We start from the raw sequence: 72,089 nt of genomic DNA on the forward strand, positions 1-72,089 counted from the left end.
TTAAGAAACCATGATCCTATGGTGGGTGCAACCTAAGTACACACATAATGATGAAGAGATAAACTAATTAAGCTTGACTCAAGCACAATTAGCTTACAAGATTAAGACTTTTAATCATAGAGATGCTTGAGAGAAGCCTATGTTCATTGCTTGAAAATGATCCCTTTTATATATGAGAAGAGTACACCTCTTACAAATGTGCTCATGTGGGATAATGTCTAAGTTTGACATGGCTACATGGTCCTAAGTTTGACATGGCTACATGCTCCTAATCCTAGTCCTCTACTCATGCCTTACGTGCAATGGCACCACAAATCTCAATAAACAATCGGTCTTGCCACTGTAGGCAATTATGGGAATTGTGATTATTGTTATGGCCGGCGGGTATCGGTACGTATTGATGTTATGGCTTCCCAATCACATACAATGCATACAATACATCAGAGGTCGACATTAGATGTGCACTTTTTTAATTGTCTAGATTTGCCTATAGGTTGAGCACCAAAACAACTCTCTCCTTGGATATACATTCCCCTAGATTGGTTTTGCACGTTAGATACATGAGTTCCCTAAACATTCCCATGGATAGGGGGTGTTGGTAATGTCAAGTGTGGTCTACAGGCAATTGTGGGAACTATGATTGTTGTTATGTCTGCTTGTGGGTACCGGCAAATATTGGTGTCATGGTTTCCCAACCACATACGATGCACACAAGTTCAAGGCCTTAGTGTGAACATTCTGTACTTATATGGTTTTGCCTATAAATTGAGCACCAAACTAGGTCTCTCCTTGGATAGAGGTTCTCGATCTCATCGGGCCTTCCCTTGATTTATTTAGCCTTAAGTTATCTAACAATGTAGTGCTCAGCTCATCAAGAGTCACATTCTTAATCCATTTCCCCACTTTTTCTAAGTTGTTATGTCCGCTTAATGCTTACTCAAAAGCAGCTAAGATTGGGGAGAAGGAATCATCCTATTGGGATAATTCCAACATGTTATCTAAAAAATCAATGGCGAGTTTACAACACTTGTCGAGAAATGTTGACTTAGCAAAATCAACAAAGTAATCGTGCATCTTAGAATCTCGTACCCCTCTTCAGAAGTAGGGTAATAAATGTTTGTCAATTAATCTCTCTCTAGTTTTACACCTAGAGTTGAGATTATTTTATCGAGAGACATAATCCCTCATCCATTCATGTTCTTCCTATTTTATGTTGCATAGTTAAGCTATTGGGCTCCATTTTTCACCACTTCATGTAAAACTTGTTATAAACACATTCTGAAGTCTTTTGAAGTTAATTTTATCCTCAGGCTTAAGAGATATATTCAATTAAAATGCTTTTTCATCTAAAGTTAAGGAAAATGCATGTATTTTTGTTTGGTCACTCAAGGGTCCACAAGTTTCACATGCTAATTCAGAAATTTTGAGGTGGTGTATGACATCATCGGGTCCGCGATGCAATTCAGGTGTGTTTTGGGCACCGCCGTAAGGTTTCTACAAACTTTCTAGAGAGGCGTCATTTTGGACTGGTTCTACTCGATTTTGGGTGTGGGCTGTGCAGTGGTAAAAATTTGGTGTGCAACAGCATCTATAATGTATTCAATAACATCGACCATCATACTTTTGCCAATAACTCTCTATTCTCTACTCTGTGTTATTTTCATGTACTTTATTTACAGGTGATTCAGTCAGTTATTGGCAACCATCTGGGGTTGCATTCAATGAATACTGAGTACTTGCAGTGTGTCAAAAGATTTTGCATCTGGTAGACAGTCATGGTTGGTGCACAGTAGTGATGTATTCAACATGTTGTCTACTAAGGACAAACTTGATGGGACTAACTACCCATTGTGGTCCTATATGATGAGGCATGTACTAGTTGCTAAAGGCCTTTGGAATGTGGTCAGCGGTAGTGAAAATCATCCTAGTTCACAACAACTACCAGTGTAACCAAGTGTTGCAGGTACATTTGAAGTAGAATCTGATATAGATGTGGCTCCTCCACATGCACCACCAGTACCTCCCACTACTGCTCAAACAAGATGGGATGGAGGAGATACATAGGCACATGCATTGCTTGCACTTTCTGTGAAGCAAAGCATTATTCCTCATATTCGGTCATGTAAGACTTCAAAACAGGTATGGGATGCACTCGTTGCATTATACTAGGTGTGTAATGAAGCACGTGTTACATATCTGCGCAAACAATTGAAGTCTGAGCACATGAATGAGGGAGACTCAATGGACAACTTCTTGACCAAGATCAAAGATTCTAAGGAGCAGCTCACTAATGTGGATGAGATATATCTTGATATTTATGTGCCCATAGTTCTCAATGCATTGCCGGATTCTTATCAGAGTTTTGCCTCTACTCGTAGACTCATGATGAAGGGAAATCCAAATGCCCTTACATTTGATGAGCTGGTTTCAGTACTCTTGGAAGAAGAGCAGTCTAGGCAAAACAGATATGTTATGCGAGTTGGTGACCAAGCTTTTGTTGTTGCCAGTTAGAAAGGCAAAGGTAAAGCTTCTTCTCATGGTGGCTATAAGCCAAAATCAGAATCCTCAGGTAAGGATGCAAAGAAAGAAGGTGATAAGCCTAAAAAGAAGGGCAAGTGTCACTATTGGAGGAAACCAGGGCACTACCTAAATGAGTGCAAGAAAAAGCTAGAGAAGGAGAAAAACAAAGAATCGAGCATGGCTGTGGTGGCTAATGCATCTGCACCAAGTGTAGAGAAGAAGGAATCTGCAAGTTTTACTCAAGATGATTAGGCATGGACTATACATTGCAGTTATGAACCTTCTTTTCATGATGTATACATGTCAGTGGCAAAATTGGATGCTTGGTACTTTGACAGTGGTGCTAGTAAGCACATTACTTCACAAAAAAAATTGTCATCTCCAGAATTTGATCCAAGTGCAAGAACTATCAGATGTGCAAATGGTTCCTCATATCCTATCAAAGGAGTTGGTAGAGTTGTGCTCACTTCTTTAAATGGGGGTGCTTTTACTCTTTCTAAAGTTTTATATGTGCCAGGCATTAAGAAGAACTTGCTGTTAGTTTCAGCGTTAGCCTTGTCAGGCTTAATGGTGAAATTTGTGGATGACAAATGTACAGTTGAGGATAGAAATGATGGTTATTCCATCATTGCCTCAGGTACCTTGTTTCATGGCTATACAAGATGGATGTATTTGAGAAGTTAGAGCATGATGCGTACTCAGTCTCTACGACTGGTGCTATGAGTGATGTGAAATTATGGCATGCACGATTTGGCCATCTGAATTATGGCAATTTGTTATGCCTTCAAAGGCATGATATGGTGTCTGAGTTGCCAACTCTTGAGACCCCTGCTAGATATGTATGTGAGGGGTGTATTCTTGGTAAAATGCATCAGGCATCATTTCCAAAGGATGGATCTATGAGAGTTGTTAAAAAATTACAGCTTATACATAGTGATGTATGTGGTCCTATAAGGACACCATCTATTGGGGGATATCTCTACTTCATCACTTTTATTGATGATTACTCCAGATATAGTTGGGTGCATCCATTAAAGCAGAAGTCAGAGGTTTTTATGTGCTTTAGGAACTTTGTATCCATGGCTGAAAATGCATGTGAATGTAAAGTTGGCACCCTTCGTTTAGATCGAGGGGGGGAGGATATGCCTAACGAATTTCATGCATATATGGCTAAAAAAGGCATAAGGCATCAATGTACAGTGCCATACACACCTCAGAAAAATGGTGTGGTTGAGAGGAAGAACAAGTATCTTATACGATGTATGGTGAAAGCCCAAGATTTACCTCATGGTTTTTGGTTAGAGGCAACTATGTGTGCAAACTATGTGTTGAACAAATGCCCTCCCTACCAAGGCCTTGCAGTCTAAAACTCCTTATGAAGCTTGGCATGGTAGGAAGCCTTCTGTGGCTCATTTACATGTTTTTGGTTGTCTTGCTTAAACTCTTGTGCCTGGGCAACAACGCAGTAAGCTTGATGATAAGGTAGTTAAATGCATATTTGTGGGATACACTTCAGAAAGCAAGGGATATAGAGTCCACCATCCGGCCTCAAAGCGGATTTTGGTAAGTGGAGCTATTGTTTTTGTCAAAAACTCAGTTCCGTCCATGCTTTCATGCAAAAAAAAAAAAACAGAATGTATGCTCACAGGACATGTTTGATTTGCTCCTACCTTTGTTTGGTGGAGGGCATCCATATGTAGAGCAATTGAATGCTCAACTAAGTGCTAAAATTCAGCCTTTGCAAGTGCAAAATCAACTTTTGATGAGGTAATTATTGAGGATATAGTGGATAAGGAGAGATAAGCCATAGAAGAATCTACGCGTATGCCAAAATGACTTGTGTAGACATTGAGGGATAGCAAGTTGGCAGCTCCTTTACCTAGCAAAACTCTTACACGTTCTCATCATGCAGATTATTCTCATGTGGATCATGTTCTCGTTTCTACTTTATGTAATGACTGTTTCCTTTGAGGAAGCACAAGATGATAATCATTGGATGCATGACACCTGGTATTTGATAGATCTACCTCATGGCAAGAAAGCCATTGGTACTAAGTGTGTTTACAAGTTAAAACGCAAAAAGCAGATGGTAGCATTGATCACTACAAGGCTAGACTTGTTGCAAAGGGGTATGCCTCTAGCAATAGGACATTAATTATGATGAGACCTTTGCACCCACATCTTGTATGACTACCATTAGGTGTCTCATTGCTTTGGCAGCAATCATGGGTGGAATTTACATCAGTTGGACATTAAGACTACATTCTTGAATGGTGATTTACATGAGGAGGTGTATGTATCATAGCCTCCTGGTTTTGTTGTGAAAAGGAGAAGAGTCTAAAGTATGCAAATTGAAAAAGGCTCTTTATAGTCTTAAGTAGGCTCCTAGAGCATGGTATCAGAAGATTCATGCATGCTTGGTTGTAAATAATTTTTGTAACAGTCCAACAGAGAGTACCCTCTATGTGAAGAGGAGTAACGACACATTTTTGGTCATTGTTCTATACGTTGATGACATGCTACTCACGGGACCCGATATAGATCAAATTTCAGTCTTTAAGGTTGATTTGTAGTCATCGTTTGAGATTTGGGGCCCTTGCATTACTATTTTGGGAGTCAATTTATGCAGCGCAATGATGGCCTTGTTATGCTGCAATATAAATATATACAGAAGCTATTGAAGAGGTTTAATCTTGAAGACTATAAACCTGTGGCTACACCTATGGAGACAGGTACTATGACGAGTGTCCACTAGTGGCTTTTGCTTTCACCTTGGTGATTCATATATATCATGGCTCAGTAAGAAGCAGCCTAGAGTGGCCACTTCTAGCTGCTATGAAGCTGAGCACAGGGCAAATTTTACAGGTACAGTTGAGTGTGTGTGGCTCAGATGTCTTACGGCTGATTTGGGTGTTGGACAGTCGTCTAGCACTACAAAGTGCATTAGCAATTGTGTGCGAGGAACCCAGTGTTTTATGCTTGCACTAAGCACATTGAGATGCATTACCACTATGTCAGGGAAAGACTCTATGGTAGCAGAGATCAGCTTGGTATGATTTGGGTATTGGACAGTCGTCTAGCACTACGATTTTCACTAACAGAAGCCAAAGTGCATTAGCAGTTTGTGAGGAACCCAATGTTTTATGCTCGCACTAAGCACATTGAGGTGCATTACCACTATGTCAGGGAAAGACTCTCTCACTGCTGCTGGCAGCTGATCTCTACTGCTGGCAGTAGAGATCAGCTTGGTTTATGTGCCTACACATGACAACATGGTAGATTTATTCACGAAGGCTCTTCCTCGTGAAAAGTTCGAAGCTTTTTGTAAAGCTTTGGGCTTAATACCTTTTCAGGATTGATTGGCCATACCATGTACATGTTCACATCATCACTCCAGGGGAAATTTGTAGCATTATATGGTAGTGATGTGTGTGAACACACTTACCACCACCGAGGTACTTTTTCCCTCACTGGGAGGTGTTTTCCCCCATGCGTATGTACACCCTCGTATCTACTCATTTTGGGGTGTGTACTTATCTTTTGTATCTGTGGCACACATTTGTTCATTTCTAATCTAGTGAGTTTGTGTTCTCTCAAGCTTCTCTATCTTGTGTGTGTGCATTGTTGCAACCCTAACGCTAATTCCAATAGTAATTTGGCTTATAAAACTCTCGGAAATAGAAGAGCTATACTCCCAACTCCCTCAAAAACTCCCTACCTATTTCTTCAACCAATTAATAAATCATTAGGTGTTACTTGATTGCCAAATGTGGGGGTGGTCTTATAATTCCTCCTAATAAGGCCCATGACACACCACCCTTCTTAAAGCTATTGCACCTCTTCCTCTTCCAAGTCCACCATGGGGTGCTTCATGAGGTAATAATGCAAGGTTTGCAACAATGGAGGTATGGCCACCAACACCCCTATTATTAACAATAGCATGCTATATAGCCATATCATGGTTAGGTATAATTATATTTCTAATGTAGCCCACAAATGAGGGGTCCCTAAGCATGAAATCAACTTCAACCCTAGTGTAGACTTATTCTTGGGGTTTGTCTAAGGCTTCACCCCCTAGGTTTGTTATAGTTGTATAGGTGACCGTATCTACACCCTCTTGAGATTATTCAAGAATGGGTTCTAAATGTGGTATCCCTTCCTCTATGGCTTGAGCTAATGCTTGTGCATTGAGCCAAGCTATTTGATCCCTATACAAACTAGGTCACACCCTTGCTATGTTATCCTAGTGAATCAGTCTAGCTCATCTTTCAACCAATTCTATCGTGAGATGTAGGTGTATCGTCTCTGGCAAGGGCTTCCCATCCTTTGAGCATTTGCAATGTCTCTTCAAATCCTATCGTGAGATGTAGGTGTATCCTCTCTGGCAAGGGCTTCCCATCCTTTGAGCATTTGCAATGTCTCTTCAAATCCTAGCTGTGAATTGGGAGTTCTATGTCAAGCCTCCATCCTCTTGAAATGTTATCGTGGTGGGAGGAGCTTCTAGTTGAACACCAACCCCTTGAAATGTTATTGTGGTAGGAGGTTCTAGTTAAACACCAACCCCTTCAACAGTTGTCTCCTTTTGATGCCCATTATTTGACCCATGTCAACTAAACTGACATCCATGTGTAATTCTATTGGAAACCCAAGCCTACATCTTGCTATTTCAAAGAAGTTGTTGGATCTACTTGGAGAGATGAGGTCCCCCTTTATCCAAATGCCACCTCATTTATTAGGGGGCCTCCATGGAATCCTTGCTACTTGATGTTTCAATTAAGTCATGTCTTCTCAAAAATAGTAAAACACTCAATTGAGTCATGTCTCCTCAAATGGTAAACACTCAAGTGAGTGCTTGTCTTAATTGAGTCATGTCTCCTGAATTGGTAAACAACTCATCTTAATTAACTCATGTCTCCTCAAATGGTAAAAATTCAAACGAGTGTTTATCTTAATTGAGTCATGTCTCCTCAAGTAGTACTACGCTCTAAAACAAGTTCTTGTAGATGATCAGATAGACCTGAAGAGAGGATCCTTGGTAATTGGATGCACTATCATTTGGGTAGATGTTGTCACCAACCACTCACCTTGATCTCAGGTGTATGTAATTATATAGCAAACAAAGGCTCACAACACACATGAAAAGATGCAGGGGGGAAGAGAGCTTGAGCTCTTGCAAGCACACACACACACTCACAAAACCCTAATAGAGAACACACAAGGTGAGAGGCTGAAAATCTTCTTCTTCTCTACTCAACACTCAACACACCATATACAAGATAAGAGTACACACAATATGAAAGGTACTCAACCAATACATACACGGGTTCTCTATAGTGTGAACCCGACTAAATGAGCTGGCGCTATAACTATGCCAGTCTCTAGAGTGGCTGTCACACAGCCTGTCATCCCACTGGCCGCATATCACCCAAGATCTCACCAACCATGCCAGTGTGGTGTAAGTGCGGGGCCTATCCCCCAGGCGGGTCATCAGTGTCCACCGCCTCACTAGAGCTCGATATCTCAACACTCCCCCTCGAGCTCAACTCCATCTCATGTACACCAAGCGAAGCCCTGAATCTGCGGAGCTTCTCTGTACCCAATGCTTTGGTGAAGATGTCAGCTACCTGATCCTCTGTGCTGACATAAACAAGGTCAAGGTCTCCTGCCAAGACCTTCTCTCTGACGAAGTGGTAGTGGACCTCTATGTGCTTCGTACGAGCATGAAAGACTGGGTTCCTGGCCAACTGTATACTGCTAATGTTGTCACAGAAAATGACAACTTGTCTATCCACTGATAGACCCAAATCTGCAAGTAGCTTTCTCAACCAAGCTACCTCACATGCTGCCATAGCAGCTCCTCTGTACTCGGCCTCCGTACTCGATAGAGCAACCGTAGGCTGCTTCTTACTGCTCCAAGTCACAGCAGCACCCCCCAAAGAAAACATGAATCCACTGGTAGATCTTCTATTTGAGATACTACCAGCCCAATCAGCATCTGTGTACCCATGTACACATATCTCTGTCCCAGTCTCATAGAATAGTCCACAATGCAAGGTAGACTTCACATACCTCAGTATGCGTCTCACTGCATCCAAATGCGGTTTCCGTGGAACCTGCATAAACTGACTCACCAACCCAACAGCATAGCTCAAATCTGGTCTGGTGATCGTCATGTAGATCAAGCTTCCTACTATGCTCCTGTACATAGTAGGATCCTCCAAGATCTCTCCTGAATCTGCACTCAACTTGCCATTCTGATCCAATGGCACAGAAATAGGCTTACAGCTTGTCATACCATACTTGGACAACATGTCCAAGCCATACTGTCTCTGCAGTAATCCAATACCATGTGGTGACCTAATCACCTCAATGCCCAAGAAATATCTGAGCTCCCCCAGATCCTTCATCTCGAACTTCTGTCTAAGCAGGATCTTTACATCAAAGATCTCTGCATCATGGTCCCCCGTAATGATCAAGTCATCTACATAGATGACAACAAGCACAACCCCTCTATCACCATGTCTCACATACAATGAGAAATCTGCATTGGCTACATGAAAGCCAATAGTGACAAGATATTCAGAAATCTTGTCAGACCATGCTCTTGGTGCTTGCTTTAAGCCATACAAGGCTTTCTTCAACCTGCAAACATGCTCGGGGTGACCCTCATCCTCATAACCAGGTGGCTGCAACATATACACCTCTTCTTGCAAATCCCCATGCAAGAATGCATTCTTTACATCCATCTGATGTAAAGACCATTGCTTTGACGCAGCCACTGCTATCACAACTCTCACCGTTGCCATCTTGGCAACTGGGCTGAAAGTTTCCTCATAATCAATCCCATATGTTTGCGCATATCCTTTGGCTACCAATCTAGCCTTGTACCTGTTTATGCTTCCATCACTGTTATGTTTAACTTTGTACACCCACTTGCATCCAATGGCTTTCTTGCCTTCAGGCAATTGCACTAAGTCCCAAGTTTCATTTCCATATAGTGCATCCATCTCCTCATCCATAGCTTTCTCCCAATGCACATTTCCAACAGCCTCATCAATGCATGTGGGCTCAACAACCTGCACAACCTTTGCCATATATGCATAGTGATGTGCCACATAACCATCATATGTAAATCTCTGCACAGGATTTCTCACTCTCCCAGATCTTCGCAGCTTCTCATTCATGGCTTCCATAGCCTTCTTTACACCAGGTGTTCTCATAGCTGGGATCCCAAGCTCCTCATCAAGGCTCATATCTGAGCCACTAGACTCTCCATCAACATGAGAATGCCCTGCAGAAATGTCAGGCATACCAAGGGGCTCAACCACTTTCTCTTTTCCTTTACGTGATGTAGTAATCACATTTGCAGGACTGGTATTATGACGCAGCCTGCCACTCCATGGTCTATCAACAGACCCACTAGATGAGGACTCTCCTGGTCCACTCAAAGACTGTGATTGCTGACCTGCATTCTGTGCAACCACACTTCCACTCACATCAGCCCCAACAGTTTCTTTTTCAACAGCATACCAGCTGCTCATCTCATCAAACACAACATCCCTGCTTACCCTCAACTCACGTGTAGCAGGGTTATAACACCTGTATCCCTTTTGCTCAAGGGAATATCCAATAAACAGCATACCAGCTGCTCATCTCATCAAACACAACATCCCTGCTTACCCTCAACTCACGTGTAGCAGGGTTATAACACCTGTATCCCTTTTGCTCAAGGGAATATCCAATAAACACACATTTTTCAGCTTTCGGATCCAGCTTAGTTCTCAGCTCATCTGGCACATGCACATATGCAATGCATCCAAAGACTTTCAGATGAGACAAATCTGGTTTTCTGCCAGTAAACCTCTCCTCTGGAGTTACATCATGTATGGCTGCAGTTGGAGTCCTGTTCATGATGTATGCCGCTGTAGAAACAGCCTCAGCCCAACAGCGATGCGGCATATTCTTCTCTTCCATCAATGCTCGCGCAATCTCAGCAATGTGCCTGTTTTTCCGCTCAGCAACTCCATTTTGCTGCGGAGTGTATCTGCATGTATACTGTCTCCGAATACCATTCTTCTTCAAATATTCAGAGAACTCATTGGAGAAGTACTCTCCCCCTCCATCTGACCTTAGGCACTTGACATATTTCCCTGTTTGCTTTTCAACCAAAACTCTGAAATTCTGAAAGGGAGTGAACACCTCACTCTTCTCCTTCATGAAATATACCCACACTTTCCTTGTGTGGTCATCAATGAAAGTCACATAGTACCTGCAGCCTCCCATAGATATGGTCTTCGTAGGACCCCATACATCTGAATGCACAACATCTAGTGCATTTCTGCTCACATATCTGTTACGTGGAAACACATGCTTTGTTTGCTTCCCAAATTGGCATGCTTCACATATTTTCTGCATACCTTCCACTTTAAATTTTGGCAGCCCTGTCACAATTCCTTTTGTCTGCATAGACTTCAATCTCTGCACATTTACATGTCCAATTCTTTTATGCCATATGTCTGTGTCTGCAACAACTCCTGAACCATTTGCAAACATCGCAGCACTCATTTCAGGCATGTCTACATCCAACGTAAACATTCTGCCCACTCTGTTGCCTTTTGCAACCAACCTGCACTTGTCTTTGAAATCTTCAACATAACACCCATCAGGGTTAAACCGAACCTGCAAACCCTGCTCAATCATCTGGCCAACTGAAACCAGATTCTTTGTTATGTTCGGTACATGAAGTACATCTGCAAGGTACTTCACTTTGCCATCCTGCATAGACAATGGCACATCTCCAACGTGGGCAATTGGATGAGCCGTGTCATCCCCTGTTTCCACAAAACCTGGTCTTTCCAGGTTTTTCATCTCCTTGAACCACTCCCCATGACTCGTCATGTGGTTCGAAGCGCCTGAATCCACATACCATACATTATCTTTTTGTGCTGCATCAACATTTTCAGACATGGCATTCACAACATGCTGCATAACAAACAACCTTTCATTGTCCTCATTATTTCTGCTTGAGGATGCATAGTTGTTTTGCTGCACTTTCCCATTTTGCATGTCAGCCTGCTTCTTATAACATTCTGACTGCACATGTCCAGGCTTACCACAATAATAGCATTCACGTGCATCATTATATTGCCTTTGCCAATTTCCACGGCCTCTTTGACTCCCCCTGCCTCTGAATTTGCCTCTTCCACCTGCGTGTTGTTGTTGTTGTTGTTGATTCTGGGACTGTTGTTGCTGCTGCTGCTGCTGGCTATAATTCTGATTACCTGTTCGGCCACCTCCTTGACCGCGTCCACGGCCTCCTCTACCTCGTCCTCTTCCTGAACTCGTGTAGAAGGCCTGTTGCTCTGAACTGTTTTTGCTTTGTGAAGACTGTTGGTCTTCACCCAAGCTCTTCTCTTCGATAATCAGCATAGACACCAAATCTGTAAAGTTGGGAATGTTTTCCCGAGTCTGAATGGACGTCTTGAACGCCTTGTATTGTGGCCCGAGACCACGTAGACATACTTCCACCTTGTCATCATCATCTACTGACACACCAATAGATGCAAGGGATTCCACAATACCCTTTATCTTCAGCGCATAGTCATTCACAGACATGCTCTTTTTCTCCACAGTATGAAGTTCATTCTTCAACTGTATCTTACGAGCCTTGGTATTTGTTTCATAAAGCTTTACCAAGGTGTCCCACGCCTCCTTGGGAGACTTGGCATCCTGAATGTGCCCAATCATGGTGTCCTGTATACTAATGGAAAGCCAATACATTACTTTCCTGGCTCCTTGGTTCCAGTCTTTAAACTCTTTCACATCTGCAGCAGTCGGATTTATATCCGGTATCTCCCCGGTGCCTCTTCATGCTCACCTTCTATGTAGTCCCAATAACCTTTTCCCATCAAGAAATTCGTCAACCTGAACCTCCAAGCATGGAAGTTATTCTTATCCAGCTTCTCAGCCACAATCTGAGTTATCCCATCATTTGACATCTTGCCAAACACACAACTTTACCAGAAACTGCACTCTAGTTTTTCTGCACAACTGCTGTATTTTCTGCACAGCGGTACTGTAGTACTCTCAAATGTCACCAACAGTGACTTCAATGTGCATACATACACCCAATGGCAACTGTAGACCTCTTTGCAGCACCCACAGTGTCTGCACAGTCAATCTGTCTTCCTGCAGTTCGTAAAACAGAGTTCTGCAGAGAATCGATGACTTACCCGGAGTGCTCGAAATCGCCTGCTTTCTGAAAAACGGAGGTCCAGATGCGCCCGAAACGTGTTTTCGGCCTGGAAATTTCAGTCCGTAGGACTATATAGTTGCCCTATAGCTTCACTCCCGCGAAGAAAGCTCCTCAATCAGAGATCGTTTGCCGGTGCCTCCCGTAGAGCTCCCGACAAGGGTGTAGTCACCAACACAATAGGGAAGAGTAGTTGAAGCTCTTACCCTTGTACCGCTTCCTGTGGTTCTCTTGCTTGCAGCTCAGCCCTTAGCACGAACCAGGCTCTGATACCATGAAAAGATGCAGGGGGAAGAGAGCTTGAGCTCTTGCAAGCACACACACACACTCACAAAACCCTAATAGAGAACACACAAGGTGAGAGGCTGAAAATCTTCTTCTTCTCTACTCAACACTCAACACACCATATACAAGATAAGAGTACACACAATATGAAAGGTACTCAACCAATACATACACGGGTTCTCTATAGTGTGAACCCGACTAAATGAGCTGGCGCTATAACTATGCCAGTCTCTAGAGTGGCTGTCACACAGCCTGTCATCCCACTGGCCGCATATCACCCAAGATCTCACCAACCATGCCAGTGTGGTGTAAGTGCGGGGCCTATCCCCCAGGCGGGTCATCAGTGTCCACCACCTCACTAGAGCTCGATATCTCAACACACATAGATGGAGCTCTGTCAAAGCTATGGGTTCTCCATCCTTGAGGTGTTTTGACTAATAGCAATTTGGAATCAAGCATACCATCCCAATTAAAGGCTCAAACTAATTATGTAGAGCAATAATTACAACCGTGATTGTAGTGATCATGGTATGTGATGATATGTTGGAGTATTCAAAAGTGATAATCCCAACTATTGATCTCTGTTATTACCCACTCAAATGATTTTTAATAAGCATGATTGGCAAACCAGGGCTGTGATCTCATGAAACAAAATCACGATGTCTAATAATAATTACCAATCATGAGCGTATTACAAAACGGGATCACGGTTCCCAATCTCACAATGTGCTTTGGATAAGATAAGATAATGCAGTAATGTGATTGATTATTTATGTCAAAAACTCCATATGTGTAATTCTTAAGTCACTCTAACACATCGTGATTTTTAGGAAAACTCTCGGCCATGATCAAGGGCATGATTGTAATCCTTAAGTCACTCTAACACATCGTTATTTTTTAGGAAAAATTTAGGCCATGATCACAGACCCATGGCACAATTCTGTAGGAAATAAACATAGTCAGGATTGTGCAGAGTTAGCTTATCATTTGGGGGTGCAGATCTAAGTGATTCTTGCTCAAATGTTTGTGAATTGGACCCTTACACATTGAATTGTATGAGGAATGATACAATGTGTTCCAATGGCAAGTTAAGAAATGCAAAATTGAATGCAAATGATATTTTTATGCTCTTTCTTTGCTTGCTAGGTGGCCATGCTAATATGAAAACATCCTTCTCTTCTAAGTGGACTCCTCCTATGAGATAGAGAAGTGGCCAAGGCTAGTATGAAACCTTCCTTCTATGCTAAATGGCCAAGGCTAATATGAAAACTTCCTTCTATGCTAAGTTGCAATGCTAATACGGAAACTTCCTTCTATGCCTTCTATGCTAAGTGGCCATGCCAATATGAAAAATTCCTTCTATGCTAAGTGGCCATGCTAATATGAGCAAGTCCTTCTATTCTAAGTGGACTCCTCCTATGAAAATATCCTTCTATTCTAAGTGGACTCCTCTTGTGTGATTTTCATGAACTGATTTATCAACACTCACTAACTCTTGGAATCTCCACAAGCGTTTCATGAATGCTTCATCTCTTTCGATGATGTAGCAAAGGAGAGAACAAGGTACCAATCCACATCACTTGGTGGTAGCTTCATAATGAATGGCTGAATGAACTCCTCCATGTATTGAGTTGTCACCTGAAAATATGTTTAGTGTAAGGTGGAAATAGCTACATCACGATGTTGAAGGCAATGTGAAAGTCATCTTTCCCTTTGAACCCAATTTTTGCTAAAAAGTTATTTCCCTTTGAACCCAGTTTTTGCTAAAAAGTCCCCAAGGGTGTGTGTTCTATTGTCTAAAAGTTTGAGTGTTGCTACAAACAAAGCATAGGGAGTAGAGGGCACTAGAAGAAATTTTTATGTAAAATAAGGGGGGGGAGGAGAAGGGTTTTTATAGGATGCCCTAGGTCAAAAAAATAAAAAACCCTAGATCTATTAACATAGTTTAGCACTTGGAGCATTCAAACTCTTTGGACACAAGAACAAATCTCTACTAATTGTTCGAAATACTTTATGTTATAGTGAAAAATACATCTTAAAAAGCATCATTACATAGATGGACCCAAAGGAATACAAAACACCAAAGAATATGGTAAAGAACAAACTCTATTCCTTACTTCTACAAACACCAAGGCTATTGGTGTGTAAGGAGGTCTCTAATTTTTCCTCTTTACTCTCTACCTATGAAATATGAAAAGGGACAATCCCATTATCACAATTGAGTCTTGCCTTCTCTCTCTCTCTCTCTCTCTCTCTCTCTCTCTCTCTCTCTCTCTCTCTCTCTCTCTCTCTCTCTCTCTCTCTCTCTCTCTCTCTCTCTCTCTTGTGGCTATGGTGGTAGGCTTGTATTAATGCATGCTTGCTTGATTGTGGTGTGTGCATGTAAGAGATGATTGTTGCCTTGTCTTCTCTCTCCCCTCTTCTTGTCTCTTTCTCCATATCCCTCTTGCATTCACAAAGTCATGGAGTAGAGGTAGAGCTTTCTATAACTCCCTTCCTCTTTACTCTCTACCTAGCTTGTGGAAGCTCCATTTGAGTGACACAAGTAGATGTGGAGTGAGCCCCTAGCAACCTCACATCAAGGAGTTAACCCTCATTAAGGTTGCCTAAGTGCTAGTCTCCCAACCGACCCTTGCATGGCATCTTTTTCTTCTTCTCTCCCTCTCTTGTGCAAGGTAGCATGTTGATTTGGTTAACAAGTGTGTACACCATTGAAAAACAATTATGTTGAAAAGGAGGACTTTGAGAAGTTTGTATACTATTTAAAAAAACGTTGAAAAGGGGAACTTGGAGAAGTGTGTATACCATTAAAAACAAAATATGTTGAAAAGGGGGACTTCAAGAAGTGTCTATACCATTGAAAAAAATTATGTTGAAAACGGGGACTCGGAGATTGAAGAGAACGACAAAAGAGCACAAACTCATGAATGTCTTGTATTACAGATCAAACTAGAGTACATCAATTTGTCTAAAAAACTTCAATACCCTGGCACATTAAATGTCAAATCTTTACCCACCGGTTTCCACACCGCAGGTCATGCCAGCACACCATGTAGCATGCCTTGTGTGGAGGTCCCAATCCTTGTTGCCATTTCTCTTTCTTACTTTGTTTTTGTTGCAAACTTATAGCTTTTGCAATATTTGATGCTCAAGCTTTCTCTAATCCCAAGGACCTACCGAGTGTGTAGTGAAAGAACTACTCAAACATTTCAACAAGATAATTGCTTCGGGGTACACCCCCCTTCCATGTCGAGTGTTTTTGAAATAGTGCTCGATAGTGAAACTCCTCCATTCCTTGGGTTCTCATGTCCAATTATACGTATATTCTTTCAAGAAAATAATATCCATGTGCATAAACAATATGCTATAAAAAAGAAATAAATTATTTATTAGATGGGTCATTTATTATTTGTCCAAAAGAAAAACAAACAATTACAATTTTAAAATATCCAAAGACTTGCCATGTAGTGGGTAATGCTTCTTCCACCCCATGCATCTATCATCAATTATGTAAATGTTAATATTGTTGTCCTCTCATATTGAGTGGTACGTTTCTTTAACATGGGTGTGACCACCTTATCAAAGTAAAGCCATACTTTTACACAGTTATTGTGAAGTGTTGAATTACTTTCTAAGTCAGTTGTGCACTTGCATAATTCTTTCCACAAATCCCATCTTAATTTGGAGCTTTTATGAGACATATGTTGTGCAGGAACCGTCTTGCCTTTATTCCACTCATTGAGACCTATTTCGAGCTACATCATGTGTTTTTCATGACATTACCATGTCTTTTATTATTGTTACATTGATGAAGTGCTTTCACCTTTGAAATGGCTTCTTTTTACCTTCAAGCTGGCTTCATTGTACATGCATAATTGATGTGAAGTTTGAGAGGCTTGTCAAAAATTCTCATCATAGCATGCAAAGTACAAAAATGTACCTTGTCTACACGAAATGGTATGATGGCTTTCCAATTGTGGTCCCCTCAACATCCCAATCAAGAAGTGTATGCAAGTCATACAAGAGATTACTAGCAATCCATCTCACATTATTTTCATATGTGGATTTATGCATCGACATTTTCATACAGAAGGAACAAGGATTTTTTACAATTAGACATGTGTCACAACAACCAAGCATGCACTTTATTATTTTCAAATCTCCTTCTAAGTTCCATTCAAGTTGAAAGCTTCCAATACCTGGTATATCAAGTAGTTCCCCCTCCATTTTTCATGCTTTATAATAAGTGAGAAAACACAAGGGCATCTATCAAAAAACACCCACTTCAAAACCTCATGAGTTTCTTTGGGCACCTCAAAAGCTTCTAACCTCATGAGTTTCTTTGGGCACCTCAAAAGCTTCTAACCACCATACTCCCTTTTTAGATTGAACACTGAATAAGGGTGTGGCATTGAAGCATCCTTTTCATAGTCCATAGCTTTGTTCATGAGAGTGATGCTCATCCTTTCTATCTTTGTGACCCTTCACAATCTAGCATTTGTCTAGTTTCAAGGCAAAGTGAGAAACTCCCGTGCACCCTATCACATAAAAACTAAATTAGAATCACTAATTAATCATCACAAATGATTGATAGTGAACTTACTAACCTCAGATAAAGCATTTATAAAATTGAACCATAGCTTGTTAAAATCTCTTCAAGTCAACAAAAAATGTTATTAAGCTCATGATACTCTCTTTTGTGACCATTTTTGCTTCAAAATGAAAATATTCACTAAAGATTCTCCAATTGGATGATTATTTGACTACGGAAGTCTGGCATGGCTTTCAGTGAGTTCAGGTCTCTGGAAGGAAATTATGTGCCATGTTGCTTTACCATGCTGCACTTACTACTCTAGGACTTATAGTGAGGCTCCTCTAATGCGTCACAAGGGTATCCAATTACAATGCATCTTGCTTTTCATTTTTTATTTTAAAAAAAGTCAAAATTTGAGATTCTTTAAAAAAGTCAAATTTTAGGGTTTAAGGTTACCTACGTGAGCGAGTTGGTAGAGATGGTGGGGGTTGTTGATGTGGAAAGGAGTTATGGAAGTTAGTATAGTGTAGGAGTGATGGAGTAGGGAAGTGTAGGGTCTAAAAGGTGGTGGAGCAAGAAAGTGTAGGGTCTAATAGGTGGTGGAGTAGGAATGTGTAGGGTCTCATAAGTGGTGGAGAGGGAATATGTAGGGGCTAAAAAGTGGAAGAATATAATAGTTTATGGGGACAAGAAGTGAGCAATCATTAGGTTTGTCTACTATATGGGTCTAAGTTTAGCTTTTTAGTCACTTTTGCTTTATTCACTAACCCATTTCTTATACAAGGACTTTTTTTATTCGAAATTTCCCTAATGAGAGCTTGAGGGTGGGCAATGTGGGGACTCAAAAATAAGTAGAAAAAGAAAAGGTTGTGCTAGTCATAACATCTATGGGGATGCCCATTATTTATTTACGAATGTTTACTGGGGATATTTTATTGTTGGATGTGCTTGTCAAACTTACGAAAAGGAACAAACTTTTAAAATTTGTTAGTTTAAGAATCCTGAGGTGGTTTGTTATCCCTTGGAACTTCATTATTTTTCTCATAATTTGAAGCCAAATTTATTACTATGGATAGAGAATGAGGTTTAAATACATTAATGCTAACTATATCATACCAACACACATAGCCAATTAAATACATTAGTCTTGGAAAATGATATAAATATAAGGTGCATCCAAAAATTAAAAAATCCGTGATAAACATTCGTAAATAATGGGCGTCCCTATAGAGCTTATAAATGAAGATATAAATATAAGGCGCATCCAAAAATAAATGAAGATATAAATATAAGACGCATCCAAAAATAAAATATCCTTGATAAACATTCATAAATAATGGGTGTGTTCCCATAAACATTGAATAATGGGTGCATCCCCATAAACATTGTCATAACCTCTATGGGGACGCCCATCTTTTATGAATGTTTATTGGTGATATTTTAGTATTAATGTCTTTAATCGTCCATGTGTGCTAGTATGATAAAGTCAGGATTAATATGTTTAACCAGCTATGTGTGTGGACTAATATTCTATTGGATGTAGGCGATGATTGAGTGGCAGACTATTTTGTTAGTCACCAGGTGGAACGTTTGTTAAACCACAATTAATGTATTTAATCGACTATGTGCGTTGGTATGATATAGTTAGGATTGATGTGTGTAATGGGCTTTATGCACTAACTAATATTACTTTAGATGTGGGCGATGATTGAGTAACGGACTATTTTGTTAGTCACCAGTGGAAATTTTGTTGGACCACAATGAGATAATTTGGAAGACATGTGAACAGCTATTATGGTTACATATTTTGGCATTAATATTTTTGGAAGGCTAAGGCCTCAAACCTTTGTACCTACCAGATAGTATTTATACTTTTGGTAGGCCTAAGACTTGATAATTGTAGCTTGCTATATTTTTGAAAGAACTTTTACTCTGAGAAACTCAAAAGGTCTTTAGCTTTATTTGAGTTGGCAAAGTGCCTATGACAAAATGTCTACCGATTGGGATATTTTTAGAGATAAAGTTTATGGAAGGACCCATCTCTTAGATTGGGACATGTGGCAAGAAAGTGGACCAAAGTGAGACAAGTGGCATGACACTTGTTAGAAAGTGGATCAAAGTGAGACAAGTGGCCTCACTATTGTGTGGCTCTCCACTTGTCATTGTAGCCTTCTCTTGCCATTTTAGCTCATGGGAGGCCCAAATCTATAAATTGGAGCCCTTTCTCTTCATTAATGGAGGCTCTCTTGCTGCACACTAGCCTTTACCACTGTTACAGAGGCTGCCCTAATGATGGCTACTGTCTTTCTCTCTCTCTTGAAGGCTACCCATGAAGAATACCGACTGTTGGGGACTGTTTTGGAGGCTTCCATCGTGAAGAAATACTGAAGGCAAGGGTATTTAATCATTTATTATAATTTCTAGCCATTTTACTTGTTGTACCAGCCCTTGTACCGATTGTACCAGCTTTTGTACTTGCTGTACTGACTGTATCAGCTTTTGTACTTGTTGTACCAGCTTTTGTACTTACTATACCACCCATTGTACCAGTTGTATCAGCTTTTGTACTTGCTGTACCACCCATTGTACCGACTGTACCAGCTTTTGTACTTGCTATACCACCCATTGTACCGATTGTACCAGCTTTTGTATTTGCTGTAACAGCCACTATATTTGCTATACTAGTCACTGTACATGCTGTACCAACATTTGTACTTGTTGTACCAACCACTGTACTGGTTATACCAGCCACTGTACCAGTTGTACCAGCCATTATACCTACTGTACCGGCTGAATGGAGAGTTGTACTTGTTGTACCAGCTCTATTGCATGAAGACCCATGGTTTTTGGGGAAGAATCAGTACAACCCACATGGAGGTATATGGATTATGTTGTTGGCTCGGCATTTCTATAGCCTATCTTCCTGCTCAGTTGCCTTTTGTGTTGTGTATATGGATAATCCGGCATCTCCCGTGGGGAGAGTAAGGCCCTAAAAGCTTGTACATGATATTATTCTCCTTGGGTAATAAAATACTCCAAGGGGGGGTCGGCCCATTCCGGCCTCTATGCGGTGTCACACATGCAAGCTCCATTTTTAGCATTTGTGGATGTTTTGTCTAGTTTTTATATTTTATGCAAAGTGATGATGGATATGTGTTAAGGCTATGGCCATGTTTAAGTGTTTTAATATGCATTGATGGTATCAACAAGTGTGTCAAAGACCCGAGTCCCCCGGGCACCCGCTGCAAGTTACAGCCTCTCAGTATGATGTCTCAGTTATGCATTCCTACAACGTATTAGCTCTAGTAAGTATATGCCCATGCATCTCTGATCATCAAACTGCATCACCTGTCCAAATGGACCAAACCCCTAATGGAAGACGCTGTGGAATCTCCCGCGTATCTCATAGTAGGCAGGGCACCTAAGCATGTAGTGTACCTCATCTTTCACCTATCCTGTGGTGCATTCTTTGCATATTGATCCTCTTGTGGGGTATCATCATCCCTGCCACTCTCAACTCTGAGGCAGTGAGGAGACACCCTGATCTGGTCAATCACGATACGCATGGCATGTTTCATATGGATGTTGGGATCACAATTAAATTTTTGGATACTGTCCTTGTAAAACGGGGTTTTCGTGCCAAGCATGGAGGAAGCAGACACCCATGTCTGATGTATGTAAAGCTGCAGTAGTTTCAACTGATGATTTGGAGGTTCAAGAATGGAGATTCCAGACTATGTCGAAAAGGGGGGAGATGGTCCATCTGGAGGTTGTCATGTGCATCAAACCTGTCGACTACCCCCGAGTACCATGCTTGCGAGGATAATGATGGTGATGGTGGTGATGAGGTGGAGGGCAGTCCAACCAACCTAACTTACTGCTTCTCCCTCTGTCTCTCCCTCTCCCTCTACTGATCTAACTACATAGATGACACTAGTGCCAGGCTCGGAAGACAATCCCTATCAAAAGTGTATACATGTTAAATGTAGGTGATGGTTTGAAAGAGTTCATCTATGGTGAGTGGGACCACCCTGAACACTGCTAGCACAACCTTATGTGGTGCTAAAATCTTACTTCTGATCATGTGTGACAACATCATAATCTGTGGCCTTGTTTTGCTCTTCTAGGTAGCCTCCTCTAGTGGTGGTCCCCAAAAAGCTGCACCATACATGGTGCTGGGAGAACCAAAGTGTCAAAAAGCCAACACTTGGTGTGAGGCTCTTGGAAGTGGGCTTGGCAACACTGCCTCTCTAGATGAGCGAGGGAGGCGTGGCCTGTGGCTATCGATTAGTGGTAGCCATGGTCCTGCAAAAGTGAGGACCCGTAAAGGTCATTCTAAGGGATACATACCTCTTGAGAATCTCCAGAGGGGCATGCCTGTACAAGAAGGATAGCTGTGATGCAACATCATAGGATGTGTTAAGGACCATGATTTTGGTCTTGCCAAGGGAGTGACATTGGTGGTATTGTGTTATTGCTTGTATCTCTTGAAGACTCCAAGCTCCACTAGTTGGTGCTAGCTTCTTCTCCTCCGAATCCCTCTCCTTCGTGTAACCTCAAAGAGAGCCATGTACACCCATAAAGGGCTCTCACTCTTATTTAGTCTCACACAATGAAAAAGAGGCACATGTACCAATAATCATACATACTACTCTCAACTCTCTCTCTCTCTCTCTCTCTCTCTCTCTCTCTCATACAAGACTAGTGCATAAGAAATTAAGTAGTGGCACAAAGGGGGATTGTGTCCTTGATTATGAGAAAAAGTTACTTATATACAACTGGCCCCTTTATTCACACTTAGGCACTCAAAAGCCTATTGTAAGCTTGATCATTGGCCATCTTTTCTCATAATATGACATTTTATAATGCCATCTCTCATGTGTAGAGAGAAGTTTGATTCTAAGTTAACCCAAAGTGGGGTTAGTGCAACCGGAATCTTATTCTAGGAATTGATTGTGGAAAGATAGAGAATTAATTCAATCATAAAAACCATTGCTTGTTAGCTTCAACTAAATCAAAGCAATTGAAAAATTAAACACTTAAACAAAAATACTTAGCTCCAAAAAGACCATATTGGGTGCAATCTTCCCCCCTCTTGTGCGTGCCCTCTCCCCACACGAGTATTTCTTTATTAGCTTTCCTTTTTCACCAAAATTAGGCCATAGCCCCCAAAATACAAGATGTGCTTTTTAGAGAGCACGGCACTCTTCTTTAACAAAAATAGAGTGTCAAATTGGGACTAGGGTAAAGCCATAGGCTTTAATAAATTCCACAAAAATAAATGTATCTTTCCTAATGTTCAAAATGGAAAAATCATTTAATAAGGTTACAAGCTACTATGCTTGCCAAAAATGAAATGTGATGATCCAAGACATTTCTTCCAAAGTAAACTCTTCAATTCCCATAGTCTTCATCACCTGAAAATATAAGCCCAATTAATTATTAAATTAATCCCACAAATATTAAACAGGCACAAATCATCACCAACTCATGACTACCAGGCGTAAGTACCCCAGGAATCACCCTGCCATACAAACCTAACTGAAATAATCATAGGTGGCCTCAAACATACGTCATATACCGCACGTATTAATATTTATAGTGGTGTCACCCACGATATTAACCTAGCCGGCATGACGCAAGAGTAATCTAGGCGTCCCCAAATTACTCAAGAGGGGATAAATAATATTTTTATAGAGGACTTAAAATATATTCTCATGACATCCCTCTTGCTTGAGTTTGCAATTGTCCTCAATTGCGGATTTGCTGGGTTTGAAAAGAATGAAGAATTTCAGGGTAAACTCGGAAAAATTTCTCAGGCATCCATTTAGCATCTTCTTGTGGATGATTCTTAAAAGTCAAAAGATACTTGAAGTATTGATTACCTGTTCTTGTTGTTGTTATCTCTTGGTCAATGATTGCATCAGGAACTAATACTTCTTCCTCTCCTTCAATAAGAGGTGGTTCCTCATATGTTGGGTGAGTAGGAAGTGTTCCTCGAAAAGGTTTCAAGAGATGGATATGAAAAGAATTGTGGATATTCCAATTAGATGGAAGCTCTAGTCTATAGGCCACATCATTAATCTTTTGAAGGATTTTAAATGGCCCATAATATCTAGGCGCTAGCTTCACTGCAGGGAATTTTTCCACACTCTTTAATCGACGCTTTTCAATTCTCAAAAGTACATAATCACCTTCTTGAAATGAAAAATCTTTGCGCTTCCTATTTGCTTGAGATGTATACTTCTCTTGAGCTCTTTGAATACAATCACGCACTTCAGATAGAATGCGATCAAAGTCTCTAACATATTGGTCGGCTGCTTCAATCTTATGAGAGAGTCTAGTAGCCGGAATAGGCAATGCTCTTCCATAGATGATCTCAAATGGTGCTCGACCAGTAGCAGTACTTTCACGCAATTTGATCCATATTTGAGAAAAATCTGGATCAACTTCATAAGTTTCTTTCATGAGAACAAATGGTTCACTTTCAATTATAGAAATGTTGTTGATATTTGGTCTTCGACTCAAAGCATCGGCAACAACATTTTCTTTTCCAGGTTGATATTGAATCATAGGTTGGAAACTTTGAATGAAAGCTGCCCATTTGATATGTCTATCTGAAATAAGAGGTTGCGTAAGCAAATGCCTAATGCTTTGTTGGTCTGTCTTGATAAGAAATTCAGAGCCCATTAGGTAATGCTTCCAAATTTTCAAAGCATGCACTACTGCTGCTAATTCCTTATCATAAGTGCTATAATTTTTCTCTGCGGGCTTAAGCTTTCTACTTTGATATGCAATAGGATGGTTGTCTTGCATAAGAACAGCTCCAAATCCTTTGCCACTAGCATCAGTCACTACTATAAAGAATGGTCTTTGAAAATCAGGTAGTGTTAGAACTGGTGCTTGTGTTAAAGCATTCTTGAGTGTTGCAAAAGATTTATCTTGCTTATCAGTCCAATTGAAATTTGTAGCTTTCTTAAGGAGTTCAGTCAAAGGATTGGCAATACAAGCAAAATTCTTGACGAACTTCCTATAATAACTACATAAGCCAAGAAAAGATCTAAGATCATGTATGTTTCTAGGCGTAGGCCAAGAAGCAATACACTCAATTTTCTTAGGATCTACACGAATTCCTTCGGCCGATACTATATGTCCTAAGTATTCAATCTCTTCTTGAAAGAAAGAACTCTTTTCAGGATTGACATACAATTCATTTTCTCTCAAAAGATTGAACACTTGTTCCAAGTGTTGTTCATGCTCTTGTCGATCCTTGCTAAAAACAAGAATGTCATCAAAGAACACTATAACAAAACTTTGAAACTTAAGGAATATACGATTCATCATACGGCTGAAAGTAGCTGGAGCATTGGTCAAACCAAATGGCATAACCAAAAACTCATAATGACCAGTTTGGGTTCTAAAAGCTGTCTTGAATATGTCAGATTGAGTCATACGGACTTGATGATACCCAGACTTTAGGTCAATCTTGCTAAAGACCTTTGATCCTCTAAGCTTATCAAGAAGATCATCTACCCTAGGAATAGGATATCTGTTCTTGACAGTAATCTTATTCAATGCACGATAGTCTACACACATTCGGTAAGTTCCGTTCTTCTTCTTAACAAGAAGTACTGGAGCTCCAAAAGGTGAACTACTAGGTCGAATAAGGCCTCTCTCTAGCAAGTCTTCTATTTGGCTTTGGATTTCTCTTTGCTCTAAATTGTTGACTCTATAGGGAGCTTTACAAGGCGGGGAATTTCCAGGCAATAAATCAATGCTATGATCCTCAGGCCTAGACTTAGGTAATCCTGGAGGCAAATCTTCCATGAAACAGTCACTAAATTTGGAGATAAAAGAATCAAACTTTGGTCTTTTGGATGTGTCCAACTTAGCATCAAGCTGGTTAACCCATACCATATAAGTCTTGTCTCTTTTTCTTAGAGCTCTCTTTGCTTGAGTGTGACTCAACAAAGGACTCATTTCTCCTTTGACTTGACACTGGAGGATAATATTTTCATTGTCTTTCCTTAGAGAAATACTATGAGTGTCATAGTCTATAATAGGATTGTATTTGTGTCTCCAAGGCATACCCAAAATTATATCTACCCCTTGTAAAGGTGCAACTAAGAAATCCCTCTTTTCTGTTAAAGGTTTGATGCATAAATCCAAATCTTTCACTACTTGCATGCAATTGTACTTTGTTCCAGTAAATGCTGCTTTGACTTTATAGTGCGTAGGTGAAGAATGAAGATTTAATGCTCTAAGTACCTTTTCAGAAATGAAATCATGTGTACTACCATCATCATGCAAAATAAGAACTTCATGTCCATTTATCGTTCCTTTTATTTTAAGCAAAGAATGAACATGAGGTTTACCTTCTTGTTCTGAATAATCTGGATCGGAATTACCCTCTTGCTTGAATGATTCTTCTTCATTGTCGTCTTCTTCAATCATGTTGACTCGAGCTGCTGCTGCTGGGGTTGAATTCTTGGTACGCTCCGGACAATTCGGTGCTATGTGACCTTCTTTGTGGCACTTGAAACATTTGATAGGCGATGTCTTCGGTTTGCCACCATTGACTTTCTTATTGGTACTCAGGTTGCCTTTAGCCTCGTCCTTGCCTTTGTCATAACCTGGTTTATACATCTTCTTTGAAGCATAAAAAGATTTAGTAAATGGTTTAGATGAAGTACCCTCATGTGCTTTATTCTCTTTAGGAAAACCATTTTTACGTTCTGAATTAGTTGCCAAGGATATTGCAGAAGATAGTGAATGAGGTCGAAACATATTCACATCGGCCCTAATAGTAGATCTAAGGCCCGATATGAACTTCCTTTTTTGATCCTTCTCACTAACTTTATCCACAACCTGCACCTGTAATAAAGTATTCCAAAACTTTTCTACATACTGTGACATAGTTTCTTTTTCCAATTGATGCAAAGTATCCCATTGGTGCCTAACTTTGGACTTGAATTGTGAGGGTAAAAAGTGCTTTTTGACCAACCGTTGAAATCTTTTCCAAGAGTCTGGCTTATCACGACCTTGCTTAACTACACTCCACCATAAAGCTGCACTGTCTACCATATGATTGACTGCACATTTAATCTTATCTTTCTCTGAAAATTTTTCTCCAGAAAAATAGTCATCTAGTTGACTAAGCCAAGCTAAAATGACTCTAGCATCCTTCTTTCCATCATAATTTTGAAATGTGAAAGCTTTCCGACTAATCTTGGATTCTTTTTGTGACCTTTGTGCTTGCAATGTAGCGTTTACAGCCCTTTGAATAGTGTCATCTTCGTCATCAAAAGATAGCGAAGAGTCACGCTTGCGTCTACGATTTGAGAGCTGTCTCTCCAATTCAATACGCTTCTCTCTTTCTTCTACAATTTGATGTTGTAAAGAAAGGAGTTGCTCTTGAATTGATGGCGAGATAGGCAAATCGGCCATAGTGCTTGTGCAAATGATGTAGATAAATAAAATTTTACTTTATTTGATGTAAATAAATAAAGCAAAAATAAATGAGTACTTATCTTATTTTTCTCCCGCAATTCGATCTTGGTTGAAGCTGAACAAGACGTTGTTCAATGGCTGAATTGAATTCTCGTCGCCTCAAACAAATCCCGAACGATTCCGCGTGATTCAAGAGTCTTGGGCTAGTCGAATTGTTGATGAAATAATTTTTTTGCACTTTGAAACCTGCTGAAACAGTCCTGTAAACCTTGCCCAAACTCTGTAATATTTTTCTGAAATTTTCAGAATTTTTCAGAAGCGATTTCGGAATTTTCTAGCCTTTTCTAGGCAATTTCCAAGCTTTTTAAAACCTGTAAATGACTTTTCTGCAGCCAGAAATTTTCAGAATTGTAAAACCTTTGAATTTCTCCTCAAATTTGGAAATTGGGAAAAGTAGAGGTTGTGATGTGACTTGCATAGGGATTGGGAAAAGTGAAATTGATTAGAGAGAGATTAGCTTATGGATTTAAGCTTGATTAGGCTTGAAGCTTTTTTTTTTTTTTTAATCTCCTCTCCACGCCGTTTTGCGCCGGCAGGCTGCCACCGGGCGCTCCTTGCTCCAAAAAATTATTGTGGTTTATAATATGGTTTTTGCATGGATTTATCTCCCCCATCCATTATAGATTTGCTCAACCTTGAAGCTTTCTGATTTCTGAGAGTTACCCGTGAGGTTTTTGGCTATGAGGATTCCATCCATACGGTCAGATTCTGATTTCACAGAGAATTTGGGAAAATCGCTTTTTGATAAAGAGGGATGGTTTTGCAGGGTGGTGAGTGGGTTTGAGAGTAGATCTAGTTTTGAATCTTTGACCTTTGGGTAAAGACCTGCAAAACACCCTTCTGTCCACTGGATAAATTCCTGCACTTTCTTGATTTTTGAGAAGTTGAAGCCCTTTCCTACCTTCTCCACAAATCTCCTAGCCCAAGCTCTGATACCACTGCAACCGGAATCTTATTCTAGGAATTGATTGTGGAAAGATAGAGAATTAATTCAATCATAAAAACCATTGCTTGTTAGCTTCAACTAAATCAAAGCAATTGAAAAATTAAACACTTAAACAAAAATACTTAGCTCCAAAAAGACCATATTGGGTGCAATCTTCCCCCCTCTTGTGTGTGCCCTCTCCCCACACAAGAGTATTTCTTTATTAGCTTTCCTTTTTCACCAAAATTAGGCCATAGCCCCCAAAATACAAGATGTGCTTTTTAGAGAGCACGGCACTCTTCTTTAACAAAAATAGAGTGTCAAATTGGGACTAGGGTAAAGCCATAGGCTTTAATAAATTCCACAAAAATAAATGTATCTTTCCTAATGTTCAAAATGGAAAAATCATTTAATAAGGTTACAAGCTACTATGCTTGCCAAAAATGAAATGTGATGATCCAAGACATTTCTTCCAAAGTAAACTCTTCAATTCCCATAGTCTTCATCACCTGAAAATATAAGCCCAATTAATTATTAAATTAATCCCACAAATATTAAACAGGCACAAATCATCACCAACTCATGACTACCAGGCGTAAGTACCCCAGGAATCACCCTGCCATACAAACCTAACTGAAATAATCATAGGTGGCATCAAACATACGTCATATACCGCACGTATTAATATTTATAGTGGTGTCACCCACGATATTAACCTAGCCGGCATGACGCAAGAGTAATCTAGGCGTCCCCAAATTACTCAAGAGGGGATAAATAATATTTTTATAGAGGACTTAAAATATATTCTCATGACAGTTAGCAATTTGGATGAGAAGCAATGGAGAAGAGCAAGAGGAGAGAAGGATAGGAGGAGAAGAGGAACAATGGAGAGGAGGAGGAGAGAAGGATAGGAGGAGAAGAGGAGAGGAAGAGAAGAAGAAGGGAGAAAAAGAGAGTAAACGTTTTAAATTTTGAATTTTAGGGGGATCAAAAAGTAAATGAAAGTGACTCCAAAATGTGCATACATAGTTGTTGAAATATGCAAGTGAATGGGTGTGTGCGAGGATAAGCCCTTAGCAAGAGACTGTAAAAAGGGAGTCTGTAATTAAGCGGGTAGTAGTGAAAAGGTAAGAGGAATCTACTGATGAGGGAATCAAGGGTAGTATGAGTGAATATAGGGGTGTGAAAAGATTCTAGGAAAAGGTGCCCCCAGATGTAGGGGAGGTGACACAAATCAAGAAGACATCAGTGGGATTAGATGCTTGGCATCTTTTGGATTTAAACCCTATAAATTGAGGCATTAGCCTAATGAGTATTTGCTAATTTTTTAGTATCCATGCCTACATTATTGTATTAGATTAATTGCTCACTAATCTCATCTTAATCACTTACTAATTACATTGATTCTAGCATTTGATCCACCATAGCCCACTCTTGCTTGCATTTCAACTTGGCATTAGAGCCCCAGATCCATGCCCAACATGCCTTAGCTCACCATCAAGTATCTTATTCATCTCATTAGCCATACTCATAATTATAAGCACTAATCTCCTTTTTTCTCCATAGTCAAGTTCCACCCCCAGCTGAAGAAAGCATCCATGCTCCTAAACCCCTTCACCATTCATCAAACCCTTTGAGGGGGCTCATCATCAGGTTAGGGTGACCTCCATCGCCAGCTCACGAAGCTTACATCGCACGCAGGTCAGTGCATTCTGAGTTTCCCCCAACTCTAGTCAGAATCTCTTCAAACATCAATTACATGCTACCGTCAGACCAAATTAGACCTCAAGAGAGCATTCCCAATGGTTTTCTAATGCTGTGAACACGCCTGTATGGTCAGAATCACGAAAAAAGTTGCCAGCAAACTGATTTTAGCTCTATGGTACTCACAGAAAGCAATTTTGGTAATATTAAGATTAAGCATTAAATGTCTGATCAAATCCTTTGTTTCTTGGCTTGATCCTCTACTAGACTAACTGCGATTGATACCCTTGAAAGGATTTGAGCTCATTTGAACTTTGAGGCACCAGATCTGGCCTCCGCGTACACTCTATTTTTTTGCACACAAAACAAGGGATTATTTTACTAATCAGTGATTAATTAGCACTAATCATTATATTTTGGTGCAATTGATGGTTCAAATTTACTATTGGGTATCTGATACAGGTCTCTATCACTTTAGATTGCAATTCGGAGATGGTTTGATATTCCAACCATTCAGTACAAATCAGTTACCCTTGGCTTTATGCAATTTTTGGCTTTATTCATGCTTGTAAATTTGTTGTAATCATCATTTAACACCAAATTTGAGTTGTAAAAGGATAGACACTGCCCTCGAATCTTGGATTGGATCAAGAGGTAAGACCCCCTTCACATTATCATAAGCACGGCACAAGAGATAGCTAAATTTAACGAGGAGCAGTTCCATACATGGCAAACAAAGACCATGTATTTGCTCATGAGGAAAAATCTGTGGGGGCTAGTTGAGGGAAGAGATGAATGTCCAGAGGAGCATGGGGAGAATGAGTGGAAGAACATGAATGAGAAAGCATTAGGGCTAATTGCACTTAGCTTAAATGATGAAATCATTCACCACATTGCAAGGATACAACGAGCTAAAGATGCATGGGATAAACTTAACAAATTATTTGGCACTCAAGCAAAAAATTCAAAGATAAATCTGCTAATTTGATTCTACAAACTTAACATGAAGGAAAGTGAACCTCTAACCACACACTTGAACAAATACAAAAGCATTAAGCAGTTATTGGGAAGAAGGTAGAGGATGATAAGGCACTAGCAATGCCTCTGAAGAGTGTGGACAAAGGAGAGTATGAGAACATTGTGGCAACCTTAAAGAATGTACCAGAATTGAAGCTGTATGAGATAGAAGGAGCTTTACTAGAGCAAAAGAACAAGGTCAAAGAGAAGAAAGGGTTGGACCCAACAACTGGAGAGGAAAGAGCATTCTACACCCGAGGAGGATTCTCATGAGGACGAGGACGAGGAAGAGGCAGGGGAGGAGAAAGGACCTTCACTTGCCACCACAACTGTGGGAAGCTAGGACATATGGCTAGAGATTGCTACAGCAAACCAAATGAAGAAGGATTGACATCGGCAAATTTCATGGAGACTCCTATAAGAAAGAGGAGTCAGGACATCTTTTCTAAGAGAGAAAGAGAGAGAAACCCCACAACCCAATGTAACCTGCCCCAACATAGTAAAACCACCTCTAAGCCACCGATGATGTAGGCCATGTGGTAGATGTATGTGTGAATACTTTAGTCAAGGTCCTCACGGGCACTTGTAGGAGCCTTGGACACATAGAGAGAGAGTGTCAAGGTCCTCACGGGCACTTGTAGGAGCCTTGGACACATAGAGAGAGAGTGTCAAGGACTATGAGTTAGGGACTTAAGGCACTGGTCGCGGGCTACTAAGTAAGAGGAAAACTTGGTATAGGGTCCAGGTGTGCTGGAGTTATTCACTTGAGGGGAGGTGTTGAAATGTGCAAGTGAATGGGTGTGTGCGGGAACAAACCCTTAGTAAGAGACTATAAAAGGGAGTCTGTAATTAAGAGTGAAAAGGTGAGAGGAATCTACTGATGAGAGAATCAAGGATAGCATGAGTGAATATAGGGGTGTGGAAAGATTCTAGGCAAAGGTGCCCCCAGCAGATGTAGGGGAGATGGCACAAATCAAGGAGAAATCAGTGGGATTAGATGCTTGGCATCTTGTGGATGTAAACACTATAATTTGAGGCATTGGCCTAATGAGTATTTGCTGGTTTTTGAGTATCCATGCCTACATTATTGTATTAGATTAATTTCTCACTAATCTCATCTTAATCACTTGTTGCTGATTATGTTGATTCTAGTATTTGATCCACCATAGCCCACTCTTACTTGCATTTCAACTTAGTAATGATTAGTATAAGTAAAATCATAAGCTACTATACCAATTAAAGTATACCCATGATAGTGACTAGCACCTTAAGTAAAAAAAGCTTAATACTCCTAATGAAACCTTTTCAAAGGGCCCTAGAACCTTTCAACAACCTCCCCAATATATGTATGTACTAGCTCTATATATATTACACACACACACACACACACACACACACACATAGATACATATATATCTATGTGTATATATGCACATGTGTACATGTGTATATATACACACACAGTATATATACATGTGTATGTGTGTATATATACGCACACAGATATATATGTATATGTATAAATATATATATCTATATGTGTGTATATATACACACACATATGTGTTTGTATGTGTGTGTATGTGTGTCTGTACATATCTCTCTCTCTCTCTCTCTCTCTCTCTCTCTCTCTCTCTCTCTCTCTCTCTGTGCGTATGTATATATATATATATATATATATCTCTGTGCGTATGTGTATATATATATATATATATATATACACATACGCACAGAGATATATATATATATATATATATACATACGCACACACACACAGAGAGAGAGAGAGAGAGAGAGAGAGAGAGAGAGAGAGAGGGGTGCTACTGTATCTCCAGAGACATGCCCTTGGGGGGAGAGAGAGAGAGAGAGAGAGATGACTTACAATCGTGACATTTTGAGAGAGCATGTGAAGATCTGTGCGTATATGTATATATATATATATATATATATATATATATATATATATATATATATATATATATATACACGCACAGAGAGAGAGAGAGAGAGAGAGAGAGAGAGAGAGAGGGGTGCTACTGTATCTCCAGAGACATGCCGTTGGGGGGAGAGAGAGAGAGAGAGAGAGATGACTTACAATCGTGACATTTTGAGAGAGCATGTGAAGACACTAAAAACAACGAAGGGCCATGCATTCTAAAAAAAACAAAAAAAAATGGAGGCCAAGTAATCCCCCTATTGCTTTAAGTGACTATTTATTTTTATGTGTGTGTTTTTTGGGGTAAGGTCTCTTACTTCCGTAAGTGACTATTTATTTACAATCCAAGGTTTGTACGCTCAAAGTAATTAATTAATCACCAAAAATATTTCGAATGCTTATTTTGGCCAATTAATTAGTGCTCACACGAGACCGATTAACCCTGTTTGTCGTGGGCGCTGTGCATCGACACCCTGACTAAAGAGAGAAAAGCATCATCAAGTGCTGATAAACTTGCTCCTTTTGTTTTTCTTTGGAAGCTTACTGTGAATTGCTCAGTAACGCAGCCTTTTCATAATTCAGCAGAGCTTGCTATATTGCGAATTTTGGCCCTGTTAGAGTTTTCTGGCAGACTCAGAAATTTCCCTCTTTTTTTTTGGGACTCGTGAATAATGCAGCAGGCAAGTAGAGCTTATGGGTGCAGCAAGGGTTTCCATTATCGAGGTATACCTTTTGCTATGCCTAAGTCACATATTTATGCACATCCAACCATAGCATACAATAGCAGGAATGCTGCTTCTATCCATCAAAGAGCCATCATCTTAGCCATATTTATGTATATGCAACTATGTAGGTAGTTTATGAACTTGAACTCTATATACCAAAGCAAGATCTTAGCATGAGCAGGGTATTTCAGGGTATTTCCACACTTCTCAATCATAGGCCATACCACCATAATGTAGGTAGGAATGATTGATACACCATGATCACATCATACCTCACATCTGATACACTATTGAATACACGAGACCAACAGATGAATAAATGCGCCCATGGGACATGTACTACGAATATAGAAAGCAAGGCATGCGTTTGCAAATTTAGGTTTGGTGGTGTTTAATACTGAAAGAGAAGTTTGGTGAATGGATTTTGTGGCATGTTTTGGAGCTTTTTGATGGCATCAAACCACTTTTTGTGGACCTTAAGAGTTTGTGGTAGTTCACACGTGGAAGAACAGGGTCAGTGATGCATCATGGGACCATCGCAAGAGAAGTTTGATTGTTGGAGACCCCCTGATCCGTATGTATGCTTGATGTGGGAGCTCTCAGATGGTGTGTGGTTTCTAACAGTGCAGCAATGATAATTGGACATGGCAAGGTCCCATTGACCAAAGAACGGGTGGCCAAATGGTCATTAAAATCAGACATAAAGTCTGTAAATACTTGCCCATCTGTTGAAGAGTTGGACAAGGTTTGCCTTTGAGATGCTGGACTTGGAAAGAGTTCCTGTTTCTATGGATCTTCTACTTCCCCTTATGCAGAGATATGCAAAACAGAAGGACTTGGCAGCTGCCAGGCGCTTGCAGTTGGTAATGGCTGATAGGAGATTCGATTCAACTACCTTGTTGGGAGACCACCTTATCCGCTTGTTTGCTTCATGTGGCAGCTTGGTCGAAGCAAATCAAGTGTTCTGCAAGATTCCAAAACCAAGTATTTATACATGGAATGCTATCATTTTTGCACATGCCAAGCTCGGAGAAGGTGAGAGGGCCATTGAGTTCTATCACAAAATGCAGGAGGAAGGCCAAAAGCCAGACAAGTACCTACTTTCTTGCATCTTGAAAGTGTGCGGCAACATAGGAGCTCTAGGCCAGGGCAGACTAGTGCATCACGAGATAAGAAGAAGAGGACTTCTATCAGATCTTGTTGTTGGAAATGCCCTTGTTTTTATGTATGCCAAGTGTGGAAGTGCAGAGGAGGCACGAAGTGTGTTTGATAGCTTGCAAAAGCGAAATGTGGCGACCTGGTCTGCAATGATTACAGGATACTCTCAATGTGGATGTGGTGCCCTTGCTCTTGAGCTTTTTCAGAAAATGCAAGACGAGGGTATACAGGCAGACAAGGTATTGTTCTTGTGTGCCTTGAAAGCCTGTAGCAGCACAGGAGCGTTAAGGCAGGGGATGCTTATACATAATCAGGTGGTTGTTTATAAATTAGAGTCTGATGTGGCTGTTGCAAGCACTCTTGTCGACATGTATGCCAAATGTTGGAATTTGCAGGAGGCATGCAGGGTGTTTGGCAACTTGCAAAATCGTGATTCTGTGTCATGGAGTGCTATGATTGCAGGATGTGCTGAATGCAGGCATGATCATTCTGCACTTGAACTTTTTCAGAAAATGCAACAAGAGGGAATCAATCCAAACAACTTCACATTTTCATGTACTTTGAAAGCATGTGGCAATGCAGGAGCCTTAGAACAGGGGAGGATTGTACACAATCTGATTGTAAGAACTGATCTCAATTTAGATGTCATTGTTGGAAACACTCTTATTGACATGTATGCAAAGTGTGGAAGGCTTGATGAGGCACACAGAGTATTTGACCAACTGACAAGTCGAAGTATCATTTCGTGGGGCACCATAATTGGTGCCTATGCCGAGCGGGGGCATGGTAATACCACACTTCAGATCTTTGAAAAATTGCAGCAAGCCAATGTAATGCCAGACAAGGTCATCTTTTTGTCTGTGATGAAAGCTTGTGGCGGCCTAGGAGACATTTTACAGGGTAGATCAATACATGCAAAGACAATCAAAAGCGGGTTTTCATCGGATGTCGTTGTAGGGAATACCCTAGTGGATATGTATGCAAAGTGTAGATGCATGGAGGAGGCACGTAAGGTGTTTAATGCTTTGCCAGATCGGAATTTTGTGTCGTGGAGTGCAATGATTGCCGGTTATGCTCAGCAAAATCAATGGGTTATGGCTCTCGAGCTCTTTGAGAAGGTACAGCAGTTGGATATAATGTCCGATAAAGTCACTTTTCTGTGCGTATTAAAAGCATGTGGTAGCTTGGGAGCTGTGGGACAGGGCAAGTTGATACATGATCAGATCATCAGACTTAGTTTTGAATCAGACTCGGTGATCGGGAGTGCCTTACTTGACATTTATTGCAAGTGTGGATACCTACAAGAGGGGCACCATATTTTTGACAGGTTGCCATGTAAGGATATGGTAACATGGGGTGCAATGATTGCTGGACTTGTCCATTGTGGTAACTGGACTCTGGCCAGGAAATGTCTCTTGGAAATGGGACGACAAGGCATCACACCAAATGAGGAAATATTTGCTTGTATTCTTATTACTTGCAGTTGTGCTGGTTTACTGGAGGAAGGCCGATGGTACTTCAATTGCATGAGAGAGGACCATGGCATTGCTCCAAACACTGACCACTACGGCTGTATGGTTGATCTGCTTGGTCGGGCAGGGCTGTTGAAAGAAGCTGATGATTTGGTACAAACCATGCCAATTCCACCCAATGTAATTGCATGGACCTCCTTGCTTACTAGCTGTAAAACATACAGCAACATGGAGATAGGAAGCCATTGTTTCAACGAAGTTATTCAGGCCAACCCTGCTGATGCATCTGGATATGTTCTCATGTCTGATATTTATGCTGGTGCTCATGCTTTTCAGGACATTGAGAACGTGTCAGAGCCTAGAAAGTGTGAAGGAGCATTTCAGTAAGTTCGTTTTCTTTCTGGAAAGGGGCTGGTGGGAGGGGATTTTGGAGTTGGATGGAAATCAAGGTCTAAGTCATTTTGATGTGAGCCCCTTCACATGGAGTCCTAGTGCTAGCCCTTCTCTGCTGTTGACCAACGGAGCTAACTCCCTCACCTAATCATGGGCACACTGATGGATTGCTTCTCTAACATGCCTGGGATAAATCTTGTAGAGCTCTTGTGCATATGTGCTAGGGTTTTGAGAATAGAGAGAGAAGAGAGCAACGGAATCGAAACACACACAGCTCACAAAAACCCTAAACTACTGATTTTTATTATGTACAAGAAATTGTGTTATAACTGGATTTGAAGTACAAAAGATGATGGAAAGCATTGACCACGAGTATCTCTTTGGCCAGCCCACGCACTGCAGAGAATCGCTCTGTAGAAGTCTAGTGCTGAGAAATGCAGATGAGAATGCACCTGATGTGCTGATCGCCCTGCCCTGTTTATGCTGCTGTCGGCCTGCTCAGAGGACTGCCCATGACCTGTATGACCTTGCTGACTGCTGTCCAATGTCCGAGCGCCACTCTCACATGGCACCTCCACCTGCCAGAAGCCTGCCCAACTACCTGTGCACACGTTGAACTTTTCATCACTGCCCAACACCACATATTTGATGCCAAGCTATGCCCTGAACACTCATAGGTGTGTCACATTCTCCCCCACTTGCATCATACTTGTCCGCAACTGCACGGCCTCCTCATTAGCTCTCAACAACGGGTGAAACTCAACCGTGAAGAACTGATCTTCATCAAACCAGACTGCTTGCTGGATTGGATAGCCCTTGAACTTGAGGAGATACTGCATTTCCTTCCAACGAGAACCACACTTCTACTAGTGCAAAACAACATGCTCCAGTACCAAGACCTCATGTAATCCTCTATCATCCACCAACTCGGGTTCATCCTCATCCAGCGAAGCAGTTAACTTTGGCCTATGATACTCCACAAGGTTGCTCGACTGCATCTTCCAATGGCTTGGTAACTCGAGTTTGAAGGCGTCGTTGAGCTTCTTGAGTAACTTGAATGGGCCTCTCTCTGGAGCTAGTTTGGAAGCAAATTCCGTGAACTACTTGAGCCTCTGCTTCATGATCTTTAAATAAACCCAATCTCCCTCTTTGAAGGTACTATCCCCATGATGCTTGTGAGCCTCTTGAGACTTGGTTTGTTTGTGCTTTTCGTGTTTCTTCTCGAACCTATTGCAACATTGGCCCAAGTCCTAAACCACCTGATTTACACCATAGTTTTTTATGGAAGTCTCGAGAGCTCGGGTCATCAGGTTAATAGCCATACGACCAATATACCACCTCGAAGGGAGTTTTCTTTGTTGATGCCTACTTCGTATCATTGATGGCATGCTCCACCAATGGCAAGAACTACTCCCAAAGAGTTTGATGTTCTTGATAGTAACAACGCAACATTGTGATCATAGTCTTGTTCATGCCCTCGGTTTGGCTGTTTGTATGGGGATGGAATGCGATATTGAACTTTAGCTTTGTTCCCAAACCATAGAACATGACCCTCCAAAAGCTCTGGTGAATTGTGGATCCTTGTTCGAGACAATCCCCTTCGGAAGTCCATGTAAGTGGGACACCTCTCGGATGAAAAGCCTGGTCAAACCCCTAAGCATCTGCATTTGTCTTGTAAGGAATAAGCTTGTTCTACTTACTTAATTGATTGACAACTCTAAGGATACATCATTCTAGAATTTTCATCTCTTTGGCAATGCAACCAAGAAGTCCATAGAAATGTTCTCTCATGTGAGCTTTGGAATTGGCAATGGGTGGAGTATATCAATAGCTTTCTTGGTCTTTGGCTTTGACTTTTGACAAACTTATCAAAACTATACATATCGACGCTCATCTTGTCATTACGAAAAAATTGGACTCAGAAAGGATTCCTAAGAAAGCCATGTTATCACTTTTCAAGAAAAAAGGGGACCGTGGTGGGTGGTGGACCTTTTGTATCTTACGTTAAAACTCCCACAAGTGATATATGGATGTCACAATCATTGGAATCTACTTTTTACTGGGAAAGGCATAAGTTGAGCATATCAACTCTAAATTTGTCAAAGATGGTAGATTTAGAATCTACATTTCAATGGCTTTTGAATGGTATATCACATGTGGAGGTTTTGAGGGTTTTGACGAAAGATACATAAGGTTTACCCATGATCCTCTTTTTTCTAGAAAAGTGATGACATGGATCTTCTTAGAGGACCTTTTTTGAGTCCAAGTTTTTCTTAATGTTTATGAGAGGCCATTAAAAAAAACCAAATAACTTCTGGCCCACAGTGTTTTGAAACAAGAACATCACAGGCTTCATCCAAAAGCACTTGGCAGAAATCAGTGCCCTTGAAGACACAAAGTCTATCCTTATAGTGTAACCACTCATCCTGACTGGTGTACTCAAGAGCAATGACATGCACGCACTTGCTCCTAGGCCTCTTGAAGTCCGGTTTCTTAGCATACATTGTCTTCATCGCCATGAAATAGTCATTATGGTAACTAGCTCTCCATGGTATGCAACGGTGGATGTGGATTTCGAGTGTACTACATTCTCTTTGCTTGGCATATAAAATTAATATGGAAGGTAAACTGAGAAAAAAAAGTGTCTCCAAGCAGCTGGCGGGACTGCTGTGACCATGTCATCAAATTTCTAAATGATTTGAAACTCCGAACCAATTAAAAAGGTGACCACTTCTGAGACGAGCATATGTCAGTAGCTTCTCGTCATACGTGGAATATCGTAACCTTAGTACCACGGAGCTTCGGGCTCTCTTGGCAACAAGGTTCCCATGTTCGAAGCTCCTAGGCAACAAGGTTCCCATGTTGCTTCAACACTACTCCAGGGCCGGCCTCCTCCAACGGCGCTGTAGAAAATTGTGAAAGAGATGACATAATGACCTTAGACTTCTCAAAATAACTCTTCTCAACTCGAGTCCAACAAAACATTGGACCTAAACTTGCCAAAAGCTTTAACCTTATCCCCAAGAAAATAAACCCACATCTTCACACTATAATCGTCAACTTGCCATCTTTCTTCTTCACCAACAAAATGGGCGAAGCACAACAAAATATATATATATAAGTTAAAATATATTCTTTTTAAAATAAAAAAGAGCAAAAAGTAACCAAAATCACCACAAATCTACATACAACTACTCTTTTTTGTGGGAATCCACTACTAGAGAGTATGGGCAATAGATTTAGAGTAAACAACAGAAAAATCCAAAGGATTGCTCCTTAACAGTGGCACCAAAAATGTTATTGCTCACTTTGGCCCCTCCTAGAAACACATTTATAAGAGATTACCTTAACAAGCTACAACCGCTATGGGGATCTTTCCAATGGCTGAGCTCATAACCTTCAATATCTCTAAGCTCTACACCTCCTTAGGGAGTAGTTTTTTTCATCGTCTCTCACAAGCGTTGTCACACTGTCACATTGGATAGGCAATACAAACGCTTATTCATCGTCAATTTTGCATTGGTTCAAGCTCCACACCATGGTCCACATCCCTTCTTGGTGGTAATAGGCATTTAGACTTGTCAAATATATCCTTAGTCTTGAAGAAGCTTCTTCATGCCCTCATGATTAACTTGTTCGTCCTCATTTTCTCCATCAACACAAAGTTGTAATGCATACACATAGCCTTCTTTCTTGAGCTCCCACTTGAGCTGAGTGGCATTTATCAAAAAAATAATAATTTGTGCATGATTACTCCACAATGTAATCGTGTTTTCCAATTGTATAAAGCTCATGTACCCTTGATTGAAGTTAACTGTAATGGGTCCAAGTGAGGTTTGCCAATCATAACTTGATATTACATCAATGGGTCCCAACTCAAGCACTCTCAAATCAACCATGCATGTATGCTCTTGTGAAAGGATAATCTTTGTATTCAAGTAAGCCATAGTGCATTTCAATTATATCCCATTAGCAACTTGAACTTGTGATGGAAAAGGAAGACTAATGAGCTGAATTCTCAACTTTTGTAGTGATCTTTTGTTGATGAAGTTATGTGTGCTTTCTCAATCCACAAGTATATGTACCATTTTCCCTTATGTGCTTCCTTTGAGAAGCATAGTCTTAACACCTTTGCATCTTGAAATCGCATCATGAGACATGGCACATAACTCGGTATCACGTTGAGAAGAGCCTTTAGCACACATAAGAGGATATTTATCACCATAGAGCTAGCATTACCATTGCATATACCTCCTAGATCAAAGGAAAACTCTCCCTTAGTAGGCTCATAACAATGATTATCAACCATCATGCATTGTAATCATCAAATGCTTTAGCTTCTTCCGCTATATCTTCATGGGTAGATTCGATGAGGATGACAATAAACTCTCCCTTAGTAGGCTCAACCATTATGCATTGTAATCATCAAATGCTTTAGCTGCTTCCGCTATATCTTCATGGGTAGATTCGATGAGGATGACAATAAATGGCACTTCCCTTGCTTTGCAAAACTTGAAGTGGTCTTTGTTCCACTTCTCTCCACATTTGTAGCACAAGCCCTTTCATGTCATTGATTTTATCTTCCTTGAGAAACGTGCTTTTGTTAGAACTACTAGAAGCCTTATAATCCACAAAGGATGGTTTTAATGACTTACCCCCAACAATTCTAAATTTTGTCTTTTCACGTTTGCCATACACCTGGAATGGAAGGCATTGCATGGGAAGTGATTGTAGGCTTCCCCACATGGCTACATTGAATCCCCTTTATAGTAAGGCTTTAGCAACATAGTAGATGCACATTTTTTCTCATAAATTTATCCCAACATCATTGCCTCACTTAGACTAGTGGGTCTTTGGGATTTGACATCCGCTCTTATGTTCCTCCTCAAGCCTTTGACAAACTTCATTATTTTTAAAGTCTCATTTATGCCATCCACACCCAAAGATAGCTTCAAAAAGTGTAAAGAATACTCCCTCATGTTGAAATTACAGCAATGTGATGAGCTATGGTGGATCAAATACTAGAATCAACATCATTAACAAAGTTATTAGCAAATAATTAAGACGTAATTAGTGAGCAATTAATAAATAGCTTAATGTAGACATGGATAATCAAAAACCAGCAGATTCTCATTAGGCCAATGTCTCAATTTATAGAGTTTACATCCAAGCATCTAATCCCACTGATTTCTCCTTGATTCACTCCACCTCTTTTGCTTGATTCTCTCCACCTCTTCACTTTTCCCAGAATATCTCCACACTTCCTAAATCTTCTCATGCTTACCCTTTATTCTCTCCCAGTAGATTCTTCTCACCTTTTCACAGGTTCTTTTACATTTATTAATTCTCTTTTACACCCTCTAACCAAGGGCTTGTTCCCGCACACACCCTATTCACTTGTATATTTCAACACCTACCCTCAAGTGAATACTCCTAGAACACCTAGACCCTATATAGCTTAATGTAGGCATGGATAATCAAAAACCAGCAAATTCTCATTAGGCCAATGCCTCAATTTATAGAGTTTACATCCAAGCATCTAATCCCATTGATTTCTCCTTGATTCACTCCACCTCTTTTGCTTGATTCTCTCCACCTCTTCACTTTTCCCAGAATATCTCCACACTTCCTAAATCTTCTCATGCTACCCTTCATTCTCTCCCAGTATATTCTTCTCACCTTTTCACAGGTCCTTTCACATTTACACATTCTCTTTTACAGCCTCTAACCAAGGGCTTGTTCCCGCACACACATTATTCACTTGTATATTTCAACACCTCACACTTTTGGAAGCTTGATCCAAGTCATGCCACTCGTTATAGTATTATCCTTTTGCAATTTGGAGGTGAATGTATCCCTCATCTCCTCTTTGAATGTGTTCCAAGATGTGACGATGTAGTTGTTGGCACTTAAGTGTCACAACCACGTGTGTGCATGACCCTCAAGATGTAATGTTGCAAAATACACATTGGCTCTTTCGGTGTAAGGATTAAGGGAAAAGTACAAATCCATTATTTGGCTCATTCTTGAAACTCATCATTTGTGTTTCCTTCTCCTTTTAATTTGTTCAACACCACCTTATCCTTGATGTCTTTTAAACTCATCATTGTCATCATTGGTAGAAAGTTTCTTCCTCTTTTCATGTTAGCACCAAACCGATCCCAAGTATTGAAATTGGGCTTAATGTAGACACCTTTGCCTTTGTCCGTTTGTTGGTTTTCTAACAATGGGAGGAAAGTTCTCCTTATTGCCCAATCTTTCATGCATCGTCTCAATGAGTTGGGTTGCTTAAACACCACACTAGTAGTGTGATCAATTATCCTTGCATGCTCATGCAAGGCATCACTATGCATAGGAGCAGAGGTTACAACCACATGTGTATAATCATGAGAGGATGATCAAATCCTCTCACCATAGTGTCTATCATGGATTACATCATTTGCATCATAGCCTTGACTTTTGGAGCCAATGGTACTGCATGCATATCTTCGTTACAAGTGGCTTGGCCATGCTCTTGTGCATTCTCCATTGCTTCCTCATGGCCCACTTATTGTATATCATCAATAGCTTGTTCTTCTTATGTCATTTAATTGAGTTGAGCCTTAGAAGGTTGCCCTCGATTGCCCATACTGTCAGTTTTTAGAAGACCACCAGGCTAAAAATCAAAATTTGTTAGTTGACCAAGGTAGCCTCATTGGAACTTGGTCTTCTTTAGCTCATTGGAGAGGTATTAGATAGTACTTGACACTTATGTGGTCAATTCAAATGTAGTCAACCCTTTATACCTCTCTATTTTGACTTTTAAAAAAAGACAACTATGTAGAGTTAAGCACCCAAATGATCTCCGAATTGAGTGCGACTTGGCTTGAAAGAAAGCTTAGAGAAAGTAATCTATAGTGAACTATGACAATTTTAACGTGGATAATCAACACCGGTTCAGGCAAGCTTGGGCTTGTTGAAAAGATTATAATGTGTGATTTCAAGCTATGCAATCGCTTTTTTATTAACCCTAAGTATTTTTTACTAGGCTAACATTTTTATCTTACTGCCTCTCGAAGAAGCAATGTGGTAGAAGATGTCCAAATTGACCACCCCTTTGATGTCTAATTTGAGGGTACCCCCTCAATAAAAGCTATCAAGCACCCCAAAATCACTTTAAATAATCTCAAAAGGTGTAGGACTGAATTTCACTTTTGCCTTTAGTGTGTATGTAATCAAATTTTCTTGATAAGCCTTAAGTGTGCATTCTTTGACCCAATGTTGCATCTTCCACATCCATAAGCATGTATTGCATCAAGAGTGGCACTTGGCATGACATTTTGGAAAAAAAACCCAAAGTGACTCACTATATGTGTGGCAATCCATACATAACCTTTGTCCAAATGCAACCAAATATTAATCTCTAAATGACTCAATGTTAATCCGGCAAATCAATGTGGTTGTCGCTCGATGAAGAGCTTTCCCATACCGATCTCCCGGGCAAGCCTTCCCATCCCTTTACCAAGTTTAAAAGTCCAAGGAAAAGGTTGGGGCCACCACTGATGTACCTAATCCTCCATCTATCCATGTTTCCAAGTCACTCACGGATAGATGGATTCATGAAAACACTCTCCTTAGCATGTTTTTGTTATTGTCAAAGTACCCTCACCACATATCTAGCTTCAACAATTGTATAAGAAATAGATGAATGCTAGAATATAATGAGAGTTAAGGCACTTATAAATTCAAGCATGGACTCATGATTATGGAATCAATATTTCATCATGCTCTCCAATAGCTTGTTTTCATAAGCATGTAGTATGCTTCCATTCACATAATAGGCTCGAATCAACCAACAAGAAAGCATTCCCAAAGCATCACATACATTCCCAAATGATACCAAAATGCTTAAGGGATTGAAGATTGCATGCAATGATGAGAGAACATCAAGATGAAGTGTTCTTTATGCATTTAGAGTAATATTCATGCATTTGATCAATGAAATCTCCATGATTGATGGAGAGTTTATGCATTGAGTGAATCTTGATACAATTGAGCAAGATTTAGGAGTATTTTTTTGTAAATGCTTGAAAGAGAGCACCCTCAAATATGTAAAGACATGCTCATTTTTGCCAAGAAAGCACATGTCGAAGTAGCATGGGAGATGAGAAATTAAGCATTTCTTGAAGAAATTTTGAGTGTAAACCCTAATTTATGAGAAAAAACCCTAATTCACAAAAGCTTGATGAAATGATGCAAGAAATTTTGAGTGTAAATCCTAATTCATGAGAAAAAACCCTAATTTGAAAAGGCTTGATGAAATGATGCAAGAAAGGGTTCATTCAAGAGCTTACATGTTGAAGAAGCCTTGTACATGATTAATCCCATATGTGGCTTGATCCTTGCCTCCATATGAACATGGGAAAGGGCAACATTGAAACGTGGCCTTGCATGCATTAACGATGGTGAATAGGGTCATGTGGGAGCTCTATGTGTTGCTCAAAGACTCCCCAATCTTTGCCCTAAGCATTGGTAGGCTTTTGAAGAGTCTAAAGCAAGATATGGCCATGGAAAGCTTCCTTCAAAATAGGGAAAGGAAAAAAAATCATGAACATTTTTTTTTCAATTTCTTGCCCTAATTTTGGTCCACCCTGGTCCAATTTTGGTCCACCCTAGTCCAATTTTGGTCCACCCTAGTCCAATTTTGGTGATCATTCCCAATTTCTTACACTAAAACTTTAAAGTTCAATCGACTTGAAAAACCAATCCAAGTTCACGATCGTGAGTATCTAGAGTTTTTCACATCCAAGAAGGTGGTTCAAAGTCAATGTAAATCATATAAAGGTCTTCATAACGATCAGGTACTTTGTAAAATCAACCAAAAACATAAAATTCAAAAGTTTTTTCGATGTGGAAAACCAAAGATGTTCATGACCATGAATATCTCAAGTTTTTCATGCCTAAAAAAGTGCTTCAGTTCAATCACAACTAAGGTGATCATAAGCTTTGACAAGGGTTACGGAAAGCCTACATCTGGTCAAAGTTATAAATTAGTATTCTTTCAAGATATCTCAAGATATTCTCAAGATATTCATGCCGTGAAAAACCAACCTGGTTTTTCACGTCAAGAAAAGGGTTCTAGAATGGTACTTTTCACATGGATCACATCTTCTTTTGGATAAGAGGACCATTCTAGCATAGTTGTGCCTCAAGATGATGATATTTTTTAGACATAAATATCTCAAGATATTCACGTGGATATCTCAAGATATTCATGGCCATGAAAATCAGTCTAGTTTATCACACCAGAGGGAGCCCTTCCAAATCATTACACATGCAGTCTTTAATAATAATAATAATAATAAGTTTTTTTTTAAGAAAAAGAAAGAATATGTATATATATATATATATATATATATGAGATTATCCCTTGCCAGCCATGTTTCACTTATATCTCTAGGTCATACACTAAAGAGAATTTTACAAGTTACATGGTTGCAATACTTGGATGTAAGGTCAAATATTGTTAATCATAGCTAATCACATCAATAATGGGTAAGCTCATTGTCTTAACATTCTTCCTTCAATTGGCTAATCAATGTGAGTAACCATAAATACTCACCCACTGGTGGAAAAATGTAAGTTTGTAAGCGCCATAGCCAATGGTATGACCCATTACCTAGATTTCCCTTTAAAAGTGCAAGCATTAGGTTGTCCATAGTGACACTCATTCAAACCACTCCAACAACCTTCAAAAAGTTCTACATTTCTCTCAAGAAGGTAAAGAACTTTTCAATTAACTTCTCAAGTCAAAATAAATTTTTTATGCCTCATATGAATTTTAACAGCTACATCAAGAGTCTACTTGACTCACTCTAATGCACTTCATCATATATCTGCTTGTAAGAGCAATAATATATTTATACAAAAACATATAAAAAAGCACATGGGATGCAAAATATAGGGACTTCAGAAGGTAACTTCAAGATCATCTGGCAAAGTCATGCAATACCAAGAAAGTAACAACTAAGAAGCTACATTTGCATCGCTTCAATCTACCAAATGAGGAACTAATGTTCACTCTCTTGTTCTAATGATTATTTTAACGTTCCTCTGGACCCTCCACCTCTTCTCCTCCCTTGCTATAAGCCTTAGACTCATGGCTAACTTGAAATAATCAATGTAATCTTGCTTGTTACCAAAAAGAAAAAGAAAAAAAAATCACTCATACTAATGGCAACAATCTCGGTCCAAGAGTGTGTGGCAACAAGCCAATGAGGTGATAGCTCAAGCGGTGAACGTGTTTGCTTAGGACCAAGAGGTGTTAGGTTCAAAACCCCCTTGGTGCTTCCTCAACATCATCACCTACAAGCAAATAATTAAGTGCCTATGGGCAGTGAAAAATCGGTAACTATGGGAGGATCTTGGGCCTAAGGCTAGTAGTGAAAAAAAAAAAGAGTGTGTGGCAACAAGCTAGAATGAATTCCCTGTGAATGAACTTCATGTATGCAATATGAGATTAAGCATTATACAAGCGATAGGCCACTTATGAGCCTTAGACGCCCAACCGGCCATAGTTTAAATGTGTGAAAACACTTATGGCCTTGTATATAAGTCACTTTCTCTCATAATACAACATACTCTCCTATTATGCAATAGATTCTTGCTCTTATACTAATCCTCTATATAATCTTCTTCTCTAATGCATGCTAGTGAGCTTGTATGAGTGTTGTGAGGTGAGAGGAGGAATGAGGACACATAGTCCAACACGAATGGTGTGACAACACTTGCGAGAGATGGTGACAAAAAATGTTCCCCAAGGAGGTGTGGAGCTTGGAGACATTAGCAACATGAGAGATCATGGAGAAGGATATGCTGCACAAGAACTATTCTAAAGAATGCTAAATGAGCTAGTGGAGAGGAAGGTATTTCAATCGTCAAAATTCTTTGGCTTCATGGTGGTGGTTGTTGACAAGGTGAGTGCTATTTGGAGGGCATACCAAACTGTGCACAAAAATGGTCCCGATAACATGATGGAGAGTAAGGAACAGTCATGTCTCTTTCATTGGGAGCAGAGCCTATACACAGACACAACATAATATATTGTCAAGGCTTTTCAATATCAACATCAGATTCTATGTAGAAGATGGTGTCATGTAGTAAAACTAAGAATGATGCACTGACACAGTATAGGTACATGAGAGTGTGGTGGGGTAATGGCAAGGTGCCTGAGGAAATATTGTTGCCATGGATTACTCATTGAGTTAGTGGGATGTGAGATTTCCTCATTGGAGGCATCACCTCTAGTTGGGGTAAGCAACCTTCAATTTTTTAACCATTTAGTGACATTCATTGATCAATGCATTAAAGCACTTGTTTTTTCACCTAATAGGAATTTGACGAGAAATTCTTGGATGTCTTGTTGTGAACCAACCTAATGTAGTCAAATCATGCTAGCTTGTTAATAGGTAAAGGATTGAAGGGCACATTAACCTTGTACAATGTAGCAGTGATGTGCAAGATCTCACAAATGCACTCTTATAAAGCACGAAGAAGCATGTATTCTAGCGCATGGCCTAGCATTACAAAGCTCACTGCTATTGCATCTCCCATTCCAATAGCCACAAGCAAATTGGTCAAAGAAGAAGTTGTTGTTAGGAACACCAATGCATCATGTTCCCAATGTAGTGGGTGACAATAAGACAATACAATAAAAATGCCACCTGGTAACCATCACAATAGAAGATAGCTCTCATTGACCAAAGTAAGCGACAGAGAATCAACCTCAAAATGTTTATATTTATTGTCTCTACATTTCAACCGTCTAGGTAATGAGGAAGAAAATCAATATGTGGACTTGGACAGAGGCATCCAAAGAGTCAGAGATGTTGAGATTCATAATACCATGTGGGCAATCCCACACATGTACTAACAACAACAGGGTTGCATGCCAAGCATGGTTAGGGGGGCAAATGGTTAAGTGTAAGAAACCCATCAAGTAGTCAAGCAACAAAGGAGTTCTAACATCGATCTTCTATGGCTTGTGTGAATGGAGTAGTGGACAATGGAGGTAGTACATGTGGTTTTGTAACACTAGCATAGACTACACATGGAGAATCTACACAATGATAACAAATGCTCTAGGGAGGTCTCCATTCATGCGGCACAAGTACTAAAGGAAACTAATCTAATAGAGATAGAGATATCTACATTTGAGAGGGTAGATTTCATGTTGGCGATGAAAGGCAGCGCAAGCGAGCAAGCCGTTGGGTGTGTGCAAACATTAAGGTCTAGTGAAAGTCAGTGCAAGGGAGCAAGCCGTTGGGTGTGTGCAAACATTAAGGTATAGAATTGGGGTGTTAGAGGCTGCAAAACAAAGAGGATTGACCATGCCTTATCATTATCATCGTACACCATTGTGGCTGAAAGGGTGATTAAGAAATCGGAGCATGTGATCTTTGTAATGGAGACAAAAATTTTGCCATTAGAGGTGAAAGATATGATGTCACTAGTACAAAACACCCAGTTGCACTTACCAAGACTTTCAAATTAGGATAGCTAAGGGATCACATGCAAGCACCTATACTTCATATACCTTTAAATCTGCAACCTGGATGCTCATAATTAATATGTTCTTACACCAGTCCCAAATCAAAAAGGAAGACCGTGTAATAAGGATATTATATGCTTCCTTTTTAATGCCCCCTTCTCATTGTACTATGGCTCTCACTCTCTCTAATCTCAAACCTCTAGACATCATTTCTAGATCCAAAAGTAGTGTGAAAACCATCAAAAAAACCATCTCTACAATCTTAGCTAAAATGAAGGTGCAGATGAATGACAACAAAGAAGATGATCACAAAATCTTAGATCGCATCATGAAGCAAACTCTAGTGTGGGAGAAAATGAATGAGAAGGGATGTTCGAAGAAGGAGACATTTATCAATGGAACTTGAAATTGAGTACTTCAATAGAGACTTAGCATGCATATGGCTACCTCACCTGATAATGAAGAAACTATTCTTTGACACAAGCTTGGGAAAAAGGTGGAATAAAAAAGTGAGTAGTAAGGATAGTGCTAGATGTACTAGTGTACTATTGAAATTAAAAATAAACAAGACACCTTACTCCCTTTATTTTAGAAACTAAAGATTCAATGAAATTTGAGTGTGTCGGAGTGGAAGAGATAAATATTTGTGTAATACCATCAATATGTGTATCTAAGTGGGAGCGATAAATATTTGTTTAATACCATCAATGTGTGTGTGTGTGTGTGTGTGTGTGTGTGTGTGTGTGTGAGAGAGAGAGAGAGAGAGAGAGAGAGAGAGAGAGAGAGACAAAAGGAAAGAGGAGATATAGAGATAAAGAACAAGAAGAGAGATATAGATGGAAGAGAGAGAGAGAGAGGAGAGAGGAGAGAGTGAAGAAGAGAGGAGGGAGGGAGAGGGACAAAGAGAGAGGGGAGAGAGTCAGTGAGTGAAGAGAGGGAGAGGGGAGATTGGGAGAGGAGAGAGAGTGAGTGAGTGAAGAGAGGAAGAGGGAGAGGGGGGAGAGAGAGAGAGAGAGAGAGAGAGAGAGAGAGTGTAGAGAGAAAGAGAGAGGATAAAGAGTGAGAGAGTGGTTGAAGAGGGGACAGAGAGAGAGAGAGAGAGAGAGAGAGAGAGGGAAGAGAGAGAATGAGAGAGTGGTTGGAGAGAGAGAGAGAGAGGAGTGAGGGCTAGGCTAAGTTAGGTTTGGCTGGGCTAGAGTGTGTTGGGAGGAGGGAGGATGAGAGGAGAGAGAGAGGGAGGACATGGATAATAGAGGGTATAGAGAGAGAATTTGAATATGTTAAAAAAAGCTTATCCCCCCTAGGCATCTAGGTATAGCTTATCCCCCCTAGGCATCTAGGTATAGCTTTCTTTCATTGGTATCAGAGCTCTTGGCTTAGATCTTGAGTGATTAATACTTAATCCATTTTCAAATTAGTACTTTTACAAACATTTCAAATTTTTTATCGATTTTGTTTTGAGTAGATTAGCAATGGGATTAATAATAATCATTTTTTGATATATGCTAATCACAAATTTCAAAAACCCTAATTCTTGCACAGATTTGAGGATCTTGATTTTCTTAATTTTTAAATTAATATTTCAAGCATTTTTAGAGTGCTTTTTTTGAAATTTTCTTACTAAATCTCCTTGATTAGAAATCTATTCATAAACCTTAGTTTCCTTCTATATTTATCCAATTCTAGGGAATCTTGGCAATTTTAGAGAATTTGAAGGTTGATGTGTAGATTTTGGTGTAGTTCTTATCAAGAACTGGTGCACATTAAAGATTCTGTACAAATTTCAATGCAGTTTACAATTTTGATGCATGTTTGAGCAAATTATAGTGTAGAGTGTAGTTCTATTATGAAATATATTATGCAGAGTGGTGCAATTCACAGTTGTGTAGTAGCATATCTATGCAAGTTGCTATGTAGAGTATTGTTTACAAGTTTGTTGGTGTAGATTTATAAAGAAATGTAAAGACAGTAATCTTGAAGCAACAGTGAATGGTTCTGAATTAAACTTGTCTTCACTGTTTTCTTGCAAGAAAATCCATGTTGTGAGATTACACAGAACAAAACACTTAGATTGTAGGCAGAATATGCTAAGATTAAACTATTTTGGATTTAATCAAAGTGATTAAAAATAAATCTTGTAAACCTTTATTGATCTAAGGCATTAGCATAAAGATGGACAAAGACTATATCACAGTTGATGATTAAGGCATAATCTTACTTTAGTTTAATGGTTTCTTGTAAATATCAATATTCTTGTGCTAATATTGATGAGATTAGACTATAATCATCACATACAAGGTATAACATGTAAAGTAAGGCGTAAATGTGGCTTAACAATAGGATTACACTTGAATAAGCTTCATTAATAGTGGGAACAACAAGATTGTAGGGTCTTGAATGGAAAGCTACGACACAGATCTCATTAGGAATCAAACCCAAACCACTAGCAAGCTAGTGCGCACATTCACCACCACCACAAGACTCGACGGCTATTAGGGAAAGACAACAGTATAGTAAATTGTGGTAACAAGATACAAAGGATTTCAAGGTTGCTTTTTGCATAGTACACAGTACTACATATCAAGGTATCATTGGCATCATTAATGGAATGGATGACCAAGAGTGGGATCCATCTTCATACAAGTACTTCGAAGTAAAGTATGATGCTACAACTATTCTAGAGGCAAAGCCAGCCTTGAAGTAATCTTAAAAGCACAAAGGAAAAACTAAAACACAGAAGCGCTACAACAAACAAGACCTTGTTTTGCTTCATTACCTTGCACAGTTACAAGGTTTAGCGCAAGTCAAGAAAGCTATCCCCAAGGAGGTTTACATTTCTAAGAAAGAGGAGAACCAGGGAGGGCCTTTCTCCCCTACTGAAAATAGCTAAAAGAATGCTAATCTCACTTATACACTAGATGTGCCTCCTTGCACTTTCCATGTGCTACCTTTTTTTACCTTAAACTTCACCTTTTACAAATGACCATACAAATCAACCTTTGCCAATGTACCCTTAGTCTATTCCTTTTCTAAGGTGCATGCTCCTGCCTTTTCTCTACACATGTTGCACCCTCACACATTGCATTTTTCAACACCTCCCCTCAATGTGATCAGGGTCTAACACCTAACATGTATTAACCTGACCTAAACTCCATACTCATATGGTTGGAGCGTCCGTCTAGGTTGCTCTATGAGCTACAATGTTGGCTTTGTCTTGACACTTAACACACCAAGAGAGAGGGGTTATAGCTAGGGGTTAGGATCCATGCTCCTCATATCATCTGGAAGAGATGCTCAATGTTGCCTCCATCCTAGGAGGCCTCATCACTGTCTTCCTTCTTTGTCATTACATTGGCTTCTTCGGTTGTCTTTTTATTCCATAAATCTTTTGCTATGCGACCAATTTTACCACAATGATGGTATGTTATCTTGTCCTTGGTCCTTTGGTAGTCCTCGGTCTTGGTCCTCTTGAGAAGATTGTGTTCTCCTCGCTTGATGTAGCTTAATCTGCCTTACCTCGAATCCACTTCTCTTCTTCTATAAGTGTTGCTTCCACTCCTACAATGGTTGGATCTGGGAGGTTCTTCAAGGTAGCCACCAAGGGGCCATACTCCTCAAGTGTCATGCTTTTTAACAATATGGCTATGGCATCCTCTTCTTCTACTGGTGCCCCAATGCCAACCAATTGTTGTGTTATAATCTTCATTTTGTTAAGGTGTGCTGAAAGTGATTCACTATCTTTAATGTCCAAGCCAAAGAATTGTATTTTTCAGATTATTTTTAAATTCTTTTGCTTTACTCCAAACAATTTATCTAGCTCATCCCAAGCACTCTTAGATGTATCTTGTGATGCAATATGATGAATATATCCATCTCCCAATCCTAAGGCAATGATGGCTAATCCTTTTTCATTCGGGCATAACCATTTGTTCTTTTCATCCCCATCATCCTTCGGACATTTTTCCCTTCCATTTACAATACCCCATAGTCCATCCTTCATTAACATAAATTTGATTTTAACTTGCCATGTGTGGAAGGACTCCCCTTTAAACTTTTCAATCACAAATGAAGTAGTCATTTAGGGTTAAGAAGGTCTTAACACTTGATTACTACTCAAGGTCAATGTATAATCTCAATACAAGAGAGATTTGAATGCAAGTGACCACTTCTTTATGCTAAACCCAGTTCCAATTTCTCTAATCTATCTTCAACTAACCCCAATCACTATTAATTGTATCTTAATGATAAGATTAGTTTCCAAAAAATTATGATTAGCAAGCCGTGCGCTTGGGGCCTTCAATTAATCTTATAGGAGAAATCCTTGATGGGGATTTTTGCAGATATTGGATGACTTTGATGAGGGGAATAGGCAAATGCAAGGCAATACCACAATTTATGCCAAAAATTGTGCCAAAAAGCCTACAATCCCATGACTAAGTTTTTGTCTATTGTGACGTGTACAGTGAATGAAATTTGATGGGATTTAGGCTGTGAGTTCCTTAGGGCATGGACTAGATACTCATAAAAGGGCTTGGCCCAATTCAGCGTACAAATGGCGAATGGCATAGAAATCAGGAAAACGGTGACAAGTTAGATCAATTCCTCTGAGTTGTAGAATTGCCTAGGGGTCAAGAACATATGGCTATAAGATTTTTCCAAATGATGGAGAGGATTGGAAGAACAAGTCCCTTCAAATTTTGGCCACAAGGGAGAAAAGGGATAATATGAGATTAGTGGCTTAATCAAGATTAATGATGCCTATTTTAGCTACTAGCTTGAGATGGAATGAGTGAAGAGACATGGCTCTGATACCATGTTAAGAAATCAAGCATGATTAGGCTCAAGGTGGGTTAAACCATGTGAGAATATGATTAAGCATATTGATTAAGATAATACACAAAATATGATTAAGATAATACCAAGACAATGATAACAATTAAGAAGTAAACCATCATCATCTTATTTCATTAGAGTTGATCTAAGTACATCCTTTTATAGCTCTCATGGAGCTCCCAAGTCACAAGATATATGCACCCTTGTGCCATCCATGTGTCCATAAATGCTCACACTACATGTGCCTCCTTGCACTTTCCATGTGCGACCTTTTTGACCTTTGAGTTCACCTTTTACAAATGACCATAAAAATCAACCTTTGCCAATGTACCCTTAGTCTATTCCTTTTCTAATGTGCATGCTCCTCCCCTCACTCTACACATGTTGGACCCTCACACATTGCATTTCTCAACAATAAAAGCATGCCATAATGCGACAGACAACAACAACTCTCACATCTCTATGGAGCCTGGCAGCACTCATGTTTTTGACAATAGCTACTACAAGACTAAGCAACCTCGCTTGTCTTGAATAGGCTCCACCACAGATGCTCCAAAGATCAAGAAAACTCCAAAATCATAATGACAAACTCCATGAAATCACCATGAAAACTCATCAAGATTCAAGATCTTGACCTTCTCCATTGAAGCTTGCCACCATAAGAAAATTTTCTAAGATCTTTCATAATAGCATTTTCACATTTAATATCCATGGTCTTCTTGGACGATATGTAGCTAAAAGACATGGAGCTCTTCATAGGCCTCTCCATGTTGGCCATAGAAGACATCCCTATCTAGAGACTTTGAAAATGAATCTGCAGAAGATGTCAGAACACTTCAAAATAATTGCTCTGTTGAAAATTGATTGTTTCCTAGTGCTTCATCACCTTGCTCTAGGTAGCATGACTGGCTATGAAGGTAAGCACACAAACGTACTAAGCTGAGCATAGAGGATGCCAAACAACCATAAGAATATGGCATAGTGGAAAGAGATAGCAAGCCAAAGCACAATAGACAATGCAATAGATACACAATGGAGAGAATTTAAAATTCTGATTATACTAAAGAGGTACAAGTGATGGTGTTATCTGCTCGTGCGCTCTCAAGTGTAGAGCTTAGATGGTGATCTAGACAGACTCTGGATGGAGTATGTACAAGGTGTAGAAGGGGGTGGATACTCACAATCATTGGATATCTTAGTTCATGGCAACCATGTCCATATATAGTACTGTAGGCGGTGCGGTAAACGTATATACAACGAGGACGGTTACACTGTGTAGACACGCTCACCACCCACACATAAAGAACACAACCCACTGACCACTGACCACCGCCCACTAATGATGGACGTAGTATTCGAGGGAATATTCCTCATACTGTCACCTCGGGGGCTCCCGTCCCCCTGAACCCCCGCTAGGGGGCAACCGAGGCGATGCCCCGGACCCCAACTAACGCTCGTACCCCTGAACATCTCCTAACCATCATTAATGGTCATAATAATGATCCCATCGACATCTATGCCGAAGTTTCCACTAAAGACATATGCACCATGAATAATGGGGGCCTAACAAATGTGCATTATACATCAAAATGAGGTACATGCTAAGAGGCGGGCATTGAGTGTATACTACTAACAACTTCACCTTTTGTCCAAAGACTCAGTTGCATTTAACCCAGCACATGATTCTTTTTTTAAGTGGCAATGATTTGAGTGCAAATCATCAAAGGAAAAAAGAAACTTCATAGCATAGAGCATCACCTTCCTTCTTATTTAGGCTTACCTCAACAAGCCTTAGCAAGCGACATAACGCAACAAGGATTCTTTTCAACAGGTGTTGACAGGCATCGTAACATAACAAAGATTTCTTTTAATAAACAAGAAATAAAAAATATATATACTATTGTTCATTGCGTCTCTGAGGCTCACCATGTGCAGTAGGCAAAAAACAATCGAGAGAGAGGGAAGGCACAGAAACGGCCATGTCGCCAGTGTGATGAAGAAGCTCAAGGTGAAAAAAGAAGCCGCCAAACGTGATGAAGAAGTTGCTATAAAATATGGGTATCTAGAGCATGCAACAACGAAAGCAATGGAAACAAGAGGAGAGAAAAGTATAAAAGAATGTAAAAGCATAAACAACTTACTGAATCATCATGGAGCCTCCATAGCTTGAGAGAGAACACAAGACGTATAGAAAGCTTCTTGTATTACTTTCTATTTCAGCCACTCCAAAGTTGTCTTACCCTTCTCCTTCATCTTATTACACAAAGTAGGGTCTCCTGCCCTTTATATCGGCTCTACCAAAGGCTAGGGTTGGGCTAACCCTAGCTCCCTTTTCCACCAATGTGCCCACTTTATTTGGGTGTGTTCACACCTCCATTACCACTTCCTCTCATCCTTAATCTTGTACATCATATATTCGAACACCCCCTCTCAATGCCACCATGAGACAAGGTAAGCATTGGACATACAAGTTCAAAAAACAGAATCCTTCTCAACCATAGAATAGGAGATAAGGTAGGTAGCCTTTATATGATAGGCTTTTACAAAAGAGATGAGTTATAGAGTAATGTGGTTCACTCCCAGTTCTAGCAAAACATGCTTCACTTCTCAAGAAGAGTTTCTCATCGTGTGAAGAACTTATAAAATTTTCCTCAACTTTAGTGACATCTTTGGTACAATCTCTTCCAAAATAGCCTATTTCACCACACTTGTTACATTTTCTCTTTGACGGATCTTTCTTGAAGCATTGAGCTTCAACATGTCCCCTCTTCGTGTAAAAAGTACATTTTAAGTGGGATTTTGACGTACCATGTTTAAGCACAAATGCTTGAGTTTTTTATGTAGATGTAGATCCACCCTTTACTTTGACCCTTATATCTTCTTCAAGAAGTTATGCAACAATACCTTCAAATGTTGGATCAGGAAGGTGCTTCAATGTGGTCACAAGGCTATCGAACGACGGGGGCATGCTCTTCAAGAGCATAACAATAGCATCATCTTCTTCAACTTTGGCATCAATGCTTGCAAGTTATCCCATGATGTTGTTCATCTCGCTGTGTGACAGAGTCTCCAAGAGAGCCACCCTCCTGTATCTCAAGACCACAAAATTTGACCTTAAGTACAATTTTTGAGTGCTTTGCCTTGGCTCCATAAAGCTTCTCAAGATCATCCCAAGCTGCTTTTTTTGATTTCATACCTACCATAAGATGAATGAGTTTCTTATGAATATGAAGGGCAATAATGACATGAGCCCTCTCATCATCTTCCACCACCTTCGGATCTTCAAGGTCCACTTTCTTTGCACCTTTTACCAAAGGCCATAAACCTTTGAGCATGAGCATGTATTTTACTTGAACTTGCCAACAAGTATGGAAACCCTCGCCATCAAACTTCTCAATCCAGGCTCCCATCTCCTTTGACATGATTGATAAGGGTAAGAGAGGTCTTACCACTTGCAAAAAAAACAAGGGCAATGTCTAACTCTATTTTACAAGGCCAAAAATAATTCAAGTCTTAAAAAAAATTGTGCACTTGAGAGCCGGTTCAAGGATTACAAAACCAACTTGTACTACTTTGATGCGCAAGGGTGAGTCACGGAGTCTTTTGGCTTTGAGAGAGGGGTTAGAAAACCTTACATAGAAAGGTTTTTAAAAAACCTTTTGAAGAAAAAAAAAACGCCAAAGAGACGAACAACGTGCAATCTACAGATCCTCTGCATGGCAGAAGGTTGCGTCGAATTTTGCTGCCATGCAGAGGTGTTGACTTTCATAGCTTGTTGTGCACAAAGGCTGCTCAGCCGTTTGACGGATACGTCTTGTGGGCCTAAGAAGACCTGCCCAATAGAGCCTTTGCTTCTTAGGAAGCTCCCTTGCTTCTTCTTCAAGTCTCCAAGGCTCCAAAGAGAGATCGACAACGGAAAAACGCTGCCGAAAAAAATTCAACGGAAAAACGTGGACGGAACTGGAAGCTCCTCTCCTTGTTGTACCACCACCTTCTTGCTTGGGAATGGCTTATGAGAGTGAGAGAGAGAGAGAGAGATATTGAAGGTGGATCTTAATCTTAGATAGCAAGGCTTTGATACCATGTTAAGAATCGTGGGTCTCTAGAGCATGCAACAACAGAAGCAATGAAAATAAGAGGAGACAAAAGTATAAAAGAATGAACAAGAATAAAAAACTTACTGAATCATCATAGACACTCCATAGCTTAAGAGAGGACACAAGATGTATAGAAACCTTCTTGTATTACTTTCTATTTCGGCCACTCCAAAGTTGTCTTACCCTTCTCCTTCATCTTGTTACAAAAAGTAGGTTCTCTTTCCCTTTATATAGGCTCTACCAAGGGCTAGGGTTGGGCTCACCCTAGATCCCTTTTCCACCCACATGTCCACTTTATTTGAGTGGGTTCACACCTCCATTGCCACTTCCTCTCATCCTTAACCTTGTACATTATATATTTCAATAGAAGTGAAGTGGGGGATATTTTTTTAACTTTAGGATTCTTACCCTTTTCACATCCTCCCTCTCTTTCACAGCCAATATACCATGGTGTTACCTATAGTGCACAGTTGCGGTATGTTACTTACCTTGTCAATGCTCGGATTCCTCGATTCTCATAGGAAGCATCATTGATGGAGCACACAAGAGCTAGACATTCGCATTGTCATCACGCATAAGAGAAGCTCCACCCTCCTTGTTGTAACTTGATCTCTCACTCATACACACACTCCTCTCAACTTGATCTCTCACTCACACACACGTAGACACACATGTAGATAAGCACACTAGAGCTCAAATCAAGCAAGGCAAGTCAAGAAGAAGAAGAGAGTAGAGAAGAAGAGCACTTAATTGCTTAGCATAGGAGAATATAAGAGAGAATAAGGGGTTGGGGTTACATTTTTCCTTATCTCCTTGGTTTTTAGGGTTTACACCATTTAGGTAGCCAAAGCTAAGAATTAGGTCCTAGGTCTCCTAGATCGCTTACACTAGTGTAAACCTTATACTCTCTCTGTTATCCTTAATTAAGTTATCTCGTGGCATGCCTTTCATATATAAGTGGTGATGCATTAAAATTATTTAATGTGAAAACCTTATACTCTCTCTAGTATCCTTAATTAAGCTATCTCGTAGCATGTCTTTCATATACAAGTGGCGATACATTACAATTACAATTCGACCTTTTGATGCCCATAGTCAAAAGAGATGAAAATGATAGAGTGGGTGTGGTCTCGACAATAGCTAAGAGGTCTTCAATGAGGATTAACAATGAGTTGTGGTTAAAAAATTGATTAAGGATTAATCCAAGGTTAACCCTTTCACTAATTTTTTCCCTTTTGGATTGGTTAAAGGGTCTTACGTAATCACTAGTTACTAATTAATTCATATAATTAAGCACATCTTTGGATTGAGCAATGAATTCCTCATGTATGTGCATTACCTAATGTGTGAATTAATAAATAATAAATGATTGATAAACCTCCAAATCATGGCCTCTTCTCTTATGCAAAAGAGAGCTTGAATCCTTAATTTTATGAGTTTTGTGTGCTGATTTGGTGTAAATCAACCTATATGGATACTAAATGAACCATTTAAATCAATCTAATTTGTGAGCTTGAGGGGTATTATTAATGTAATGTAGATGATGCATCCTAAGCCTAGATCAACCTATATGGATACTAAATAAACCATTTAAATCAATCTAATTTGTGAGCTTGAGGGGTACTATTAATGTAATGTAGATGACGCATCCTAAGCCTAGATCAACCTATATGGATACTAAATGAGCCATTTAAACCAATCTAATTTGTGAGCTTTACGGGTACTATTAATGTTTCATTTCTTATTGGAATATGGTTAGCTTTTATATAAGGTAAAGGGACCAGGTTAGTGTTAGTTAAGAAAAAATAAGTATTTAAAAGAATAATTTGAGTGGTATTTTTTTCAATTTTGGACACTTTTTTGGATTCAAACACTATTAGTGTGGGTACATCTTCATTGCATCAGACTCTATGGAGAGACATCATTATTGAATATGATTAAGCATGATAAAGGGCTAGATGTGTGACACCTTTCGCAAATCACAAAAGAACTCATACACAAAATTCCAAGAATTTATCTTTTTTTGGAACATTCTTGCGGTGTTGTGTGTGCTAATTTTGGAACCCATCACATGTAGGCCCCTCTATCCTATATAAGCATGGATCTATGCATTCCCTAAGCTAGCTTTATACATAAGCATGGAGCTAGTTTTTACATGAGCTTCTATGCAATAAAGTAATCTCTTATCTCCAAATTATATTCCCTAAGCTAGCTTTATACATAAGCATGGAGCTAGTTTTTACATGAGCTTCTATGCAATAAAGTATTATCTTATCTCCAAAGTATAGAGGCTCGATGCATTAATGTTGTTTAGATATGTAAGATTTTGATTGAAGATCCATGTGCATACAATAACTAGATTTTGGTTAGTGTTCATGGAAAACCCACAAACATTGACAATGAAACTAAAAATATTTGGAGTTCTTGCTAAAATTAAATTTGTAATTTCTTAAAAATGGCATAATTTGAGACCTCATACAAGAATAGGTATAATTTTTTTTTAATGCCATAATTTGAGGCCTCTTACAAGAATAGGTAAGTTCAAGGTTTTCCATAGCACTAAATTAAACTGCAAAGGTTTTATATGGTATAATAGTTTTAAAAGAAGGGTTTCTAAGGTTTGATAATATCTTTAAGGGTTTAAACTTTAGGCCCTAGGGTTAAGGTGGTTCTCCAATACAGATGGAAATTAGAATTTAGGTGGATGTAAATAATGTTGCTTCCCCAAGGTTCAAACCTCAAGGGCCAAGAATCCAAGCTGAACATTAAGGTTGCACATTTCTAGAATAATATGGGTGAATCTAAGGTGAATCGTGAATCATGATGTTTGTTGCCCAATGCTAATGAATATATAGTACATACGTGTAGAGGCCAAATCAGAGGGTTTTTTAATACTTTTATTAACCCTAGGGCTAAAGTCTAAAATGATTTAGGCTTAACTCATTTTCTTAAATGAGGGGGGGTTGTAGCCTGTGAGTCATGACTTGCGCTCGCCTCTCTTACTTCTTTCCACCTTAAGCGCCCTAACCTCTGTAGTTTTGTGTCTGCTGGAGCATTGGTGGGGTGACTGGCTCGGTCTGGCCTCTCCTTCCATGGTCCACCTGCTACACAATGCCTCTCCTTTTGTGGTGCACTGGGTGCCGCCCATGTGCCTACTATCATTTATGGCCAGGTGAGCCCATGGCCCGTTGGCTTGCTATTGTGAATTATGAATCTTGATGGGCATTGGGTATTGGGCTGAGACGGTCCTTCCTCATGAGGGAACCTTAGCTCCAACCTTAAAAAATAATTACTTGGGCATGTAGGTTTTGATGGTGTCCATTGTCATCTTGTATTTTCCTTGTTTTAGGTGGTTGAGGATGTTGCATGAATGCTCTAGCTTATTGTGTGAAGGCTAACTATGGGATTTATTTGTTATTGTTATTTTTCTTTGTAAGTTTACTATTTTTTTGGTGTAGGACAATGCTCACCCATGAGAAAACACCGTCCTTGTTTTTGAGGCATTGATGATGTTTTGTGTTTTCATGGTTGTGTCTAGTTGTATGAATGTTGTAATGTGTGCTTTTAGGACATTGCATGAAGGCTGTGCCGCTGTAGCTTATTGCATGAAGGCCATTATGGGCTATGGTCACCATGAGTAAACACGGTCCCTCTTTATGAGGCTTTAATGATGGCGTCTTCTATTTTCAACATTCTTGATGTATCTAGTAAACTAGTTGCATGAAAGCTATTGTGTGTGTTTGTAGGACTTTGTGTGAAGGCTATTAAAGCTTATTGCATGAAGGGTATTACAAGATTTATTTTGTCTGTTTTTATTCTTTGTTGTTATGTTGTGACTTATGGTGTAGGGGCTATGATGTGACAAAGGGCCATGAGCAAACACGGTCCCTGTTTATGAGGGGATCCATAGCTCATATCCTTAGTACTTATATGTGTTCATTGTTATTCAGGGTTTGAGTCTTTCCCAAGAGCATACATGTGTTTTTGTTGTTTCCAAGGAGGTATGGGCTAATACGATCCCTGTTCATCTCACGAAATCGTTGCTCAAAAACCCTAGATAAGTGTTTGTTTTAACTTTTGTTCCATTTGGGGGGATCAAGAGTCTGAGCCCAAGAGCTGAACTAGAATCTGGATGATTACATATTTGTAAACAATACTCTTGTTTTTTTCATTATTTACATCATATAAAGTTATTGGTTTTTTTTAAAGCTTTATCAATGTGTAAGCCAAACTAGGGCTTTGAACCTTTGATAAGTTGGTCAAATTTTTGTTTTCATAGCTTATTTCTCTTCTTTTTTCTAAATGCTAAAGTGTTAAACCTTGTTAGTTTAATTATTTCATTGTAGCAAATTAGAGAGAGAGAGAGAGAGAGAGAGAGAGAGAGAGAGAGAGAGAGATGTGTATCTCAAGAGCCATGGGTGGTAATGGCTAAGGCCCTTATAGAGGAGGTCGCACTTGTGCATGGTAATACCAGGATTGATGGTACATGGTGGGATGTAGTGAATGGTTCCCAACAGGTTGTTCGAGTGGTGGCTTCACCTCTCCTTTCTCATTTGATGATCTCATCATGGAAGGAGGTGTTGGTACACACTAAATGGAAGCTCAACAGGTGCACAATTGAATTTTATGGCAGGTGAGGTGTTGGCTACTTCACGACTTCTGGAATGGCCTGACAAACATGTTGAGCGGCCAAAATTCAATAGAATGGCTCGATTGGTACTAGTGAGAATTATGGATACTTTGTTGCCATGTGGAGACCGCTTATTGTCTTTTCGAAAAATCCGTCAATATTTTCAGGTTCCGTGGATATGTATAGTTATGGGAGAAGGTGAGGGCAAGACTTACACTGTTTGATGATATTTCTTAGTTGGAGGATCAGCAACCTTGGTTAGATTGGGCATTTCAAAAGCCTCAGGACATTGTCCAGCTACAAAAAATCAAGTATACCATATGATGGTGGAAGATGAGCGTTGGATCACTGAGAAGGTTAATAAGGTATGGAACATCAGGAAAAGTAGGGCATGGTGGAAGGAAGTAATCTTACAGGGCTGGTGGTCTAAGATTCCATATCAAGGGAAAGTGTTCCTATGGCGCATGCTAGTTGGAGGGCCTACCATTGGGGGACCAGTTTACGAAAGCAACATATTGCTTCTGGTAATTGTGTGTTTTATACTGAATGCTTAGAAACATGCCTGCATCTTTTCATTTCATGTCCGGTAGCAAAGAAGGTGTGGGATTTCCTTTCTCGCATATGAAATTCATTGACACGGATAGGCCCATAAAGGTTAAAGATTGGATTTTTGGCAAGATTCCGAATGGGCCGGATAACCCAAAACATTCAGTTTTCTTTCATTTTTTCAAATGGAAAGGTTTGTGGCATATCTAGTTAACTAAGAATGCCTTCGTATTTGATGTAGAAGTGGTATTACAGCTCACATAGGTCAATAAAAGGGCTACTATTGTGGCAAGTCTCTTCCGTGCAGTCAACTCATTTGGTGGAGAATGACACGGCTATATATTGGATGAGGGTACTCCGAGCTCCACCTATGGCTCGAAGTAATTAGTGAGGGAAAGCTAGTACATCACCTGGCGGCCATGTGGCCATTTGTAAAGTAATTTTGGTAATATATCTTCTATTACGAGAAAAAAAAGATTTCTTATTATGTATATTTACTTATTTAATGATTGCACATGGTCTTGCTCCCAACCGAGTATAGTTTGGCACTGAGTTTCAAGTTTTGATTTATTTTATAATTAAAGTTTTAAATTTAAATTCAAATCATGTGGAATGTTGAATGTGGAAATGTAAAGTTTTATTTTTTTATCATAGTTAATATAGTAAAGGTAATAGGCTTAATTTTTACTATTAATATATATAAATAGTCTTAGTCTTATGTATTTTATTTATATGTGTAAAATTTTAATCATAATTCATGTAACTATTTCTCATGCTAGTTGACTTGCATAGCTTGTTTTAATTGTTTTTTTATAATTGTTTATAGATAAATATGCCTTGTAGATAATCAACTCTTTTAGCCCTTCCTAGTTTTACATGTGTTGTTGAATCAGCAAAGAAAAAGGCCAAATCAACTTGTAACCAAAGCAAAGGAAAAGCTTTAAGTGTTGAGGATATGTCTTGCAATACTTAGGAAGATGAGAAGTTAAGGATACAGAATTCTTGTGCTATATGGAATGCATTTCTCCTTTGAGTGGGCATACTTTGATGCAAGGCAAAGGCATATATTTTGTACTATTTGTCAGAAAATGAAAAAAATGTAGAAGTGAGTTTGGAACATGTGGATTTGTAAATATTCAATTGAGTGTAATTAGAGTGCATGCAACTTCCAACCAATATAGATTGGCAGTATATTCTGCCAACTATGGGTCTAAAGCCCTAAAAGATGGGATTCAATTTCAATAGGTAGATGTTGATCTAGGTGTACTGAACTTGTTTCAAAGTGTTTATTACAATGTAAAAGAAGATCTTGCCTTTAGCAAGTTTCCAACGCTTCTTGATTTAGTATCAATGTGTGGTGTGCAATCATTACCAAAATATTTATACCAAAATGACAAGGTTGCTTCCTTATTTGCCTCTTACATAAGTGAATCAATATGCAGCTCTATTATTCAGCATGTAAAGTCTTCTCCTTTTTTATGGCATTTTGGTAGATGAGTCAACGGTGTGTTCCATAGGAGATTCCCACTTCTTCCATTGTGGGCCTAAGAAGACCTGCCCAATAGAGCCTTTGCTTCTTAAGAAGCTCCCTTGCTTCTTCTTCAAGTCTCCAAGGCTCCAAAGAGAGATCGACAACGGAAAAAAGCTGCCGAAAAAAATTCAACGGAAAAACGTGGACGGAACTGGAAGCTCCTCTCCTTGTTGTACCACCACCTTCTTGCTTGGGAATGGCTTATGAGAGTGAGAGAGAGAGAGAGAGATATTGAAGGTGGATCTTAATCTTAGATAGCAAGGCTTTGATACCATGTTAAGAATCGTGGGTCTCTAGAGCATGCAACAACAGAAGCAATGAAAATAAGAGGAGACAAAAGTATAAAAGAATGAACAAGAATAAAAAACTTACTGAATCATCATAGACACTCCATAGCTTAAGAGAGGACACAAGATGTATAGAAACCTTCTTGTATTACTTTCTATTTCGGCCACTCCAAAGTTGTCTTACCCTTCTCCTTCATCTTGTTACAAAAAGTAGGTTCTCTTTCCCTTTATATAGGCTCTACCAAGGGCTAGGGTTGGGCTCACCCTAGATCCCTTTTCCACCCACATGTCCACTTTATTTGAGTGGGTTCACACCTCCATTGCCACTTCCTCTCATCCTTAACCTTGTACATTATATATTTCAATAGAAGTGAAGTGGGGGATATTTTTTTAACTTTAGGATTCTTACCCTTTTCACATCCTCCCTCTCTTTCACAGCCAATATACCATGGTGTTACCTATAGTGCACAGTTGCGGTATGTTACTTACCTTGTCAATGCTCGGATTCCTCGATTCTCATAGGAAGCATCATTGATGGAGCACACAAGAGCTAGACATTCGCATTGTCATCACGCATAAGAGAAGCTCCACCCTCCTTGTTGTAACTTGATCTCTCACTCATACACACACTCCTCTCAACTTGATCTCTCACTCACACACACGTAGACACACATGTAGATAAGCACACTAGAGCTCAAATCAAGCAAGGCAAGTCAAGAAGAAGAAGAGAGTAGAGAAGAAGAGCACTTAATTGCTTAGCATAGGAGAATATAAGAGAGAATAAGGGGTTGGGGTTACATTTTTCCTTATCTCCTTGGTTTTTAGGGTTTACACCATTTAGGTAGCCAAAGCTAAGAATTAGGTCCTAGGTCTCCTAGATCGCTTACACTAGTGTAAACCTTATACTCTCTCTGTTATCCTTAATTAAGTTATCTCGTGGCATGCCTTTCATATATAAGTGGTGATGCATTAAAATTATTTAATGTGAAAACCTTATACTCTCTCTAGTATCCTTAATTAAGCTATCTCGTAGCATGTCTTTCATATACAAGTGGCGATACATTACAATTACAATTCGACCTTTTGATGCCCATAGTCAAAAGAGATGAAAATGATAGAGTGGGTGTGGTCTCGACAATAGCTAAGAGGTCTTCAGTGAGGATTAACAATGAGTTGTGGTTAAAAAAATTGATTAAGGATTAATCCAAGGTTAACCCTTTCACTAATTTTTTCCCTTTTGGATTGGTTAAAGGGTCTTACGTAATCACTAGTTACTAATTAATTCATATAATTAAGCACATCTTTGGATTGAGTAATGAATTTCTCATGTGTGTACATTACCTAATGTGTGAATTAATAAATAATAAATGATTGATAAACCTCCAAATCATGGCCTCTTCTCTTATGCAAAAGAGAGCTTGAATCCTTAATTTTATGAGTTTTGTGTGCTGATTTGGTGTAAATCAACCTATATGGATACTAAATGAACCATTTAAATCAATCTAATTTGTGAGCTTGAGGGGTATTATTAATGTAATGTAGATGATGCATCCTAAGCCTAGATCAACCTATATGGATACTAAATAGACCATTTAAATCAATCTAATTTGTGAGCTTGAGGGGTACTATTAATGTAATGTAGATGACGCATCCTAAGCCTAGATCAACCTATATGGATACTAAATGAGCCATTTAAACCAATCTAATTTGTGAGCTTTACGGGTACTATTAATGTTTCATTTCTTATTAGAATATGGTTAGCTTTTATATAAGGTAAAGGGACCAGGTTAGTGTTAGTTAAGAAAAAATAAGTATTTAAAAGAATAATTTGAGTGGTATTTTTTTCAATTTTGGACACTTTTTTGGATTCAAACACTATTAGTGTGGGTACATCTTCATTGCATCAGACTCTATGGAGAGACATCATTATTGAATATGATTAAGCATGATAAAGGGCTAGATGTGTGACACCTTTAGCAAATCACAAAAGAACTCATACACAAAATTCCAAGAATTTATCTTTTTTTGGAACATTCTTGGGGTGTTGTGTGTGCTAATTTTGAAACCCATCACATGTAGGCCCCTCTATCCTATATAAGCATGGATCTATGCATTCCCTAAGCTAGCTTTATACATAAGCATGGAGCTAGTTTTTACATGAGCTTCTATGCAATAAAGCAATCTCTTATCTCCAAATTATATTCCCTAAGCTAGCTTTATACATAAGCATGGAGCTAGTTTTTACATGAGCTTCTATGCAATAAAGTATTATCGTATCTCCAAAGTATAGAGACTCGATGCATTAATGTTGTTTAGATATGTAAGATTTTGATTGAAGATCCATGTGCATACAATAACTAGATTTTGGTTAGTGTTCATGGAAAACCCACAAACATTGACAATGAAACTAAAAATATTTGGAGTTCTTGTTAAAATTAAATTTGTAATTTCTTAAAAATGGCATAATTTGAGACCTCATACAAGAATAGGTATAATTTTTTTTTAATGCCATAATTTGAGGCCTCTTACAAGAATAGGTAAGTTCAAGGTTTTCCATAGCACTAAATTAAACTGCAAAGGTTTTATATGGTATAATAGTTTTAAAAGAAGGGTTTCTAAGGTTTGATAATATCTTAAAGGGTTTAAACTTTAGGCCCTAGGGTTAAGGTGGTTCTCCAATACAGATGGAAATTAGAATTTAGGTGGATGTAAATAATGTTGCTTCCCCAAGGTTCAAACCTCAAGGGCCAAGAATCCAAGATGAACATTAAGGTTGAACATTTCTAGAATAATATGGGTGAATCTAAGGTGAATTGTGAATCATGATGTTTGTTGCCCAATGCTAATGAATATATAGTACATACATGTAGAGGCCAAATCAGAGGGTTTTTTAATACTTTTATTAACCCTAGGGCTAAAGTCTAAAATGATTTAGGCTTAACTCATTTTCTTAAATGAGGGGGGGTTGTAGCCTATGAGTCATGACTTGCGCTCGCCTCTCTTACTTCTTTCCACCTTAAGCGCCCTAACCTCTGTAGTTTTGTGTCTGCTGGAGCATTGGTGGGGCGACTGGCTCGGTCCGGCCTCTCCTTCCATGGTCCACCTGCTACACAATGCCTCTCCTTTTGTGGTGCACTGGGTGCCGCCCATGTGCCTACTATCATTTATGGCCAGGTGAGCCCATGGCCCGTTGGCTTACTGTTGTGAATTATGAATCTTGATGGGCATTGGGTATTGGGCTGAGACGGTCCTTCCTCATGAGGGAACCTTAGCTCCAACCTTAAAAAATAATTACTTGGGCATGTAGGTTTTGATGGTGTCCATTGTCATCTTGTATTTTCCTTGTTTTAGGTGGTTGAGGATGTTGCATGAATGCTCTAGCTTATTGTGTGAAGGCTAATTATGGGATTTATTTGTTATTGTTATTTTTCTTTATAAGTTTACTATTTTTTTGGTGTAGGACAATGCTCACCCATGAGAAAACACCGTCCTTGTTTTTGAGGCATTGATGATGTTTTGTGTTTTCATGGTTGTGTCTAGTTGTATGAATGTTGTAATGTGTGCTTTTAGGACATTGCATGAAGGCTGTGCCGCTGTAGCTTATTGCATGAAGGCCATTATGGGCTATGGTCACCATGAGTAAACACGGTCCCTCTTTATGAGGCTTTAATGATGGCGTCTTCTATTTTCAACATTCTTGATGTATCTAGTAAACTAGTTGCATGAAAGCTATTGTGTGTGTTTGTAGGACTTTGTGTGAAGGCTATTAAAGCTTATTGCATGAAGGGTATTACAAGATTTATTTTGTCTGTTTTTATTCTTTGTTGTTATGTTGTGACTTATGGTGTAGGGGCTATGATGTGACAAAGGGCCATGAGCAAACACGGTCCCTGTTTATGAGGGGATCCATAGCTCATATCCTTAGTACTTATATGTGTTCATTGTTATTCAGGGTTTGAGTCTTTCCCAAGAGCATACATGTGTTTTTGTTGTTTCCAAGGAGGTATGGGCTAATACGATCCCTGTTCATCTCACGAAATCGTTCCTCAAAAACCCTAGATAAGTGTTTGTTTTAACTTTTGTTCCATTTGGGGGGGTCAAGAGTCTGAGCCCAAGAGCTGAACTAGAATCTGGATGATTACATATTTGTAGAGTAAACAATACTCTTGTTTTTTTCATTATTTACATCATATAAAGTTATTGGTTTTTTTTAAAGCTTTATCAATGTGTAAGCCAAACTAGGGCTTTGAACCTTTGATAAGTTGGTCAAATTTTTGTTTTCATAGCTTATTTCTCTTCTTTTTTCTAAACGCTAAAGTGTTAAACCTTGTTAGTTTAATTATTTCATTGTAGCAAATTAGAGAGAGAGAGAGAGAGAGAGAGAGAGAGAGAGAGAGAGAGAGAGAGAGAGAGAGAGAGAGAGAGAGAGAGAGAGATGTGTATCTCAAGAGCCATGGGTGGTAATGGCTAAGGCCCTTATAGAGGAGGTCGCACTTGGGCATGGTAATACCAGGATTGATGGTACATGGTGGGATGTAGTGAATGGTTCCCAACAGGTTGTTCGAGTGGTGGCTTCACCTCTCCTTTCTCATTTGATGATCTCATCATGGAAGGAGGTGTTGGTACACACTAAATGGAAGCTTCCGATCAATGGGTGCACAATTGAATTTTATGGTAGGTGAGGTGTTGGCTACTTCACGACTTCTGGAATGGCCTGACAAACTTGTTGAGCGGCCAAAATTCAATAGAATGGCTCGATTGGTACTAGTGAGAATTATGGATACTTTGTTGCCATGTGGAGACCGCTTATTGTCTTTTCGAAAAATCCGTCAATATTTTCAGGTTCCGTGGATATGTATAGTTATGGGAGAAGGTGAGGGCAAGACTTACACTGTTTGATGATATTTCTTAGTTGGAGGATCAGCAACCTTGGTTAGATTGGGCATTTCAAAAGCCTCAGGACATTGTCCAGCTACAAAAAATCAAGTATACCATATGATGGTGGAAGATGAGCGTTGGATCACTGAGAAGGTTAATAAGGTATGGAACATCAGGAAAAGTAGGGCATGGTGGAAGGAAGTAATCTTACAGGGCTGGTGGTCTAAGATTCCATATCAAGGGAAAGTGTTCCTATGACGCATGCTAGTTGGAGGGCCTACCATTGGGGGACCAGTTTACGAAAGCAACATATTGCTTCTGGTAATTGTGTGTTTTATACTAAATGCTTAGAAACATGCCTGCATCTTTTCATTTCATGTCCGGTAGCAAAGAAGGTGTGGGATTTCCTTTCTCGCATATGAATTTCATTGACACGGATAGGCCCATAAAGGTTAAAGATTGGATTTTTGGCAAGATTCCGAATGGGCTGGATAACCCAAAACATTCAGTTTTTTTTCATTTTTTCAAATGGAAAGGTTTGTGGCATATCTAGTTAACTAAGAATGCCTTCGTATTTGATATAGAAGTGGTATTACAGCTCACATAGGTCAATAAAAGGGCTACTATTGTGGCAAGTCTCTTCCTTGCAGTCAACTCATTTGGTGGAGAATGACACGGCTATATATTGGATGAGGGTACTCCGAGCTCCACCTATGGCTCGAAGTAATTAGTGAGGGAAAGCTAGTACATCACCTGGCGGCCATGTGGCCATTTGTAAAGTAATTTTGGTAATATATCTTCTATTACGAGAAAAAAAAGATTTCTTATTATGTATATTTACTTATTTAATGATTGCACATGGTCTTGCTCCCAACCGAGTATAGTTTGGCACTGAGTTTCAAGTTTTGATTTATTTTATAATTAAAGTTTTAAATTTAAATTCAAATCATGTGGAATGTTGAATGTTAAATTTAAATTCAAATCATGTGGAATGTTGAATGTGGAAATGTAAAGTTTTATTTTTTTATCATAGTTAATATAGTAAAGGTAATAGGCTTAACTTTTACTATTAATATATATAAATAGTCTTAGTCTTATGTATTTTATTTATATGTGTAAAATTTTAATCATAATTCATGTAACTATTTCTCATGCTAGTTGACTTGCATCGCTTGTTTTAATTGTTTTTTTATAATTGTTTGTAGATAAATATGCCTTGTAGATAATCAACTCTTTTAGCCCTTCCTAGTTTTACATGTGTTGTTGAATCAGCAAAGAAAAAGGCCAAATCAGCTTGTAACCAAAGCAAAGGAAAAGCTTTAAGTGTCGAGGATATGTCTTGCAATACTTAGGAAGATGAGAAGTTAAGGATACAGAATTCTTGTGCTATATGGAATGATGCATTTCTCCTTTGAGTGGGCATACTTTGATGCAAGGGCATATATTTTGTACTATTTGTCAGAAAATGAAAAAATGTAGAAGTGAGTTTGGAACATGTGGATTTGTAAATATTTAATTGAGTGTAATTAGAGTGCATGCAACTTCCAACCAATATAGATTGGCAGTATATTCTGCCAATTATGGGTCTAAAGCCCTAAAAGATGGGATTCAATTTCAATAGGTAGATGTTGATCTAGGTGTACTGAACTTGTTTCAAAGTGCTTATTACATTGTAAAAGAAGATCTTGCCTTTAGCAAGTTTCCAACGCTTCTTGATTTAGTATCAATGTGTGGTGTGCAATCATTACCAAAAGATTTATACCAAAATGACAAGGTTCCTTCCTTATTTGCCTCTTACATAAGTGAATCAATGTGGAAGCTACATGCTTGAGTTAGAGCCATGCACATCTTTCTTGGGTTTGTTGGAAATCAAGGACTGTATTGCAAAGGGATTAAAGTCTTCTCTTGTTGCCTTTTTGGATGGTTATAATCTTGATCCTTCAAAGCTAGTTAGCTTTGGAACAGATGGTGCAAGTGTTGTGAAAGGTGTTACAAATGGGCTTGCAAAATTAATGTGTAAAATAAGTCCTTTCATGAGTGCTTTACATTGTGTTGCACATAGGACACATTTGTGCATGTCTGATGTCTTTACAGGTTATGTGGATGCCAAGTTTATTTACTCCACATTAAATGAGATTGCTAGCATGTTGAAGAAAAGCACTAGGAGACCTACAAGGTTAGCGCAGCTGTAAGAAGAGTAATATTGTTGCCCACATCTTAGAATGGAGAAAATTCATAAGCTAAGATGGTTGAGTAGACACAAAGTTGTGGTAAAGGTATGTGAGGTCTTAGAGCCTCTTCTCTTGTGTATTAAAGAAGAGGATAAA

The 72,089-nt window shown here is 39.4% G+C and overlaps 1 protein-coding gene across 1 annotated transcript; it reads left to right on the forward strand.

The window, feature by feature from the left end:
- Positions 1 to 33,098: 33,098 nt before the first annotated feature.
- On the forward strand, positions 33,099 to 37,480 carry LOC147640602 (pentatricopeptide repeat-containing protein At3g02330, mitochondrial-like). Its single transcript, XM_086813374.1, has one exon. It carries the CDS (start codon positions 34,167 to 34,169, stop codon positions 36,423 to 36,425), a length of 2,259 nt encoding a protein of 752 aa, XP_086669500.1. The 5' UTR covers positions 33,099 to 34,166; the 3' UTR covers positions 36,426 to 37,480.
- Positions 37,481 to 72,089: the final 34,609 nt, after the last annotated feature.

This window comes from Cibotium barometz, chromosome 2 (genome assembly GCF_041138505.1).
Source record: "Cibotium barometz isolate CiBa-2024 chromosome 2, ASM4113850v1, whole genome shotgun sequence".
Taxonomy (NCBI): domain Eukaryota; kingdom Viridiplantae; phylum Streptophyta; class Polypodiopsida; order Cyatheales; family Cibotiaceae; genus Cibotium; species Cibotium barometz.

What these genes read in the sequence shown, in the direction of transcription:
- LOC147640602 (XM_086813374.1), top strand. Translation starts at nt 34,167, where the DNA reads ATGCTGGACTTGGAAAGAGTTCCTGTTTCTATGGATCTTCTACTTCCC.